Source organism: Bidens hawaiensis, unplaced genomic scaffold (assembly GCF_021521415.1).
Source record: "Bidens hawaiensis isolate Kalapana, Puna unplaced genomic scaffold, B.hawaiensis_p1.1 tig00005567_1, whole genome shotgun sequence".
Taxonomy (NCBI): domain Eukaryota; kingdom Viridiplantae; phylum Streptophyta; class Magnoliopsida; order Asterales; family Asteraceae; genus Bidens; species Bidens hawaiensis.
This window is the reverse complement of record NW_027491360.1, coordinates 1477290-1547086: the sequence shown is the minus strand read 5'-3', so window position 1 is coordinate 1547086 and position 69797 is coordinate 1477290. Positions and strand designations below refer to the sequence as shown.

General features: G+C 37.6%; 7 protein-coding genes and 1 pseudogene across 7 annotated transcripts; 4 read left to right on the top strand and 4 right to left on the bottom strand.

Moving 5' to 3' along the window:
• The first annotated feature begins 11521 nt into the window (after positions 1-11521).
• LOC143630107 (uncharacterized) lies at positions 11522-15138 on the top strand. The gene is made up of 7 exons (XM_077099199.1): positions 11522-13094; positions 13574-13664; positions 13767-13924; positions 14007-14058; positions 14138-14217; positions 14309-14402; positions 14488-15138. The coding sequence occupies exons 1-7, from the start codon at positions 11535-11537 to the stop codon at positions 15102-15104; spliced, it is 2652 nt and encodes an 883-aa protein (XP_076955314.1). The 5' UTR covers positions 11522-11534; the 3' UTR covers positions 15105-15138.
• Positions 15139-15384: 246 nt separating this feature from the next.
• Positions 15385-16998, bottom strand: LOC143630106 (protein IQ-DOMAIN 14-like). The gene is made up of 3 exons (XM_077099197.1): positions 16848-16998; positions 16452-16733; positions 15385-16010 (listed from the first exon to the last, which is right to left on the bottom strand). The coding sequence occupies exons 1-3, from the start codon at positions 16923-16925 to the stop codon at positions 15411-15413; spliced, it is 960 nt and encodes a 319-aa protein (XP_076955312.1). The 5' UTR covers positions 16926-16998; the 3' UTR covers positions 15385-15410.
• A 14914-nt stretch (positions 16999-31912) lies between these two features.
• On the top strand, positions 31913-33022 carry LOC143630123 (transcription termination factor MTERF8, chloroplastic-like; annotated as a pseudogene).
• Positions 33023-37949: 4927 nt separating this feature from the next.
• Positions 37950-39855, top strand: LOC143630156 (transcription termination factor MTERF15, mitochondrial-like). Its single transcript, XM_077099239.1, has 2 exons — positions 37950-39697; positions 39728-39855. Exon 1 carries the CDS (start codon positions 38544-38546, stop codon positions 39675-39677), a length of 1134 nt encoding a protein of 377 aa, XP_076955354.1. The 5' UTR covers positions 37950-38543; the 3' UTR covers positions 39678-39697; positions 39728-39855.
• Positions 39856-45853: 5998 nt separating this feature from the next.
• Positions 45854-47145, top strand: LOC143630157 (transcription termination factor MTERF8, chloroplastic-like). The gene has a single exon (XM_077099240.1). The coding sequence runs from the start codon at positions 46000-46002 to the stop codon at positions 47119-47121; it is 1122 nt and encodes a 373-aa protein (XP_076955355.1). The 5' UTR covers positions 45854-45999; the 3' UTR covers positions 47122-47145.
• A 3160-nt stretch (positions 47146-50305) lies between these two features.
• On the bottom strand, positions 50306-57961 carry LOC143630105 (peptide chain release factor PrfB3, chloroplastic-like). Its single transcript, XM_077099196.1, has 6 exons — positions 57751-57961; positions 51650-51867; positions 51373-51573; positions 51071-51283; positions 50801-50978; positions 50306-50709 (listed from the first exon to the last, which is right to left on the bottom strand). The coding sequence occupies exons 1-6, from the start codon at positions 57905-57907 to the stop codon at positions 50420-50422; spliced, it is 1257 nt and encodes a 418-aa protein (XP_076955311.1). The 5' UTR covers positions 57908-57961; the 3' UTR covers positions 50306-50419.
• Positions 57962-58594: 633 nt separating this feature from the next.
• Positions 58595-62632, bottom strand: LOC143630122 (uncharacterized). Its single transcript, XM_077099209.1, has 14 exons — positions 62461-62632; positions 62007-62108; positions 61850-61915; positions 61491-61552; positions 61126-61223; positions 60986-61037; positions 60783-60875; positions 60557-60667; positions 60242-60461; positions 59764-60170; positions 59580-59689; positions 59429-59487; positions 59166-59353; positions 58595-58961 (listed from the first exon to the last, which is right to left on the bottom strand). Exons 1-14 carry the CDS (start codon positions 62630-62632, stop codon positions 58773-58775), a joined length of 1929 nt encoding a protein of 642 aa, XP_076955324.1. The 3' UTR covers positions 58595-58772.
• Positions 62633-63302: 670 nt separating this feature from the next.
• On the bottom strand, positions 63303-64823 carry LOC143630104 (protein EARLY RESPONSIVE TO DEHYDRATION 15-like). The gene is made up of 3 exons (XM_077099195.1): positions 64706-64823; positions 63696-64063; positions 63303-63606 (listed from the first exon to the last, which is right to left on the bottom strand). Exons 2-3 carry the CDS (start codon positions 64033-64035, stop codon positions 63578-63580), a joined length of 369 nt encoding a protein of 122 aa, XP_076955310.1. The 5' UTR covers positions 64036-64063; positions 64706-64823; the 3' UTR covers positions 63303-63577.
• Between the last annotated feature and the right edge of the window lie 4974 nt (positions 64824-69797).

Sequence of the window (69797 nt, the reverse complement as noted above, 5' to 3'; positions counted from 1 at the left end):
CAACTTTCCTCGCTTGCCGAAACGGGGGACTCCTTTCCATGGAGAGACTTTCAAAAGTACTTTATCCCCTACTTGAAATTCCAATGGTTTCCTTCGCACATCTGCGTAGCTCTTCTGTCTATCGCGCGCTGTCTTAAGGCGATCCCTTATCTGAAAAATCTTGTCTGTTGTTTCTTGGATCAATTCTGGACCAGTCATTTGTTTGTCACCCACTTCAGCCCAGCACAGTGGGGATCTACACTTGCGCCCATACAAAGCTTCGAATGGCGCAGCCTTGATGCTTGTGTGATAGCTGTTGTTGTAAGAAAATTCAACCAATGGGAGATGAGTATCCCAGCTACCTCCGAAATCGATTGCGCACAGCGCGTAGCATGTCTTCCAATGTCTGGATTGTTCGCTCGCTTTGCCCATCCGTTTGAGGATGATATGCCGTACTCATGTCAAGACGAGTACCTAAAGCCCCTTGTAACGATCTCCAAAATCTTGAGGTGAACCGACTATCTCTATCAGAAATGATGGACACTGGGACTCCATGTTTTGAAACTACTTCTCGAATATACAATCGGGCTAACTTTTCCATCTTATCGGTTTCCTTGATCGGCAGGAAGTGTGCTGACTTAGTTAGCCGATCCACAATAACCCAGATCGTGTCGTAACCCCCAGGTGTCCTTGGCAGTTTGGTGATGAAGTCCATAGAGATTTGTTCCCACTTCCACATGGGAATTTCTGGCTGTTGAAGCAACCCTGATGGTTTCTGGTATTCAGCCTTTACCTTCGAACACGTCAGGCACTTACTGACATACGTCGCGATGGCGCCTTTAAGATTGGGCCACCAATACAGCGCTTTAACATCTTGGTACATCTTGTCTGCGCCAGGATGTACGGAATACCGCGTCTTGTGAGCTTCGTTTAATACTTGCTCGCGCAATCCTCCCTTGAGAGGGACCCATATGCGGTTAGCGAAATATAGATTGCCGTTCTCTTTAAGTTCCAAACTCTTAATCATACCCCCAAGGCATTCGTTTTTAACAAACTCTGGTTTCAAGGCTTCTTGCTGAGCGTCTCGGATGCGGGTAGAGAGATCTGCGTGAATGGTCAACCTTAGAGCCTTGACTCGTAGCGTTTTTATTCGCTCCTTCCTACTTAGCGCGTCTGCTACCACATTCGCCTTTCCCGGGTGGTACTTAATTTCACAATCATAATCATTCAACAACTCCACCCATCTTCGTTGCCTCATGTTTAAATCCTTTTGATCAAATATATGTTGAAGGCTCTTGTGATCCGTAAAGATTACACACTTTGTACCATAGAGGTAATGGCGCCAAATCTTTAGCGCGAAGACAACCGCTCCAAGTTCCAGATCATGCGTTGTGTAGTTCTTTTCATTGGTCTTGAGTTGGCGCGAGGCATACGCTATGACTTTGTCTCGCTGCATAAGGACACATCCAAGTCCCTGATGTGAAGCGTCGCAGTAAACGACGATGTCGTTCGTCCCTTCGGGCAGAGACAAAATTGGCGCACTACATAACTTCTGTTTCAACATTTGAAACGCTGCTTCCTGATTTTCGCCCCAAACAAACTTCTTGTCTTTCTGAGTTAGCGCGGTCAGAGGTAGAGCTATCTTGGAGAAGTTCTCAATGAAGCGTCGATAGTAGCCAGCTAGTCCTAGGAATTGCCTCACCTCAGTTGGGGTTTTTGGCGCTTCCCAGTTTTCGATGGCCTTGACTTTGGAAGGATCAACGTGTATTCCTTTCTCGTTTACAACGTGACCGAGAAAATGAACTTCTCTAAGCCAAAACTCGCACTTGGAAAACTTCGCATACAACTTTTCTTTCCTCAACAATTCCAAAATCAATCTCAGGTGTTGCTCATGCTCGGCCTTGGTCCGAGAGTAAATCAGAATATCATCTATAAACACAATCACAAACTTGTCCAAGTATGGTTTGCATACGCGGTTCATCAGATCCATGAATACAGCCGGCGCATTAGTTAGCCCGAAAGGCATCACTAAGAACTCATAATGGCCGTATCTAGTTCGGAAGGCTGTTTTCGGCACATCTTCCTCATGGACCCTAAGTTGGTGGTATCCTGACCGTAGATCTATCTTCGAATAATAACTGGATCCCTGCAACTGGTCAAATAAGTCGTCAATCCTCGGTAAGGGGTACCGATTTTTGACTGTCAGCTTATTCAGCTCCCTGTAGTCAATACACATTCTGAACGAACCATCCTTCTTCTTAACAAACAGTACTGGAGCTCCCCAAGGTGAAAAGCTTGGGCGTATGAAACCCTTATCCAATAGTTCCTGTAACTGATTGGATAGCTCTTGCATCTCAGATGGAGCTAGTCGATAAGGCGCTCGAGCTACTGGCGCAGCTCCTGGGACCAAATCAATACGAAACTCGACTTGTCGCGGCGGCGGTAATCCGGGCAAATCTTCAGGAAAAACTTCTGGAAATTCGCGCACTACTGGTAAGTCTTCAATTCTTCGCTCATCTCCTTTCTTCTCTACGACATGCGCCAGGAAGGCGTAGCACCCTTTCCTTAGGCACTTACGCGCCTTTAGGCACGAAATCAGTTTCGTCGCAACTCCCCTTCTTTCCCCTTGAATTACCAAGGTTTCTCCGTTCAACAGTGGGACCCGAACCTGCTTCTCATGGCAAATAACTTCCGCGTGGTTCTCGACTAACCAATCCATACCTATCACAATGTCAAAACTTCCAAGCCTATTGGCAACAAGTTAATATTGAACCCGTGACCTCCCATGACTATTACACATTGTTCAGTTCTTTCGCTTGCGCATAACTGCCTACCATTGGCTAGTTCTATAGTATAAGGTGTGTCTAGCCTACTGGTTGCTAGGCCTAGGGAGTCTTTAAACTCAGCGGATATAAAACTCAGGTCAGCGCCAGTATCAAATAAGACAGATGCAAAATGTCCGTTAAGCAAAAACGTACCGGTTACCACATTCGGCTCTTCTTTAGCTTCGCCTGCGCCGATCACAAAAGCTCTCCCGCGAGCTTGGTTCCCCTTTTGCGGGCAATCCCGACTAAAATGCCCTGGCTTCCCGCATGCGTAGCAGTTGTCGCTTGCTCCAGCTTCTCTGACACGGCAATTCATCGTCTTGTGCCCTGGTCTGCCACATTTGGCGCATTCGATTCTTGCGCATTCACCCTCGTGGTGATACTTGCATTTGTTGCACCATGGGCGAGGCCCGCTGTATCCTTTCCTTGATGGCTCCGCGGCTTGGATCGCGTAGGTCCTTGCGCTCTCCTGCTTCTTGAACGGTGGCTGCTTGGAGTCGGACCCTCGGTGGTGAGAGTTCCATTTCCTCTTGGGATCAGAGGTTCGCTGCTCGATTCCGCGCGTAGTTAACATACCCGCACGGACCGTATCCCTTGTAAGGGTGATGGCCCGCGCTACCCGCCTCATCAAAAGTTGGAGGCGCTGCGGCGTTGAGCGGAACCCTAACAACAGGAGGTAACCCAAAAATATACCTCTCGATCTTCTTTTCCTCCGTGTTTGCCATGTCTGGCACCAACTGGCAAAGCTCGTTGAACCGGTTGTTGTAGGCGTCGATATCCGTTCCTACCATGGTGTGGTTCCAGAATTCCTGTTGTAGGTTCTGAATTTCTGCGCGAGAGCAGAACTTTCTCATCAACATTTCCTTCAGTTCCTCCCAGGTCTTGTGGAGAGCAACTTCTCGCCCCAATGTTTTCGTTTGAAGCTTCCACCAAGACGAAGCTGCTTCTTGGAACATGCAGGTCGCGTAAAGGACCTTCTGGTTCTCACTACACCCGCTAATGGAGAGAACTGTCTCCATCTTGTCAATCCAGTTGTAGAGCCCAATGGCCCCTTCGGTACCCTTGAATGGCCAAGGCTTACAGGCCATGAATGTCTTGTAGGAGCATCCTTTGTCCAAGGCTCCTGATTCGGGTTCTGGGGTCTCATTCTGACGACCCTGACTTGATTCGGCCTTGCTGGCCTCATGTGTTGCGATTGCTTGCGCGATTATTTCCGCGAGTTCCTCGGGTGTCATGGTAATTCCTTTGGCTTTAGTTGGAGGCATTCTCGCTTTAAAAGAGAATGAAAATATATCAAACTTAGCGCATGTACTCTGAGCACATAATGTTATCATTATTTACTAGACACTGTGTGACCCGTGTTCCCAAGTGTGTGTATAGTTTCTTTTGAAAATATTTTCTTTGAAAAATATTTCATGTGATTCCCCAACGGTTATAGTCTAGGTTAAAACTTCTTTTCCTAGTTCGCTATAACCAGTGCTCTGATACCAATCTGTCACACCCGGCCCTGAGCGGCGGAAACAGCCGGGCGCGCGCGAGTGGGGATTGATAATTAAGCACGGGCCATTGCAAACATTCAAAGATTTTCATTGCGCATGAAAAGTTTAATACAAATACATTACATTGTTTAAAAATTATAAAAACATCCAAGTGTAAAAACTGTTGATTTCCACGCCATATCCCCTTGCGCGGCGGGAACAACCACGCGCATCGAAGGGATAGAACTAAAATCTTCCAAAAAGCTAGTTTTAGATGTTCAGCGTGAGGTGCTCTAAGTGTGACTCCATGCGCTACCTAGTTATCTCCTGAAAGACACGTAAAAACATTCGAATCAGTATAAACTGAGTGAGTTCACAAGTTTTAGTAACTTGATAAATTGTATTGCATCATAATCTTGATACAAATCATTCTGAAACATAATTCTGATATCATCATTAAAACACATGCTTGGTAAAACGTAGTTCTATCAACATATTCTGATAAAATCGTTCCGCGGTTTACGCGCGAACATTTCTGGGCACTGTGCTCGTCTGTGCAAAGTGGCGCTGCCACTATGAGCTAAAATGAGTAGTACCGTCCCGCGGATTACGCGCGAACGTTTCAGGAAAAATGTGCTCGTCCATGCAAAGTGGCGCTGCCACTACGAGCTAATCAATAATTCCGTCCCGCGGGTTACGCGCGGACGTTGTGCCGGAAAACAAGGCGCTCGTCCATGCAAAGAGGTGCGACCCCTACGAGCGGGCTCAAACCCATAGTACTGCCCCATGACCATACTAGGCACTCGTCCATGCAAAGAGGTGCGACCCTACGAGTGGGTGGATCAAACCAGCAGTCCCTACCCTTAGAGTTCCAATGGTAAAGTGATCACTTACTCGAGTTCTAGCGCACATACATCGAAAACCTTAGATAACCGTTCGCATTGCTCATCATGAAATATAATTTAAACACATAATCGCTTGCATAGCTTGTAAGTATACCATGATAAAATATTATTTAGGTACGTGTCCCTCGCCCCGAAAACAGTTTAAAAATAGTGAAAACAGTGAAAACATAGGGCTGTGAGACTCACCTGTGGTTCTTGTTAAGGGATTAAATCGAGATTCGGGTTTTCTTGGTGTTGGCCTTGGAATTGAAGGTCTAGAATACGATTAAATAATAAGAAGTATATATATTAAGATCAAGAAATAGGAGAATATAAGGGTTGGAAAGTAGATCTCAAGGTTATATTCTCGGCTTACCTAGTAACATGATCGGAAATGAAAACAACGGATGCTTGGGAGAGGATTAGTGCAAGTTTGCAGTTCTTTGAAGTGTGTTTTGGGTGATAATTTAGGTTACATATTTATAGGCAAACTCAAGGGAACACAATCCCTTGCTTTAGGGGATTGTAATCTTTTCATATCTAGGGGTAATGATGATAAAGTATGGAAATTATTATTATTTATTTAAGAGTGGAGTAGTGGATAAAGATTTTGATTTGATTTGGTCAGGACATGCAGGTCTGGGGTTGGTGAGAATAGGGTGGCTGACAGTTGACTTTTCGTGTTACAGTGTGCTTTTTCAGGTACTTTTGTCAGTAAAAAGTGGAAAATCTCTGAATCACGCTACTGTTTCCTTTTGGGCGGGAGTAATCTCCTTACGTCTGGAGAATAGACTAAGTGTTCAGTGCGTATCACTTTGTGCGCATAGCTTTCTGCGTGAAGGACATTTCTTTGCTGCGGGTAGGTGCGTAACCTTCTCGCAGTTAGGACATTGAGTTTCATTTGTAGATTCTCCAGGTGGTCTTGGTATTTCAACATAGTGATCAGTTATGTTGAAGTCAATTCCATCTTGGAGCTTCAGACAAACTAGCTCTCAATGTTCCCGCCATGCGGGAGGTTAGTTCCCTTCCGCACGCGCATAAACGATTTAGGATGCACCCGCCTTAGCATCATGCGGGATGGTCAACCCATTAGACAACATAACGTTAAGGTGCATGAAAACATAAAGCCAAAACATTCGCGCATGGCGCATATAACATATGCCCACGCTGGTTCTTAACATGGCGCGCTGCGCGCAGGGCGCACATAACAAATGCACGCGCTGATTCTAACATAGCGCGTTCGCGCAGGGCGCACATAACATAATTACCTAATATTTAGGTTGATTACTTGGTTTAAGGGATTGGGAATTTACCGGGTGTCACAAACCTGACTGCGATGAGGAAGTCGTAGTCTTTACCAATTTGCCGCAATTCTAACATAGCAAAAGAAGGGAATGGTTGATTCGGGTTGTTTTTAGGATTCATTTTGTATGTTTATTTTTAAAGAAAATGTGTATTTTTAATATAAAATGAAGATGTGGTTGGAGAAGAATATATATATATATTGTTTTTTTTTTATTTATGACCATTGACAACGATCATTTTATATAATAATAATTATTCAAACAACTCATCGGCTACAAATAACACTCACCCCTATTATCGCTTGGGGGACGATGTTCCTCCTTTTTGTAGTCCCCACCGTTACGTTTTATAGCCCCATTACGCACGGCTGAACTAATATTCAACAAATGTTTAGAAAGAATAAGCATTTAATACTATGATATATTGGTGTGCAACTATAATAAATATTCAATAAGTGTTATATACTCCTATTGTCCTTATATAAACCACCCACTCCTTTTACTCACATGAACCATGAATCATACCAAAATGCCTAACCTCCTCATCACAATTCTCATAGTCCTCTTCATCTGCAAACCCTCTGTCGCGCTAGGCGGCGGTTGAAGCCAATTCCCGATGTGACTGACCCTACGGTGGTTGATATCTGGAAGTTTGCCGTGGATGAACACAACAAGGTGGACAGCGCGTCTCTCAAGTTTAGTAAAGTCGTTAAAGGAGAAACCCAAGTAGTCGCTGGAAGGAATTACAACCTGACCATCACTGCGGTGGATGGAATCGTCCGAGAATAATTATGTAGCACTTGTTTGGGACAATCCTTGGCTAAAATTAGGAAGCTGGTGTCCTTCAACGGACCCGTTTGATGCAAAGGTTTAGGTTTTTTTATTATGTTTTTAAAATATGTAACGCCTGCGAGTGATTAAATGTTACATGCCCATTTCCGTTTTGAATTTTCAATTTTCATGGTGTGTTTTAAGTTCATGATTTTAGGGTGTGACGTAAGAAAAAAAAATAAAAAGGCAGTTGCTCAAAATTTCATGATTGTTTTGAGGAAAAATAATCAAAGTGAATATGAAATAAATGGTTTAATTAATAATGTGGACTTTTGAACTGGTTTCTCAAAATGTTAAATACAACTTAAATATCACCACCCATAAATAAAGTACTATTTAATAAATTTTATTTTATATTAAAAGTTTTATAATGCATAATATTTGTAAATAGTTAATGATCTTTAGCTCAACTAGTATGAGAGTAGAAATGAAAATTTAAGATAAAGGCTGTAAGGTCTCAAATTTGAATTCGATTCAAACTAGGTTTTAGGACAGTGGAAATTTAAAATCATTATTTATAATCTTTGTTATTGGAAATTTAAAATCATTATTCGGGTTCAATTTCATTATTTTGAGTCATTTTCTTTTAGGCTCAAACTTCTCACGTGCTAACGTATAACCGTAAATTACATAAACGAATCGAACCCATGTATGAAAACGAATATAACTTGTTTTCTAACACCGAAAAACTAAACATTAATAGGGTTTTCTTATACTATTGATCATTTGAAAAACTAAATACATGTTCAATATCAATCAATCAAGATACTAGGTAACAAATATATCTTCGCCAACTGCTACCTATGAGCCCGCCATAAAATGCGGGCTCTAATACCAGTTTAAAACAAATTTAAAACATATGGGAGATATTGTTGATTTCACATGTTATATACACTTAATGTCCTTATATAAACCACTAAGGCAATGTGTAGTGGGCGTGGATTTGGGCAAATTTTGGGCGCGAACACCGCTCCTCCGGGCGACATGTGGGCGAAAATGGGCGGGGGCGGGGTTCTTTTGTCGCCCAAAGGTGTTTAAAAATAATAATATTTTATTAAATTGACCGTTGTCAAACGGTAAACAATAAAAAAAATTATTAAAACAATATATATATATATATAAACATAAACCTTCTTCTCCATTTCATATCCATTTCATATCTATATAAACACACACCTTCTTCAAAAAATCTAGCAAAATGAATCCTAGAAACAACCCGAACCAACCGAATTCCGTGGAACTCACCGCTACCATGAGAGAAATCATCAAAAAACACGAAAAGTGTGTCGAGGAACTTAACGATGCCATGAGAGAAACCAACAAACAACACGAAAAGATTGCCGCTGTGTTGAAATTGCGGGAAATGAGTGAAGAATACGAATCCCTCAAAGTGACCGGGTTACACAAAGAGGTCGCATTATTGCAACGACAATGAATTGAAAAAATGTGCGAATATTATGGATATTAGTATTGTTTTTAGTTATGTATTTTTTTAATTTTTAGTTATGTATTTTTAATTTTTAGTTATGTATTTTTTTGTATTTCTTTTTAATTTTAATGCATTTTTATTTAATTATTTAAATAAATTGATTTTTATTTGTTTAGTTTAATTATAAAAATAAAAATAAAAAAAATACCGTGGGCCCAATTTGTAGCCCTTACACCATTAAAGCATTCTCATCTCATCCCCTATAATTATGTGTGTGGAGTTTGCAAATTATATGGTGAGGCTGTGAGTTATTATGAGTGTAAATTATAGGGTGGAGAGAGAAATATAGTGATTTTTTTGTAAATTTGGGAAACATTGTTTGCCCCTATTTATTTTTTAATATTTGTTGGATTGGCTGTGAGTAGAGGAGAGAGAAAACTGTAATGATAAAGGTATAAAAAAATATTATTTTATTGAATAGGAGAGAGAAATATAATGTTTTTAGTGTAATTATAGAGATAAAGATGAGGAATGAGATGAGAATGCTCTTACACCCAAAAAAAATTCTCGCTCCTTGCTGACTGGGTGTCACGTGTCATAATTCGCAATCTATTTATAGCCCCTCCACTACGCATAGCTTAACTCTCTTCACTCACATGCACCAATACCATGCATCATTCTAAAATGCATAATCTATTTATAACAATTCTTATAGTCCTCTTCTTTTGCAAATTCCCCGATGCATTGGGTGTCCATGGGATAAAAAGTCAAATGGATTATAGATAATTTTTAGAGAATTATTTATTGAGTTTCTATAGAATAAGATTTTTACTATATTTATTAATTTATATGGTTTCCTAGGTTGAGTCTAATTAGGAGTCATCTTGAGCAAGTTAAAGTTTGAGTATAAATTGATGGTTAAGGGTATTATAATTTGTGTGCTTTAGTTGATTATAATAATAAAAAAAATCGAACAAGTTGTTCAATCTCGTGTTTGTGTGTTCGATCAAGGGTGATTTCCAACACCAACGTTACCATCGAGTTTTGATTCTAAAGTCTCATACGACATTAACAAATTGATGTATTTGAAGAGTTTAGACGAATTAACGTGAATATGTGATGTAAATACAACTATTTAAAAAAGTAATTATTTTTATATATTTATAATCAAATAGTATTAATTTCTATTAGAGCATTTCCGTCATATTCTCTATCACTAAATCTAAAATTATACTAAAACACACTACATTTTTTCTCTCATTTTCAATTAAATGATACGTGTTTATATCTTTATCATTATCATTTCTTTTTTACTTCACTCACAACCATTTTCAAAATATATTAAAAAACAATAGATTTTCAAATATAGAAAAAAATCACTACGTTTTCTAAGATATAAACACTATTCACTCACAACACCCTAAATCACTCTTTAAATTATAAACACACTCCTCAAATAAAATAGGGGGCTAAATGAGATTGCTTTTAATCCATAGAGAAAATAACTATAACTAAAATTCAATAAATGTTTAGAAGAAATAAGTATTTAATACTATGATATCTTGGTGTGTAATAACTATAATTAATATAGGTATTCAACAAATGTTATATAATCCTAAGTCCTAATGCCTTTATATAAACCAACCACTCCTTTTACTCACATAAACCATGCATCGTAATGCCTAACCTCTTCATCATAATTCTCTAAGTCCTCTTCATCTGCAACCCCTCTGTCGCGTTAGACGGCGTTTAGAAGACAATTCCTGATGCGACCGACCCTACGATGGTTGATATTGGGAAGTTTGTCGTGGATGAACACAACAACAAGACCGGTCAAAAGTTTCAATTGTAGAGATTGTAATCATATGAGAAAGTAAGTCGGTGGGAGGGAGAGGAAGTGGAAAATGTGGTCCAATTACTGCATAAAGTGTACCACATCACTACACAAAACACTTGTAATGCAGAATGTACAACTAACTAAAGCAGAAGTCTCCCACAATTGTAATTATATAAATCTATTAAGATGTTCATTTTTTTTAATATTAGAATGATATATGCACATTATAATTGTTAACGTCCATGATGAAAGTGTTCGATGGGCGGTATTGTTTATCAAATGTTTTTTTATATCTTCAAAGAAGTTACTTTCATGTTGCGTTTTAACAACTTTTGTTGGTTTCTTTTTAAAAAACAAATCTAATATTTTCATATACTAGCTTATTTTATAAGATAAAAGTTAGGATTGTTGCACTTATGTAGGAAGTTGAGCTGAGTTGGTAACTACTTGACATTTCTTAATCAAAAGAAACTACTACACGTGACATTTTTATGACCCGTTACATTGTCCGTCTAGTCTAGCTATACATTTGTTTTCTTTTTCATGATAAAGCCCCCAATCTTCTAGCTGCTTTAGCCCCCCCCTCCTCCCCCGAAAAAAAAAAAAAAGCTTGGGCCGCCCCTGGATCACACCAGCATAAATGACATAACTAATGCATGACCCGAACATTATGAACTTAAAATATATCGTAACTTTGATTTCCTTTACCAAATTTTGTACAAAATTACAACAATATTCCATTTTTAGGCTTATGCTAAGTTTTGCATGTCCTAACGTGACAACTCAAAAGTAATAATCACTTCATGATTCATCAAAATCACACCCTTGATTTCCTCTCTTCCAATCGCCAATTTCCCCCTCAAAAACAAACAAACAAACCTTTATTCATTCCATTTCAAAACACATACATTTTCAGATCTCCTGCATTTTTCATATCATTTTGTGATCACTTGACAAATGCGTAAAAATGGACGGTCGGAGAACCATGATGATGAGCTGGGAGGGCTTAGACGACCTCGATGACGACGAGGATCTCTTCTTCGACGCACAACGCCTCTCCTCAGCCGCCCCCCTTGATCTCGGCTCCTCATCCTCAGATGAGGATTTCGAAGACAGCCGCATGTCCTTCTCCACGGCCTCCGAGTCTTCCATGTTCTCTGAATTCCAAACCGGTGGATTCGACATGTGGATGTCCACCCCGGAGTCCATAACCGACAGACGACGTCGCCTTCTGCATGATATGGGATTAGGAAGCCATGATAATACACCTTCCACACAAATATTGTCAAGAATAACAGATATTCCTCCTCCTGCTCATGCAGACGTCAGTAAGCAGGAGGAGGAAGAGAAAAAGCTGTCACCTGATCCCGTTGTCACAGATTCTGGAACAACAACGGGACCAGGTGACAGGCATCCATCCAAGCTAGTTTATTCTGGCTCGGATGGAATGCTGCTGCGGTCCAGATCAGACGGACATATAAACACGTCTTGGATTGATATGAAACGAAGGAAAGAGGAAATTATCGGTTCGGTGTCGAAACAAAGCCTTACCCGAACGTCCTCTGGGTTCTCGACGCCGTTCGTTGGATTATCGTCCTCTGGGCAACAGCGAAGGCTTTTCGTGGTGAAAGACCAAACAGACGAGGACACTGACGACCCAAACCATGTCGGTAAGGACGAATCCATCCTGTTGATCAAGAATTTCGATAATGGGAAGGAGTTTATGGTTAAAGAGTCGAATACCGACGGGAATTGGAATAAGTTGAGTGATGTTCAAACTGGGAAGGATGTTACAACGGAGGAATTCGAGAAATACGCAGGGCATTCGCCCAAGGTGAAGGAGTTATCGGACAGTGAGCGGAAGCTGAAGCGCGGTAACTCCTCGTTCCATAAAAGCTTCAAGAAGAGTAAGAAGAAAGGGGCTGCATTGTTTAAGAACATGAAGTTAGGATCAATAGGTGGTTCGAAGACCGATAAAGAAAAGGGTCCCACAATCACCAGTTCGCCTTCGGTTAATAGTAGTAGTAGCAGTAGTAATAATAATAATAATCAGGCATCAACGGGTGAGCAAAAACCGTCTTCACAATGGGTGAAAGCTCGAGTTCATGCAAAACCGATTAAGGAATTCACAGCCTTGCATCGGAGTCAAGAGATTAAGGGTCATGAAGGGTCGATTTGGACGATGAAATTTACATTAGACGGTCAATATTTGGCAACTGCAGGTGAGGATAAAGTGATTCATATATGGGAAGTGCAGGAATTTGATGTGAGGGCGATGCATTGTGCAGATGATTCAAGTTCAGCTGGTGGGACCCCGGTTCACCCGATGGCTATGGTGGCTAGTCCTGACTGTAGGCCACCGTTACCCGAGTCAGTGTCCGAGAAGAAGAAGAGAGGGAAGAAAAAGAAAGGGATTCCAGATTATGTTCATGTGCCTGAAACGGTTTTTGGGTTGTCGGAAACGCCATTTTGTACCTTGGATGGTCATCTGGATGATGTCCTTGATCTATCCTGGTCAAAATCTCGGGTCAGTTTTGAAAAAAAATCACAAAAATATGCATTTTGGCATAACAATTTGCGAAAACAAGCACTGACTTTTAGTATTTACAAAATAGTCATATCTAAAACCAACCAATATTAATAAAGAATGCGTAAGCACGACCAGATAAGAAGACTGAAGTTTAGCTGGCACAAAAATATTTGAAAAGACGTGTAAAGGGCTAGTCGGCACTTTACACGTGTTATGCTATTACTAGTTTATTTTATGGATCACATTGTACTTTTCAAAGATTATTAAGTTGTGTTTATTTGGTCTTTTCTAGATTGGTTGGTTTTGGATATGCATATTTTACAAATGCTAAAAGTCAGTGACTATTTTTGCAAAATGTCGCGTCAAAATGTCTATTTTAGTAATTTTCCCATGTTTATTTCTAAGAAGTTTTAAGTTTTCAGTTTCTAGCTTTTTACCCACAATTTAACTCTATGAACTTCACATTATTATTGCAGCTCTTGCTTTCATCTTCAATGGACAAGACAGTAAGACTATGGGATATTGAGACCAAGAACTGTTTAAAGCTGTTTTCTCATACCGATTATGGTATGCGCATACAAAGCCAGTTGAAGCATGTTTTTTAATCTGTTAATGGCAAGATACAATGTTGTTTTTAAGTTTTGACCATGTAACTTGAATGAATGACAGTGACTTGCATTCAGTTCAATCCAGCCGATGATGACTACTTTATGAGCGGTTCACTAGACGCCAAGGTTAGAATATGGAACATACCAGAGCGACGTGTCATGGACTGGATCGATCTGCATGAAATGGTAACCGCTGTTGGCTATTCTAGTGATGGCAAGGTAAGTTTGATCCAAAAACTCGACTACTTGTCTCTAGTTGTAGGTTCAAAATCACTTAATGGTTTTGTTTGTACGCATTAAGGTTTCGGTTGTTGGTTCTCATAAAGGGATCTGCCGGATTTACAACACTGCTGGTACATACCATTCCTATAACTGTAAATACTGTCAAATATATTATCGTATACACGTCTTTTAATTATTTTATATTCTTAGATTTCAAGCTTGAGCTTAAGGATCAACTTGAATTCAAAACTAAAAAGAAGCCACAGCCTAAAAAGATAACCGGTTTTCATGTACTGATGTTTGACTTTTACACTTCTTTATATGATTAGTTCTTTAGATCAACGGTCAAAAGTCAACCTAACAAATCATGTTGACTTGCAGTTTTCTAATTCGAACCCATCTGAAGTACTCGTGACATCAGCTGATTCGCGTGTTAGGATCCTGGACGGAACAAAACTCATCCAGAAATTCAAAGGTACGCATAGTTTGACTTTCAGGCTAAACATTGACTTTAGAAGTCAACGTGTATGTATGCACTAATGACTATTGATATGTCACAGGTTACAAGAACATTAACAGCCAATTCTCAGCTGATTTTAGTCCCGATGGGAAATACATAATAAGCGCTAGTGAAGATTCACAAGTATACATTTGGAGGCACGAAGAAACCAAAGGAAAACACAAACATCTGATCATTAAATCCTACGAACACTTCCCATGTAAAGAAGTTTCTGTTACAGCACCATGGCCCGGAGTCACCAAACTTGAACAACCATTTGTGACAATACATTCCAAAAAACACTCAAAAAAGTCAACTACCACACTGCCGCCACCAGCCGCCGGTGATGATAATAGCAACAGCAAACGATCATCAGCACCGCTGCCACCAGTTCCCAAAAAGAGTAATGCCTCAACCGATGCCCATGATGACGCTGCTGACTCTAGCGTAGGGCCCAGTGAGTCGTTCAGCTCAGCAGCCGGTTCATCGGGCAGGCTTGATGATGTGGCATCACCTTCACCCAGCTTTATGTCATCTCCCGGGTGGGGTGGTGGTAGCCATGGTCCCAAGACCATCCAAGCAACCGCATGGGGGTTCGTGATTGTGACTGGAGGGATAAGTGGTGTGATCACTGTTTTTCAAAATGTCGGTCTGCCATTTAAGGTTGGCCGATTGTAATCAGTTTTATGTTTTTTTTTTGTATTGATTCGTTGTCGGGCCCTTTGTACACCCGGTGCCTGCCTAGTCGTTCTAAAGATTTATTGTAAAGAAAACTTTTTATGTTATGATGTTATGAATATCAGATCAGAGATTGTTAGTTCTATGTGAACATAAGAAAACATATAGATTCATACATAAAGAATCTTTAAGTCAAGATCCACATCTAGAAGACACTTAACAGAATGTTACATATAGAGCATGTAGTATTTAGATATCTGCCAAGTAGGATTGATGTTTCAAAACATATAAAATAATATTCGGAGTTCACAAATGTATGTGCCTGTAAATATTGCTTTTCATACTACCATTAAACGATGATGATGACGACAACATGGGCATACCGGACAACCTTTGTCTCGGGGTACTTAGTGACCGAGCCTTTGCCATGAACGACTCAGTGGTTGCCATGTAAGCAGGAAAGACGGGTGAATTCTGCACCGAAGAGTCGTCTGATCGATCAAGTGATAGGTGATAGTGTCCTGTTGGATTATACAACATTCTCGGTCTAAACGAAGGTGAACTATGTTCCTCTATTTGGTGTTTGTGTCTGAATCTCAGTTTCTTGATTCTGCACATTTGACTTGACCCGACTGAGGTCTCTTGGTCAAACCAGTTGCGGGTTGTTATGACATTTGAATCTTCAATAATATTTTTGTTTCTTGTATCATTCAATGGGTCAAAAAGATCTTGTTTTTGTTTATAGATGTTAGAGAATACTTGATCGAATTTCGGGACGCGTATTCGGTGGATTCTTGATCTGTTGGTGGATTTTAATCTGTTTAAGAATTTTCGCCTCACGCTTTGGCCCCGGATCATGGCTTGCAGCTTCACTACTCCTCGCAGTCCGTTTAACGCTTTCCGTGCCTGTGTTAACCGCATATAAATGGCCATAACATATCAGAAACTATGTTTTGACTTCTAACAAGTGAAGTATACAAGTTTTGACAGCAAAAAGAATATGAAATTTAATAAAAATATTATCAAAACTACTATATATTTTAACTGGTTTAACATATGGAGAATAATGATGTTAGATACTTGACCAAATCTCTATGAAATTCAACTTCAACTCTTGCAAGTTTGACCCAAAAAGTCAAACTATGTCAATTAGTCCTAAAGAAACATTTAAGTACCAGATTTGACCCAAAAAGTCAAAATGGGTAAACTAATACTAAAGAAAGATATAAGTACTAAATTTGACCCAAAAAGTCAAAATGTATCAATTTGTCCTAAAGAAAATAAGTATCAGCTTTGACCCAAAAAGTCAAAAAGGGTCAATTTAGTACTAAAGAAAGATGCAAGTACCAGATGTGCACGGTAAAAAGACTGAATCTTGATGGCTGCTGCGGTTCGGGTCGCCCCTTCAACGTCTACAGGGGACCTTATGAGCCTAGCAAGCTCGGTGGCTGCATTTGCAGCCGCCACAGCTGCTTCGGCTGCAGCTTTCATAGCATTGGCCAGAGCCATTGTGTGTTGTTTATCATTATCCTCCACATTGTTGATCACTTTTTTATTAGGTGTCTCGAGTGCATGATAACGGAGGTTGATCATTAGGATCCCGAAACACCATCTTCTCCTCTTAGCTCCCTGAAAATTTCATGTTTCAGTTATTATTATTTACATGACCCGACCTTGGTAGAAAAATATCCTAGGTCCGTCACTGTTCAGTATAATATTATGTTTTTTAAAATTTAAGCTCACCTTGGCGTCTTTAGATTCGGCCTTGCAAGCAAAAAATCTCTTAAGGAAACCAAACCAACACTTTTTCTTTCCCATCATAACTGAAAAAAGACTGTTTTATGAAACTGAAATAGTTAATGTCTTTAAAACATATACATTGGGAGAGTTTCATTAGAAACACATGAAACATAAAACCAAATGACATCATATCATTAAGAACATGTAAGATGATGTTGGTTACCTATAGCTGCTTCAGTTTCGATGTAGAATAAAAGGCTCGAGTCGAAAGGGTTCGTTTGATTTAGAGTTATGTATGGTCTAGATGAACAGTTAACAGGAAATAGAACTTGGCTTTTGAATGGATGCAGGTAAAGCTTTTATAGGGTCAGGATGTATACAAGTGAGTTAGCCCGGTAACATTCAGATCAAGTACAGGAAGATATTAAATAAAAGGAAATTATGATACTAGTATGTTTTTTTTTTCTCTATATAATTATGCTAGTATTGACATAGCCTAAGCCAAGTAACCAGATAAGTTTTTCTCTCCTGTGACAAAAAAATGCAAGCACATTTTGTATACTTACTTTATTTTGTGTAGTTAGATTTCCTTCTAAAGCATAACATATGTGTTTTATTTTATTATGAAATAAAACAGATATGTGAAATACTTTTGTGTCAAAATTCCATTTTAAGAATTTAGTTGGACCAAGTTTACGGTACAATTTCATATACTTTTAAATTTATAAAATATCATATTTTCTCAAATTATGCTATAAAGGTATTGTATGTGTGTTTTAGATTCTTTTTTATGAGTTTAAAGATTATTAGGGTTCAAGTATCTATGATCCATCTTGGTTAATACTAAATAAATGGTCAAACAGATATTATTTTTTCAATTTTATATACACTTTGTGTGACCTCACATTGGTGTATCAGCATGTGCTACTTGGAGTGTTATCAAGTACCAACTTCTTATAACATGTAATACATCACCTTTTGGTTAAAGAAAGATAAAATACCCTTTTTTCTAATCTATAAGTAATCACCTTTTATTTGTTTGAAAAAAAAGTATAACATCTAGCTTTATGACTTTAACATATTTTAGTTGAGGATATGTAAGATTATCAAATCTGATTTTACCCAAATTGATGTTATATACATTTTAATAGTGTAGCCCTAAGTAATTATATAAGTCTAGCAAATCAAGAGACCAATAGGTTGAGCATAGCAATTTTGAATAGATAGGTTGGTATCTATCAAGTCAAAAGATTAATGTTTCTTATTAAGATGTTTTTAACCATGAACACAGCTTTGGGCGTTTAATGTTACTCATAGATTATCAATAAGTCATTCCAAAATAGTTTGACCAGAACAAGGGAGACACCTATTTGGAATTTTTATTATTTGTTGAGAATCACTACTAGAAAAACATACACATTTGTTGATGATCGTTGGCTGATATGTCCAAATTCAAAAAAGAGAAATAGAAAACTATGAAATGGTCAGCGGCACAAATGAATCGCCGAAAGCACCTACATACTACCCGGAAAAAAATAGCTATAATACTTTATATACCATAGTATGTAGTGGTGTTGATAGCTGAAAGACAAGGGTACATGCACCAATCGGCCGGTGTGCCAATGGCTGAGTGTTACGTGCCTTATGTCTAAGGCTTGATACAAAACTACTTTCGAGCCGGGGGTCTCACCGGAAGTAGCCTCTCTATTCCTATGGGGTAGAGGTAAGGCTGTCTACATCTTACCCTCCTCAGACCCTACTATAGCTTTGCTATTGGTGGGATATACTGAGTACGATGATGATGATGATGATGATGATGATGATGATACCATAGTATGTAGAACATTAACATCAGGTCTTCACAAAAGCATTAATAATATAACTAGACTTTTAAAATTTGTATTATTCATTGAAAATCTACCACTGTAACGATCAGACTTTTAACAAGATTTTTGTCAAGTTTTTCGGTTGTTGTCATGTAAGTGCGACTTTAATATGGAAATCCTTCAAAACTATGAAGCTAAGATCTTAACGAGCATTATTGTATTTAAAAAATACTACTTATTTTACCTACACTATTATAATTATAATATTTGTGGTAACTCAAAGGCATCATGTCCTGCATTGTTTATCACGAAGCATGGCCGCCTAGAAGAATTGTAAATTGCTTCATAAAGCATATCCATCAACCTTCAATGATCAAGTGATCGGTTGGCATACTTTTAGGTAAATTATAAATAAGCACTATTTCAAATCTTAATATGTTAACTTTAGAGATATCTAGCGTAAATAATTTTAAGTTAATACTTTATCAATTTTATTAAGGTATTAACTTATTAATAAAAAAATAATTTAGTAATTTATAAGACTACTTTTAATTTTCGTTTCAACACAAAAAATCATTGATTAGCGTACTAGTCTTATACATATGTTTAGTTCAATGTATTAACTTTATGAACATTTAGTTAAAAACTTTATAGCCGTACGAAAAATAAAATAAATAACTATTTACATTATTCAATAGCCTTTTTTAAACATATTATTTTTACAGAAAATAATTTATATAATGTGTTTGTAATATGTTATTGGCTTCTATATCCGATGGGCTTTTAAAAAACTATTGAAAGACCACTATCTTATAAATTTAGCAGCGTCTTTAACTTTATAATGTTATTAACTAATCAAGCATCAAAATACCAACACTTCACAACATTTATCTTATCTTTTAAGGCTTTCTTTTAATAAATTTATAATTATTTAACTAAAGTTATATACAAATTCAAGCCGGGTATATTGATGTAGTCTAAAATATACATATTATTATATAAATATTTCCTACATTTTAAACTAGATTTTATTTATTATTCTCGTTCATGGTTTATATTTAAAACCGCAGGGTTTCAAAAAAGACAACGAGCTAATATGTAGTATTTTTATTTGGCTTTCGAGATAAAAAAATTAATAGTTGAAACACTTTTACATATTGTTATTATTGTGTGTCTACAACTTTTAACGCCCACTATTCATAATTAAGATGCATACTCACCTTTGTTTTAAATTTTATTACATTAAAAATAATTAAATAAATTGTTTGTTTTGGACAGTAAAGAAACGTCAATATTTGGTGGAATTATAAAAGGCCTACATAGAAAATTCTAGAGGGTTTGTTATGGAAATCGGATGTCGGCTACGAGTAACGAAGTTAGGTTGGTATAATAACTTATATAAAGAAATGATGGCAATAATTGAGGGACACCATATATATTGAGTTTTTAGGAATCCTTAAGGGGGGCACGGCATACTTCACATTATTATTATTATTATTATTATTATTATTATTATTATTGTTATTTGAAGTCAGAAGGAGGTCACGTGAAAATAGATCCCACCGCTGCAAGGGTTCGAAGAAAGAAAGAAAGCCGTTGTTTGAGTGGAGATAGTTTTGGTTCAACACCTACTCAACCAAGCATCATCAATATTCGGTTTGAATTTCTTATTTTAATTATGAACTTAGTAGTTGAACTTAATTATTTTTGTTTCTTTGATTTTATGATGTTAGGCTAAATTTATAAGACCGCCTAGACTTGTGATGAACCTTTGTTGAAGTTTGATTTTATTTGGAGTTTGCATTTCGTTATGGATTTATGAATTAGTAAAAAGTTTAATATTATTTATTCGATGCATATGGGTGCTTGGTTTTATTTGATGAGTTTTATTGTTTCACAGTTTCCTTGGTGATTGTCTGCCATATAATAGGATTCTGTTAGTTCATTTACTGTGTGTTCTTGACTAGTTTGTGATTGATTTATAATAAGATCATAGAAACAATATTATTAATTAAATAAATAAAAGTGCGCTGCTAATCTAAAAAGCTGTAAGGTGATAGATTATTTGATAGGTCGTTGTTGATTAAGATTGCTAGACTTAGTTCTTCGTAAGGAGTCCGTCTAGGTTTGATTTTTCAACTTTGTCTATTGAGTCGAATGAATTTATTAAGCTACCTTTGATTCCGCGCTGTAAGGTAGGTTGTCGTTTAAAGGTACTCGTTCATAATTAATTAGATAACCGTAAGGAAGTCTAATATTAAAATTGGTGATTTTAAGAACTTAATAGAAATCCATAGATGTCTTCTTGAAGGGTCAGGGGTCCTGTTCGGGTTTTCTTTTAAGTGATTATTTTATGATCCTAATTCCATAACAAGCATTTTCCTAATAATTAATAACTGAAACTTTGGGGATTCTAGCCTAGGTGGTTTTTCATCATCATCTAATTTAAATCAATTAAAATTGTCTCTTGTTTATTTTACTTATTTTTCTTAATTAGTTTAATTTTAGTTTTTAAGTAATCCCCCCCCCCCTTAATAATAATAATAATAATTAAATAGTCGTGTCTCGTAGTTGACTCTAATTTGCTAGTTTCGTAATTTAAAGAGTCTCGTGGGTTCGATATCCGGACTTACTTAGCTGTACTAGAGTCGACCGGTTCACTTGCCGGTTAGTAGTTTAAGTTAAGTTTAAGGGTCTAGAGTATTACTTAGTGTCTAGATTAGTATAATTTTAGTTATTTATTTTATAACTACTTTTAGCACATCAAGTTTTTGGCGCCGTTGCCGGGGACTCTTGACGATTGCAATATTAGCTTCTTTTTTTTTTGGACTTATTTGCTACATACATGCTATTTGTTTTATTTTCGTTTGAGTCGTAGGAGTCTAATTTTTAAGTTTTATTTTATTTTATTTTATTTTATTTTCTAGTCTTTTATTAGAGTCTACCCATTTGGTCTGTTGCGTTTTTCAGGTTTATGCCACGTCTTCGTTCGCAAGGACCAACGTTGAAAAACCTGGAATTTTCTTCGTTGAAGACCGAGGCTAGCTCGTCAGCAGAAAAGCAACCGTCAGAAGCTACTTCTACACCAAAATCGTCACCGCACAGTTCACCACCAGAAAGTCCGAGAATTCAACCAAACGTTCAAATGGCCGACGATAGGACAATTGCTGCTCAAGCCTTCGATGGCTTAACCGGAAACCAGTCATGCATCGTTGTCCCCGCGATCGACAACCCAAACTCGTGGCAGATTCCGTCATACGTCATGAACAACATTGTTCAAACTAATCAGTTTCATGGAAACGATGACGAGGATGCGCCAGCTCATATTAACCGACTTTACCGCGTTTTGAAAACTTTTAAATTGCAAGGTGCTACTGAAGATGCAATTTTCTTACATCTTTTTCCTTTTTCACTTAAAGGTAAAGCAGCTATTTGGCTTGACACACAACCACCTGGCACGTTCACCACTTGGGAAGCACTACGTTCTGCGTTTATCAAGAGATACTTCCCACCGGCTAAAGCGGCTGTTCTTCGCGATCAGATTCACTCGTTTCATATGGAGCCGGATGAGCAATATTGTCATGCTTGGGAGCGTTTTCAGAGCTTGTTATCTCGATGCTCACATAATGGTCTCACACCATGGGCTCTCGTGGAGAAATTTTACAATGGGTTGAACTACGAAACCCAAGTTCGGTTCGACACGGCCGCAGGAGGAAGTCTACTGGCTAGGAAGAATGTCGCCGAATGTAACGAGATGTTTGAGAGATTCGCTCAATCGGACCTCGCCAAAGGGCCACGACGCGGGAATACCATTCCCGTTAGCAGTACATCCTCTTCTTCTCGAGGTGTACACCAGGTTAATCTGGATATTACTGTGGCTTCTGCTTTGGACTTATTGACCCGAGAGGTGAAGGAACTTAAGACAAAGGTGGACAAGTGTGAGTTTTGTAGAGGTGGACACAACACTTTGGAGTGCCCGGTGATGAATCAGCAGGTCGATTATGTTGGTGGGCAGAATAGGTTTCCAAATAACAACTTCAACAACAATCAGAATTGGAACACCTACAAGAACTCGAATCAAAATAACTCCAACTGGCGTCCGTCAGGCGCACCACCCGGCTATCAAAATTCTTACAATCAAGGACAAGGTCAGTACAATAATAATAACAATGGTACTAATGTTCAAAATAATGTGCAGGATTCTAATGGGAGCATGGGACGTCTAGAGGAGATGATGAAGCAAATCTTGGATTGAGATCAAATCACACTAAAAAAGTTGTCTGAACACGATATGCTCTTCAAGAATCAACAATCTTCTATTCTCTATATTCAAAGAACCATTGGTGATATTGTTCGTCGTCTCGATGAAAGGCCTCAAGGACAGTTTTCGGGTTCTACTCAGACGAATCCGGCTGCTCAACTGAAAGCAATTACTACTCGTAGCGGAAGGGTTTTGGGTCCCGAGGTTGTTAAAGAAAGGGTTGGAGTTGAAGAAGAGGAAGTGTTTGATGAAGAAATTGAGATGGAGGCTCCGGGTAAGTCACAAATCAAAACACCAATTATTGAGCCACAAGTTGAGAAAAACCCGGTTGTATTTCGGCCACCACCCGATATTAATATTGCCCATGTTCCTTATCCCGCTCGTCTTAAGAATCAAAAATACACGAGGGAATACGGACATTTTCTAGATATGTTCCGACAATTAAAGATTAATTTTCCGTTTGTTGAAGCCCTCCAACACATGCCAAAATATGCAAAATTTTTGAAAGATTTACTTAAGAGAAAAGATCGGTTGGGAGAGGTTTCGTCTATTCCACTTAGCGGGGATTGTTCGGCGGTAGTGTTGAACCGGGTTCCGGAAAAGTTATCGGATCCGGCTGTGTTTACAATCCTTTGCACGTTCGGAAGTGATATGATGAGTCAAGCGTTGGCGGATTTGGGTGCGAGTATTAATCTTATGCCTTATTCATTGTTTGAGAAGTTGGAGTTGGGTGAACTTACACCGACTCGTATGTCGTTGTCGTTGGCGGATCGTTCGGTTAAGTATCCGTGAGGTATTATTGAGAATTTATTAGTGAAAGTTGGCAAGTTTGTATTTCCGGTTGATTTTGTGGTACTTGACATGGAGGCCGACAAGAAGGTTCCCATTATTCTCGGTCGACCGTTTTTTAGAACGGCTAAGGCTCTAATTGATGTGTATGAGGGGCGGATCACACTTCGGGTTGGTGATGAGAATGTTACTTATGATATTGCAAAGTCCATGAAGCATCCGAGTGATAGTGATGATGTTAGCGGTCCATGCCATTCGGTATATTTTCTAAATTCTTTTATTCCGAGTTTTGATAAATGTCTTGATTATATTTGTGGAACCGATTTGGTTGGGATGGTTGAGGAAAACAAGTTGACGGAAATTATGGAGGATGGTGAGGAAAACGTGGTAGATGATGTTTCTTGTTCGGCGGAGATTATGGAAGTTAATGAGATCATTTGTGAAATAGAGGCAGAAAAACCCGCTCCGTTGGAATTAAAGGTTCTTCCGTCACATTTAGAGTATGCGTATCTTGAAGAGGGCTCGGATTTGCCCGTTATTGTTTCGTCTAAGTTGAGTGAAGAAGAAAGGTCAAAGTTGATAGAAGTGTTGAAGATGAATAAGGGGGCGATTGCATGGAGACTTTCAGATATTCAAGGTATTAGCCCCGCTTATTGTACCCACCAAATTTTGATGGAAGATGAGTATAAACTGGTGGTTCAACCCCAAAGGCGCTTGAATCCAAATATGCAAGAAGTTGTCAAGAAAGAGGTTCTTAAGTTGTTGGATGCCGGGGTGATTTATCCAATTTCGGACTCTCCATGGGTAAGTCCGACTCAAGTTGTTCCAAAGAAAGGGGGGATGACGGTTGTCATGAACGAGAAGAATGAACTCATCCCTTCGCGTACGGTTACCGGTTGGCGGGTTTGTATTGACTACCGGAGGTTGAATGATGCTACTCGCAAAGACCACTTCCCGTTGCCGTTTATTGATAAAATGTTGGAACGTCTCGCAGGTCAGCAATTTTATTGTTTTCTTGACGGTTTTTCAGGTTATTTTCAGATTCCCATCGCACCGGAAGATCAAGAGAAGACGACGTTTACGTGTCCGTATGGTACATATGCTTATCGTCGCATGCCGTTTGGGTTGTGTAATGCTCCGGCTACCTTTCAGCGTTGTATGGTGGCAATTTTTCAAGATATGATAGAGACGTCCATGGAGGTTTTTATGGATGATTTTTCGGTGTACGGTAATTCTTTCGATCATTGTTTGGATAATCTTGAGAGGATGTTGAAGAGGTGCATTGAAACGAAGTTGATGTTGAATTGGGAAAAGTGTCACTTTATGGTGACGGAATGGATAGTTTTGGGTCATAAAATTTCAAGAGATGGTATAGAGGTGGATCGGGCGAAGATTGACTCGATTGGTAGACTTCCTCCACCGAAAAATGTTAAAGCTATAAGAAGTTTTCTTGGTCATGCGGGTTTTTACCGGCGGTTTATTAAAGACATTTCAAAGATTACCCGCCCGATGACCCGATTGTTAGAGAAAGATGTCCCGTTTGTGTTCGATGAAGATTGTTTGAAGGCGTTCAAGTTTCTGAAAGATCAACTCGTAAGTGCTCCTATTCTCGTATCACCTGATTGGAATTTACCGTTTGAGCTCATGTGTGATGCGAGTGATTATGCGGTTGGAGCGGTTTTGGGGCAAAGGCTTTAGAAACATTTTCACCCTATTTATTATGCAAGTAAGACGTTGAATGATGCCCAAGAGAACTACACCACAACCGAGAATGAACTTTTAGCCGTTGTGTTTGCATTTGACAAGTTCCGGTCTTATCTCGTACTTTCAAAGATCACCGTTTTTAGCGATCATGCAGCTTTGCGTTTTCTCTTTCACAAGAAAGACGCGAAGCCCCGTCTCATACGGTGGATTCTTTTACTTTCCGAGTTTGATATAGAGATTAAAGACAAGAAGGGGGCGGAGAACGTTGTGGCAGATCATCTTTCCCGTTTAGAATATCCGAAGAGAGAAGCGATTCGCGAAGAAGAAATTGGTGATAGATTCCCGCACGAGTCGATTGATTTTGTTACGGCCAAAAAGCAAGGTTTGCCATGGTTCACCGATTTTGCTAATTTTTTTATCTACGGGCCTTGTGTTGAAAGGTATGACTACTCAACAAAAGAAGAAATTTTTCCGGGATGTCAATCGATATGTTTGGGATGATCCTTATCTCTTCAAGATTGGTGGTGACCGAATTCTTAGAAGATGTGTGTCGAAAGAAGAAGGGTTGAATATTCTAAAGCATGTTCATGAAGGTTTAACGGGTGGTCATCATGGAGCGCATGCCACGGCTCAAAAGGTTTTTGATAGTGGTTTTTATTGGCCATCGGTTGTAAAAGACGCGGTGGAATTTGTTAAAACGTGTGACGCTTGCCAACGCATCGGAAATATTTCATCAAAGAACGAGATGCCTCAAAACCCCATACAAACTCTTGAAATTTTTGATGTTTGGGGTATCGATTTTATAGGACCGTTTCCCATTTCCGGTGGTCACAAGTATATTTTAGTGGCGATAGATTATGTTTCAAAGTGGGTTGAAGCCCAAGCATTGGCCACAAATGATGCTAGAGTTGTCGTGAAGTTTTTAAAGAAGTTGTTTACTCGATTCGGAACTCCATGGGCGATTATTAGTGATCGAGGTACCCATTTTTGTAACTCCGTCATGGAGAAAACACTAGCTTGTTACGGAGTCACTCAGCGCACCTCTACTGCTTACCATCCTCAAACGAATGGTCAAGTCGAGAATGCTAATAGAGGGGTGAAGAGAATTTTAGAGAAGACGATGGGAATTAGTCGGAAAGATTGGTCGGAGAAGTTGGATGACGCGTTGTGGGCATTCAGAACCGCGTACAAGACACCGTTGGGTACTACACCGTTTATGTTAGTTTACGGTAAAGCATGTCATCTTCCCGTTGAGTTAGAGCATCGGGCGTTTTCGGCGTTGAATACGGTAAATGTTGATCTTACTGAGGCCGCTAGAAAGAGGTATTTTCAAATTCATGAGTTAGAGGAGCTTCGTGATGCGGCGTATTCTCGATCGTTGGATATCAAAAAAAGACGAAAGTGTTGCACGATCAACGTTTAAAGGGAGGTAAAGACTTCAAGAAAGGTGATAGATAAAGTATTATTATTTAATTCTCATTTGAAGTTATTTTCAGGAAAATTAAGATCGAAATGGACGGGTCCATATGTGGTCAAGGAGGTTTTTTTGTATGGTGTGGTGGAGCTAGAGAATCCGGACAATGGAAGTTCATGGAAGGTGAACGGTCATCGTTTGAAGCTATATTTAGGAGGGCCAGAAGAGGCGATCGAGATGGAGGAAACTCCACTCGAACCATCATCTCAAGTCACCGCATAGATTCTTGAGTGAAAACTCAAGTATAGAGTTTGTATATTTTATTTTATTTTTCTTTTATTTTTATTTTTATTTTCTTTGAGTCACTAACGTAGTTTTTTGTAGTTTTTCCTTGTTTTGTGTTTTTAAGTTTTGCTAGTTTGAAGATTGAGTGAGCTAGAGAAACGATCCCCGAGGTTGAGTATGATGAAACGAACAAGTGTGGGGATGGAGCAGCCGAGCCGTATACTTTATGTTTTATTATTATTTGCTGCTGATTATTAATGTGTTATTTGTCGGTTGATGTGAAACACTTTTATTGCATAATATCTATCATGTTTGATAAGATACGTTTTTAGATATGTTTTTTTTGCTTTGCCGCTTATGTTCGTGTGAGAGAGGAGTTACTATTTGCTGAGCACGTTCGTAGTTGGAGGGCATTCATGGAAGAAGACTTTGGCATCATGTTTCAAGCGCAAATTACCAGCTAAGTCTTTTCCATTATCTAGCTTGTTAACTTTTTATTTTGCTTTCGTTTTTTTTATTTTTAGGTTTTAATTTTTTTTTGTAGTCCGACTTTATTTTTAGTTTTATTTTTATTTTAAGTCTTCCTTATTCTTGCATTGAGGACAATGCAAAATTTAAGTGTGGGGATAGGATATTTGAGTCGTAGTTTAAATTGAGTTTTTGTTAGAAAAATTAAAAAAATTGAATTTTTTTTTTTTTTTAAAAAATGTCCCTTGAATCTAGTTTTTGCGTTAAAGTGGGAGATGATAATAATTATCGGAATTTGGTTTTTCAAACTACTAATAATATGAGATAAAATAAAAGAAAATGCACTTAACTTGGGATGTGTCGGTAGGCTCAGCCTTAAAAATGAAAGGGCAGTTTAATAAAATGGGTCGGAAATCTCTTGTGGGTAAAGCGTTTTACCCGTAGAAAATAAGTAATGAAAGGTCAGCCATACTCAAGCCTCAATTATTGGTATGAAAAGTGGAAATATTATAAAGTTTGGAAAGTTTAAAAAATTGAATACGTTATCATATGATGCTTGGGTAGGTTTAACGTTAGAGTAGCCTGTGATATAAATCTTAAACTGTTAGTTTTAGTGTTTTTCACATCATTGACGTATGGTTTTATAACCTTAAATCTTGTATTGATGGGATGCCCCGGGTCCGGAGACCATGGGTCTGTATGCCGATTATTCATCTGGGTATTCACAATTCCAAATGTGGTTGTGAATATTTAAAATTAAGCTAAAAAAAAGAGAGCAAACCCGCAGTTATCTGCCACTTAACACATAAACATGATCACAAAAAGTACAAAAGTACAATTGCATTACAGACTTGATCATCCACGCTTTTAGCCATGTGGGGTCCCCTTGCTCGCGTCTCATTACCATTAAAAAACGGACCACAAGGGACACGCTACATGTAAGCCCTACAGATGAAATTTTGCATACTCACCTATGGTAATGGTTCGGTGTATTGCTTGATAACGGGGGTATGTCATGTTGTGGGGAACACTAGCTATAAATTAATTGAACCTTAATAATATCAAATGGCTGCTTGGTAGACTTTGATACTTAAATTTAGGTGGATAAACAATACCCTTGATCGTCTTAACTATTTATGAAAAAATAGAGCAACAAAAAGTTTTAAATCTGCTAATTTTGAGGTTTAAGTCAAGTTGGGGTGGTCTGGTCCGGTAAAAGCTGAAAATAAGCGGGTCTTAATTGTGTAAACCACTGAGTAATATTATTGTCGGATCTTATTTGACTGGGTAAAGATTAAGGCATGTGTTTAAGTGGACAACAATATCGGTGATCGCGGTTTTTGCGTTTTTCTGAGCTTTAAAATTAACCTATATGTTTTTAAGACTATATTTTTCGATACTGATTCCATTGCATTAGACTTTTTCAGTGACGAAAAAAGAGTAAGTGTGTGGATATTTGATGTAGTCTAAAATATACATATTATTATATAAATATTTCCTACATTTTAAGCTAGATTTTATTTATTATTCTCGTTCATAGTTTATATTTAAAACCGCAAGGTTTCAAAAAAGACAACGAGCTAATATGTAGTATTTTTATTTGGCTTTCGAGATAAAAAAATTAATAGTTGAAACACTTTTACATATTGTTATTATTGTGTGTCTACAACTTTTAACGCCCACTATTCATAATTAAGATGCATACTCACCTTTGTTTTAAATTTTATTACATTAAAAATAATTAAATAAATTGTTTGTTTTGGACAGTAAAGAAACGTCAATATTTGGTGGAATTATAAAAGGCCTACATAGAAAATTCTAGAGGGTTTGTTATGGAAATCGGATGTCGGCTACGAGTAACGAAGTTAGGTTGGTATAATAACTTATATAAAGAAATGATGGCAATAATTGAGGGACACCATATATATTGAGTTTTTAGGAATCCTTAAGGGGGGCACGGCATACTTCACATTATTATTATTATTATTATTATTATTATTATTATTATTGTTATTTGAAGTCAGAAGGAGGTCACGTGAAAATAGATCCCACCGTTGCAAGGGTTCGAAGAAAGAAAGAAAGCCGTTGTTCGAGTGGAGATAGTTTTGGTTCTACACCTACTCAATCAAGCATCATCAATATTCGGTTTGAATTTATTATTTTAATTATGAACTTGGTTGTTGAACTTAATTATTTTTGTTTCTTTGATTTTAAGATGTTAGGCTAAATTTATTAGACCGCCTAGGCTTGTGATGAACCTTTGTTGAAGTTTGATTTTATTTGGAGTTTGCTTTTCGTTATGGATTTATGAATTAGTAAAAAGTTTAATATTATTTATTCGATGCATATGGGTGCTTGGTTTTATTTGATGAGTTTTATTGTTTCACAGTTTCCTTGGTGATTGTCTGCCATATAATAGGATTCTGTTAGTTCATTTACTGTGTGTTCTTGACTAGTTTGTGATTGATTTATAATAAGATCATAGAAACAATATTATTAATTAAATAAATAAAAGTGCGCTGCTAATCTAAAAAGCTGTAAGGTGATAGATTATTTGATAGGTCGTTGTTGATTAAGATTGCTAGACTTAGTTCTTCGTAAGGAGTCCATCTAGGTTTGATTTTTCAACTTTGTCTATTGAGTCGAATGAATTTATTAAGCTACCTTTGATTTCCGCGCTGTAAGGTAGGTTGTCGTTTAAAGGTACTCGTTCATAATTAATTAGATAACCGTAAGGAAGTCTAATATTAAAATTGGTGATTTTAAGAACATAATAGAAATCCATAGCTGTCTTCTTGAAGGGTCAGGGGTCCTGTTCGGGTTTTCTTTTAAGTGATTATTTTATGATCCTAATTCCATAACAAGCATTTTCCTAATAATTAATAACTGAAACTTTGGGGATTCAGTTGTTTCTAAAGAGAGACATAGAGAGATAATATGTCACGTGAAGGTAGAGATATTACTACTGTCCATGGCAAACGAAATTGAGTGCACGTAAGGTTGAGTTCCTTTGTTATTACAAAACGTTGGCTTGAAAGAAGCATGCACCAATGCCTATGCACGATAGAAGTGTAGAGCAATATTCTTTGTATGTGTGATAGCACACCGTGTCGACTGTTCTTGTTGATTTAGATAAGAGTAAGATGCAGTTTTTGTCTTTGTGGTTTGTCTAAATATATGGTTTTAGTCCAATAGTTTCAGATTTGCGATTTTTGTTCATGTGGTTTCATTTTACTTGCAATTAAACCGGACCCCACTAACCTTGTTAAGTCTGGTTGTTAATCCATCAACGTGTCATTCATGTGAGGGGCAATTTCGTCTTTTTTTTTTCTAAATACACCCCAGCCCCTCATATGAGGGGGCTTGCGAATTAAGATTGAGGTTTATTTGGGAGAAAAGGGACAAAATTGCCTCTCACGTGAGGGGTACATTGATGGATTTAACTACCAGACTTAACGGGGTTAGTGGAGTCGCTTTAATTGCAAGTGAAATGAAACCACAAGGTCGAAAATCGCAAATCCGAAACTATTTGACTAAAACTGCATATTTGAACAAACCAAAGAGACAGAAACCACATTTTACTCTTTAGATAATTATTAAGATTTGAAAGTAGGAATGTATGAGACATGAAGAAGAACATGATACGATAAGTATTTGGGTTGGCATATGTAATTACAAGAACCAACAACAATCACTCTATGTTAATGTGCCATGGATGATCCACATCTAAGTAGGCGTCGATAAGCACATTGACTATTCATATGGCTGATAGCTGTCAACACGACGCAATCATTAGAGGCTCGTTCTACCATAGGGGTGCAAACGAGCCCGAGCTTCACGTATCGAGCTCGAGTAGGCTCGCAAGTCTAAACGAGCCTATCATTTATATAATTTTATAATATATATTAAATTATTATATATATATATATATAATGTTATGGAAAAGTAACTAAATAATATATATTATTTTATACATAAAACTTTAATTTTAAAAATTATATATATAAATAATTATAAATACAAAAATATCAATTAATATATAGTCAACGAACCAAACTTGATCTTGAGAATCTACTCACAAGCCGAGCTCGAGCTTTGAAAATAGATATCAAAACGAGCCGACTCAAACTCAATATAAATTAAATGAGTCAAGCTCAGCCTATTCTATCGTAACCCCTCGAGCAAGTGAGGTCAGCAAGAGGGAGGAGATGGTAACGGAGAATTAGAACAAAATGAAATGATACCAACAATTAACAAGTTCACAAATAAAAACCATATAACTTGCATCGAGTTTGTTTGCAGGTCCTAATTAGGGTTTTGTTTGAGAAATCAGGGGTTTTACGATCCAAATAACATATCTCAATCATCATCACATGCTGCTTCTGCATCACAAATCAATCAATCATCAACACCCTCTGGTAAATTTCAGTCTCCTTTAAATGTTGCTTAATTTCATCTGTAGAAGTAGAACCATTTGTAACCCTGCAAAACCTTACATCCACCTCCAATCCTACCTGTTTACAACCAAATCTTTAAATCCCCACTCATTCACTGTCTCTTACCTCATTACCTCATGTGGGCTTCCTCCAGAATCTGCTATTTTAGCCTCCAAACGTCTCGATTTATCGAAATCCCCAAGTACAGCTCACTCTGTTCTTGCCTTCCTCAAAAAACAAGGTTTCACCAAATTCCAGATTGCAAAACTAATCTGCAAACGCCCTATGGTCTTATTATCCGATCCCGAAGACACCCTTTTGCCCAATTTTAAAATCTTGGAATCTATAGGTCTTCCGAAACCTAATCTCATCGCAATTGTAACTACTAGCCCAAATGATGTATTGAACAAAAAGTTTCAAGAAACAGCCCCACCTTGTGTTGATTTCTTGAAAACTGTTTTACAGTCGGGCGATGAAGTTATCAATGCTGTTAAGCGCTACCCGTTAGCTTTAACTTATAATAAACGAGCTTTTGCGGCGGAAAATGTCCGAATGCTTAGAGATGCAGGGGTTCTTATGCCAACAATACAAGCCATGTTGGTAATGCAGCCGAGGACTTATTTTAGGTCTGCAGATAGGTTTAGGAAAGCTGTCAAGGATGTGTTGGATATGGGGTTTGACCCCTCAAAGACTAGGTTCGTTTGGCGATTCATGCGATAAGGGCTATGAGTAAATCGACTTGGGATAAGAAGGTAGAGATTTATATGAAGTGGGGCTGGTCTAAAGATGAGATTTTTATTGCTTTTAAGAGGAATCCCAGGTGTATGATGGCTTCAACGGATAAGATTACACGAATCTTGGATTTTCTTGTGAATACGATGGGTTGGAGACCGAGTTATATTGTTCAGTGGCCGGTACTTATGAGTTTTAGTTTAGAGAAGAGGATTATTCCTAGGTGTTTGGTTTATCAGCGTTTGAGGGAGAAGGGTGATTAAGGAGAATGAGGTTTTTTATTTTTCAAACTGGTTGATGTTCTCGGATGCGAAGTTTTAGAATGGGTTTTAAAGAGGCATGAAGAGGAAGCTTCTGAAATATTGAAAGTGTATCAAAAGCATATGAAGGAGGCAAAGATGTGATTTAATTCTTGACCTGTTTGATACAGCTTAACAATGTGTTTGTAATTCACATTCTTATTGGCTCTTAGTACAATATCAATGTCTTTCTTGTTTGTTCATAGAGTTAGAAACAAGCCGTTTTGGGAATTTACGAATTCTTCGCTCTCTAAATTCTGATTAGTTGAATCCCCAAAGATACTAACTTATTATATATAGTTTATATACCAGTTGGAAAATAAAGAAACTAAACTTTAGTTGTCATAGGAGATAATTGATTAGATGTTAACTCTACTGATATCAAATGAGGTTAGTTAATGAAACTGCAGCATTTGAGAAACATCATCCAGTGGAAACATGTTATTTTCATGTCATGACAGGGCAAACACCCCTCTAAACTGTAGTAACTTATTACATGTTTGTAATCTATTGTTAGCTTCTATATTCGTCATTCGATTGGGGTCTTAAAGAACTACTGAATGCCCATTATCTTATAAAATTAACAAAGTCTATAACCTCATGCTGTTATTAACTAATCTAGCAATAAAATACCAAAGCTTCACTGTATTTATCTAAATTTTTAGCCTCTTTTTAACCAATTTATAATGATCTAACCAAAGTTGTTATATCCAATATCGGGATGGGTGGTGGTGTTGGTTTATATCGTATCTAGCATTTTCGAGTTGTTCTCAAGAACTCTCTAGAAGGTGACCTAGAGGGGGAGCTCCTGAAACAAAGACCCTCCGAAGTTCAAGTCGGTTATTTATACAAGATTAGCATGTATTTAACCATATTAACAATATACAGCTATGTACATACATATATTGTTGGAATCCTAAGTGAAATGACTAGTAACACCAAATGGATTCGAAGGATGCTCAGAAAATAACCAAGTTTGATTATGATGAGTAAATTATACAAGGATCACCTGAATGTACTTAATCTGCCTAAGTTATATGTTCCTTATCCTTTATATAGGCAGGAGAGGAATACATGGTACAAAGAAAGAAATGTCTTGAACAGCCTTGCCTGCAGATTTGAAGTATCATGGGCTGGAGGCGCATTTGACCTTTTTGTCAGGAGCTGTTGGCATCATCATATTTTAATATACTAGTTTGAGACCCGTGTATTACACAGGTAATTGTTAAAAGTTTTATACTTTAACCATAAATGAAATATGGTTAACAAAATGATCATATATTTTATACAGTTACAATTTACATTAAAATTACAGAAATTAAATAACTAAGATTACACAAATATGTTATAAATAAGCAAAACATCCCCAATACACTACATTTGTGATTGTATTGGTTGGTATACATTGTTTATCACATATCAAAATCTTTAGTCTATGCCTACTTGTAACTCTTGATAAAGTAACATATATGTATGCTTATAACTCTTGATATAGCCACGTATAGTTGTGAGTGTGACAAATAAGATTTTCTTCAAGTACATACCAACCCTAGATAAATAATAAAATATCCATGAAACTACCAAAAAAATATTCATACACATAAAATACCATAGATTTTAATCAATTAATTAATGTCATTTGAGATCATTTACTCATGTTTACTCCAAAAACATGATTATAAAAAAAACAAATTACCTGAACTTTGATGATATAATCATCCTTATAAACTTTATAATTTGAAACTGATTGATCATGATAAATTTGGCTTCATTAATATTCTGTGTATGACAGATTTTTACTTGATTTATATTTTATAATTAATAATTGTATAATCAAGCAACATATAAAACCGGAAATTAAAATATAACAAAATGTTTTTTTTTTCATTTCATATTAATGGAAAATGACAAAAAAAAAAATACTAACCTTAAAGCCATGCTCAAATTAAAGTGATTATTCTGAGTTAGCAGGATATTAGAAGATTTAAAGTTGCATCAAGTGAATTTATTAATTCTTATTTATAATAGTTGAAAGTATTGGATAAGGAATGTTTAAATTTTAAATTCTAATCCAGTGTTATTAGTTAACATTATGGGAGTTGTTGGAAGATTTAATTGATCGAAATGTATATTTTAATAACTTATAGAAAAAAAAAAGCAAAGATTTCGGATTTGTTGGAAGCATTGTAAATGACTTTTAACCAGATTAACTATTTTTTGATATTAATGTGAATATATATGTTTCTAAAGTATTTTGGTCTGGGTTATAGATGAAAACATGGAAAACTAAATATTGATTTTCTTATTGTTAAAACCCTTTATACTAAGCAAAAAAATCATATAAATAAATGACATGCTATATAGTGAATCGGTATACATATAGATTATAATTATCATTTCAACTTCAATAATTTAATGCTAAACACCAAGATATATATAATATGTATTCTCCATGTTTGCAATATTTATACAAAATGTTTGGAGAAAATTAAGAAAATATACATTTTCCTGAGTTCAAATTACGCATTGTTGCTCGAATCTCAGTTTAAAAATTTTTTTTAATTTACCATACACATCCAAATTATTCGATAATGATGCACCATTTATTTGCTTTAATTTGCAATTACTTGTGACTTTAAAATTTTATTATAACAAACCTGCAACGTCAATTTTAATATTTCTTTATTTTCTTACTTCCCATTAATGTTAATGAATGAAACGATTAAGATTTACATATAATAAAAACAAACTTGAATCTCATATATTGAAATGACTTAAAAGATAAGGGTCGTATATTGAAATAAGTGAAAAATAGTGACGAGCTATGAGATTGACAAGTGGCAAAAGCACGTAGTCTTTTATTAGAATAGATAGATGCCTAATGTCTTCCTTTCTTAACTAACTGGGTTATAGAAAGGGTTGTTCAAAACCGGATATCCGAACCTTTGGGATAGTGAAAATCACTGTCCGAATCCGAAACTTCGGATATCCGAAGTTCGAATATCCGAAATTTCGGATATCTGAACCCCGGATATCCGAAAAAGAAATATAAAAAAAATGTGAGGGTGGGATTGACGGAGACAGGCGATGGTGGTGTTGGTGCTGCCGTGAGGGTGGGACGGACGACGGTGGAGCTGCGACAGTGGTGTTGGTGCTACCGTGACGGTGGGACGGACATTGGTGGTGCTGCGACGGTGGTGCACCTGCTGCGGCTGCCGTGAGGAGTGAGGACGGAGGGAGTGAGGACTGACGGAGGAAGAGTCGATGTCTGCTACTTCTGCTTGTGTGATGTGTTTGTGTTAGGTGTGTGTTATAAGAGTAAAGAGATAAGGTTTTATATTATATATAATATAAAATAAAATTAAAAAAAATTAAAATTAAAATTAAAATATCGGATAATTCGGATAAATCGGATATCCGAAAAATCTGAAAACTGCTATCCGAATCTGAATATGAATTTTCGGATATCCGGGATTCGAATATCCGAAAATTCGGATAGTTTGGATACGGATAGTCGGATAATTCGGATACGGATTCGGATTCGGATTCGGATTCGGATAGTTTTGAACACACTTAGTTATAGACACCTTTTTAGGCCCTTAGTTCCTCCGGTTAATACCTCTTCCACTCATCTGCCTTTTCTTGTTATTGGGCCAGATTCTTTACTTGCTTCGGAGGCCCAACCAGGGCGTAACCTCCGGATAAGATCTAGAGGTGCACAAAAAACCTGAACTCAGAACCGGGCCCGAAATAAAAATCCGGAACCGGTTTTTTAATATCCGAACCCGTACCCGACCCTAACCGTAAGGTACGAATAGGGTATGCATTTTGGCACTAAAACCCAAACCCGAACCGGACTCGATTTGTACCCGGTAATACCTTAAAAATACCCGAAAAATATCCCTTGAAAATGCGAACTTTAAAAAAATCCAATCTATACCCGGAAAAAAACCCGTAAATAGGGTTTTTTAAATACCCGATAATAGTGTATTCAAAAAACCCGGTTTTAGAATACCCGGTTCTATACCCGACCCGAACCCGATGCATAGGATATGGTTTTTAGAGACAATACCCAACCCGAACCCTACCCGATTATTACCAATACCTGGTCATACCCGTACCCGATCATACCCGACCTAATTCTATACCCGAACCCGGGTATTCAAAAAACTCGATTTGTGCACCTCTAATAAGATGTCACTTGGAGATAGAGATCCTACTATGTACCGGGTCCTGGTAAGACAAGTCCGACCGGTCGGGCCGTGTTTCAAAACACTGCTTTTAATCTTTTTCTAAACAAATGACATCCGTGACTTAAAACGGCCACAACCTTTTCGCAATTTAATATATCATAATCTTAATCTTAAATATATATAAACGTAACATTTAAAATCTCTCTGGTTGCTCCTACGTTCTCTCAAGTCAACATATTGTTTTATTTATAAACGGAGGCTTCTCATGCAGTAGATCCGAATTCACGGGTATGTGTGTCACCAAACCCATATAACTCTTAAACGGGTTATAACATCATTAAATTAAAATTTAATCTCGTCAAATATTTGATATGAAAATTCTACAAAATAGGGATATACTAAAAATTAATATACGATTCTTTTTAAAAGATATTATTTATAATTACAAAACAATTTTATAGTAAAAAAAATAAGCGGACCATGGATCTCACGAAACATAGATAGCTTTTAAACATGATTATAACATCTCATTTATTTCTGAAACTATTTCATCATCTAATCCAAAATATATTATTAATTTTCTCATCATAAATAAAATTAAAATCCAAAAAGATATATAAATATTAGAAACGAATAATGTAAAGCAACCCCGTAATACGGGGGATAAAAACTAGTACACACATATATATATATATACATACATTTTATTATTCTTAATTTGAGTATGGTATTGCTATAGTTTATTAATTTTTAAAAACTAACATGTTACGTGATTACTGATTAATACCGGAAACAGGTTGGACGAGTTCGGCGCATGGGTCAATGCAGATTAGGTCCGGAACATGTCGATACAAAAAGTTGTTAATTTCGTTTAGGTAGGGATGGGTTCAGGTCAAAACAAGCTTCGAGTTAAAACAGTGTTAGGTCAGAACAGGTTTCGGGTTAAAAAGTGTTTTATTTGTAGTTACCATACATTTCATTTTTGCTTCTTGATTTTCGCCATCAGTTACTCGCGTTCAAGCTTCAGTTACGTAGATGACATTGTTTAGGCGTACCGGATTACTCGCGTGTAGGCGTTGTGTGACGTGTTTACCGACACAGGTTAGGCGACGTGCTTAAGCACATACCATCATCAGGATAGAGTCCGTTGGGTTTTGTTTGAAAAACTAGGGTTTTACGATCCAAATTCCATATCTCAATCCTCATCACATGCTTCTGCTAAATCACAAATCAATCATCGTCATTATCATCCCTGGTAAATTTCAATCTCTCTTATCCTCAATTCTCTACAAATGTTGTTTAATTTCATCTGTAGAACAGTTTTAACCCCTGCAAAACCTTATACCAAGCTCCAACTATCCCACCAATTTACAACCAAATCTTCAAATCCACACTCGTTCACAGTCTCTTACCTCATCAATTCATGTGGGCTTCCTCCAGATTCTGCTATTTTAGCCCCCAAACGTCTCGATTTATCGAAATCCCTAAAAACAGCTGACTCTGTTCTTGCCTTCTTTACCAACAAAGGTTTCACCAAATCCCAGATTTCTAAACTAATCAGCAAACACCCGAATGTCCTATTATCCGATCCCGTAAACACCCTTTTGCCCAATTTCCAAATCTTGGAATCTGTAGGTCTTCCCAAACGTAATCTCATTGACATTGTGACCGCTAGACCGAAACTTATATCCAACGCAAAGTTTCAAGAAACAGCCCCGTCGTGTGTTGATTTCTTGAAATCTGTTTTACAGTCGGATGATAAAGTTATCAATGCCATTAAGCGCTACCCGCTAGCGTTAACTTACGATTTACAAGTTTATGGTGCGGAAAATATTCGAATACTTTTAGATGCGGGAGTTCCTAATTCAACAATACAGGCCATGTTGGCGTGGCAGCCGAGAACCTTTTTTACGTCTGCGGATAGGTTTAGGAAAGTCGTTAAGGACGTGTTGGATATGGGGTTTGACCCGTCGAAGGTTAGGTTTCTTTGGGCGATTCATGCGATTAGGGCTATGAGTAAATCGACTTGGTATAAGAAGGTTGAGATTTATATGAAGTGGGGTTGGTCTAAAGATGAGATTTTTATTGCTTTCGAGAAGTATCCCGGGTGCATGATAGCTTCAACGGATAAGATCACTCGAATCTTGGATTTTCTTGTGAATACGATGGGTTGGAAACCGAGTTATATTGTTCAGTGGCCGATAGTTATGTGTTTTAGCTTAGAGAAGAGGGTTATTCCTAGGTGTTTGGTTTATCAGTATTTGGGGGAGAAAGGGGTGATTGAGGAGAATGAAGGTTTCAATTTTACAAAGTGGTTGATGTACTCGGATACGCTGTTTTTAAAATGGGTGGTAAAGAGGTATGAAGAGGAAGCTTCTGAAATATTGAAGGTGTATCGAAAGCATTTGAAGGAGGCAGATAAGTAATTCACTAATTTATTCTTGATGTGATGATATTTTGGCCCGTTTTGATACAGATTAACAATGTGCTTGTAATTCACATTCTTGTTGGGGTTTAGTACAATATCATTATGTCTTTTCGTGTTTGTTCATAGAATTAAACAAAACCCTTTTCTCGGAATTTACAAATTCTTAGCTTTCTGATTAGTTGAATCCCAAGGATACTGATTTATTATATATAATTTTTATACCAATTGAAGAAAAAAAAACATTTAACGTTTGTTGCCATAGGGGATTAATGATCAGATGCTAACTCTATTGATATCAAATGAGGTTAGTTAATAGAACAATAACATTTGACAACCATAGTCAATGTAAACATGTTCATTTCATGTCACGACAGCGCAGTTTCCTGAGATATCAAAAGCATACAGTTCTTTTTGTTAAGATATCATGCGAATAAATTCTTTTGTACGGTTACTACTATAGTGTTTGATGGAGATGGAGGCTATCACATATTGTTCTACAAATTTATATTTTACTATTTTAAAGGCGATGATTTCTAATATGGGCTTGTCGTCTCCTATTGGAGAAATTACTATTGATAGGCATATTGTTCAGATTTGATAAACAAACGGATATGCATACAGTGTTGCAAATTATCGCCGCCGCTGCGGGTTTTTTTACCATAGTGTGTGTATTAACGATAATTCATGCACTCTTTAATTCACATCTAAGTTACACCTTTACTTACAACCACGGGATTTTACTCTACACCACTTGGAAAGGCAAAACCTTATCCAATTCCATGATACCGCTAGGCCAAAGGCCCTCTGATACATATATATTTGAATAAACACTCTCTAATCTACTCTTAAATTACACCTATACAGACAACCACCGGACTTGAACTAACACAGCTTGGAAGGACAACTTTTTTTTTTCTAAGACGACTCACACACTCTTGTTGAACAACAAAAGAAGTTGTCTTAACGGTAGGAAAAAGTTATCTAGTAAAAGGAGAAGCTCAAGAGAGTAGGGAAGAATGAGAAGTTGTTTCTAAAAAGTTAGCTATGACGAAGGAGATGGAGCGTGCGTAAGGGGTGGCTCTCCTGTTTGTATGCAGCAGCAAATCCGAACGGGTTGACGTAATGTAGGTTGGTTATAGGACAAACTTCATTAAAAATATAACTGATGGAATACAATTTAATTGTATGATCTTAGTTCAAATTTATCAAGATCTCTTCTTTGTGTTCTTTTATATAATTTTAATGAAGATTTGGATTTCCTCTTTTTGTTGAAGAATGGAGCATGATGAAAGTTTATTTGAATCACTTTGGATTTGCTAAGTTATTATTGATTAATATGGAATTTGAATCACTTGGAAAGGCAAAACCTTATCCAATTCCATGATACACTTTGTCATGCATTCTTCAAGACAAGCATAAATCACCAATTTCAACAACCTTCAATCCTCATAAAAACCACTCATGGTAACCTTCTCACACCACCAACTCACCAAACAATGGTTTCTTTTGGTGCCTTTGTTACTCAACAATGTCAGCTTGAAAAGAAGCAAGCATCAATACCTATGCACGGTTGAAGTGTAGGGCAATAATCTCTATACGTGTGGTAGCCCACGATTGAGGGGTTTAGAGTAGAAACGAATGAGATATAAAGAAGAACTTGATTAAAATTTAAAAGGTATTTAGGTTGAAGTATGAGATTACAAGAATGAGTGGCGATCAAATGAGGTCAAGAAGAGAGAGGAGATGGTAGCTGGAAATTAGGACAAAAGAGATGAAAATGAAGACGTAGACCACCCGCAACGCTCATTTGTGGGGCAAATGCAAAAATATTGCATTGGGGCTACCTCCACATGTTAGATACACATCATTAAGTGCGTCTCAAATGTGAGTGTAGTGGGCCCATCTAATAAAAACCATTTTATGTGTGTGGATATAGTGACTTGTTTGTGGGAAAAATGAGTATAATAGCGTTGGAGGCATACCGACTCATTCTATTATCTCTGTTATTCATGTATAGTTGTATACCAAACGTTACATTAGTGTTGTGGATTACACTTTACAGCAGGGATGAGCTCGGGATGGTACCGGTACTGACCCCGATCCCGAAAAATCAAAATATTTGGTACAGTACTGGTACGGTACCGGAATTTCACGTAAAATTCGAGAAGTACCGGTACCGTACTGATACCGAAACTAAAAGGTTAGTACCAACAGTACCAAATTGATACCAGTGGCGTAGCCACTTGTTAGCGAGGGGTGTCCCCTGTGAAATTTTTTTTAGTGTTAATATACCGAAAAATTCCCGACCGACCCCTGTATAATTTTGACACCGACCCCTGTGAAACTTTGAAGCCGTACCCTGTATAATTTCGAGACGACCCCATGATATTTTGAGACTAACCCTAACAAAAAATACAATGACAATTTTATAAATATAACTATATAAACAATTTTTCATATTAAATTTGACTTTAATATTAACAAGTCCATTAGTCCAATATCCAATCCAATTTTCAAGCCCAAAACCCAATTCAAACCGTACTCAATTTTTAGCCCAAAGCCCAATCTCATTCTAACTTCTAAAATTTATTTTTTTGACCGCCTCTGATGCCTCACTTCGTCCTTTTCTCACCAATCACCGCCTCACCGGAATTGGAAATTCCGACTAATCTAACGTCGTCCTTGACACCTTATCTTCTCACACAATCTCACGTCCACTACTGCACTACAAATTGTTTCCAAGTTTCCAACAGGCAACAACCCTTACATCCACTAAAATTGTTTCCGGCTTTCCAGGTATAACATAATACATTCAATTTATGTCTAATTTAGTTTGACTTTTAGATTTTAGGTTTATGATATTTAGACTATGTAAAAAAAACAAACATGAAAAATCTGCACTATTATTAGTATGATTGCTTCAATGCGGTTCTAGATTTGCAAATCCAAGAGTTTGGGGACCGTTTTAACGAGGTAATATCCGACTTACTTGTTTCTTTGAGTTGTTTGACTCCTTGTGATAATTTTCGGGCATACTCTATTCCAAAAATATTACGATTAGTCGAGTTGTACCCATATGATTTTGATGAAAGTGATAAAAGAAGACTCCCGGTTAAGGGTGGCAAACCCAACCCAAATGGATTGTTTTGGGTCAAGATGGATAAACTTTAAAAGTAAATTGGGTTAGGATAGATCATAAAAATTCTTCAAATGGGTCAGGATGGGTTAGAAATATACAAGTGAGTTTCATTTATAGGTTAAGATAGGTCAAAACAAAATATCCGAGTTATCCAAAATTTATCTAATTCAAAATACCCAAACTATCATGTGCGAAACAAAACTCATCCGAAATCCAAAAAACGATCAAAACGAAACAAAAAAACAAAAACGAAACTGAACCGAAATAGAATAACGACCAAAACGAAACAAAAAAGCGAAATGCAACCGAAAAGTTAACCAAAACTAAACAAAAACACCGAATCAACCAAACCAAAACAAAACTGAAGCGAAATAGAAAAACGACCAAAACGAAACAAAAAAACCAATATGAAACCGAAAAGTTGACCAAAACGAAACAAAAAAAAAGCGAAATGCAAATGAAAAACTGACCAAAACAAAACAAAAACACCGAACCGACCAAAACGAAACAAAAAAACCGAAACGAAACTGAACTGAAATCAGTGTTGTAAAACTCGGCCGCCTCACCTAGGCGCTCCTCGACACTTCACTGCACCGCTTTTCTTCTCCAAGGTCAAATAACTCGGAATCGGACCTAGGCGGTCCAACTCGGTCCTAGGCGGTCCAACTCGGTCCTAGGCGGTCCAACTCGGACCTAGGCGGCTCTACTCGGCTTAGGCGGTCCAACTCGGTTTTAACAAAATTTTGACTTTTATTAAAAAACTCAATTTCTCCAAGAGCCCACCAACATAATTTAAATGTGAAAAGTTGTCCTCTAAAAAAGAAAATATTGAATGAATTGATCGTAAATTATCGGATTTCACTACCCCTTTCCTTTCTAGGGAAGATATTAATCGCAGAGACAATGGAATTTCCATAATGGTTGAAGAAACCTCTGACATTACTTGCGAATAAAATCTCTTGTTGTGCCCCAAAAATGGAGTCTGTTTAGAATCATTAACATAAAGAATAAAATGATTCTGTTGATACATTCGATTTTTTTTCTTTTCACGCTAAAACGCAACCTAATTTCTGTTCTAAACTCGCAACCACCATTATTATCATCCGATTCGGAGTTCTAAACTCGCAAACCTCTTATTTAAGTTCAATATAGGTACGTCTTTTATCAATTGAGACATGTTTTTGAACTAATATGTATGTGCTATTGATTGTTTTTGCATTTTTCGTGTGTATTTCGTACAATATTTCGTAAACTTTTGATTTTTGACATATATATAATCTCCGAAAAATGAATTTCTTTATAATACCATGTCCGAGTACTCCCCGAGTACACCACGCCTAAACCGAGTACTCGCATCTCCCTAGTCGACCGCCCTGGGAGCGCCTAGCGACTTTTGCAACCTTGACTGAAATAGAAAAACGACCAAAACGAAACAAAAAAACCAAAACGAAACTGAACCGGAATAGAAAAACCACCAAAATGAAACAAAAAAAAACGAAATGCAACTGAAAAGCTGAACAAAACAAAACAAAAACACTGAACCGACCAAAGCGAAACAAAAAAAACCAAAACGAAACTGAACTGAAATAGAAAAACGACCGAAATGAAACTGAACTGAAATAGAAAAACGACCGAAACGAAACACAATAACTGAATTGAAACTGAAAAACTAACCAAAATGAAACATAAAAAAACTAAATGCAATTTAAAAACCGCGGATCAAAACAAATCAAAAACACCGAACCGACCAAAACGAAACAAAAACACTGAAACAAAACTCAACCAAAATAGAAAAACGACCAAAACGATACAAAAATACCGATATGACACCGAAAAACTGACCAAAACGAAACAAAGAAAAGCGAAATGCAATCAAAAAGCTTACCAATACGAAACAAAAAAACTGAAACGTAAACGACCAAAATAAAACAAAATGAATCGAAACGAGATGAAACCGAAAAAACTGACTAAAACAAAACAACACTGAAAGCGAAAAAACTGAGAAATCGAAACCGAAATCATTGAAACTGAGTAAATAACGAAACCGAAATGAAAATAACCAAAACCGAACCGAAAAAAACCCCGAAAAACTCGAACCTGAACCGGTACAAAACGTTTTTTTTAATGAACGAGGTCGACGGGGGAAACATTTTAATTAATTTACATTTTGCGTCTTTTATTTATATTTTGAGTTATTATTTTTTTAATAGTTTTTTTAAATAATTTTTTGAGGGGTTTTAACCCTTTGTATGTCAACCTTTAACTTGGGTTAAGATGAGTTAGTTTTACCCATCTTGATCTATATTCATCCTAACTCTCTAATTTAAAAATCCATCATGACCCCATACCCATCCTGACCCATCACCCAAATCCAACCCAACCCACTCACATTGCCACCTCTACTCCCGGTTGAACTCGCGACATACATCGATAATTTGAAAGGAGATAAACTATTTGAAAACTTGAATGGTTTAGCAAGTCTTGTTCAATTAATGGTTCAAACAAAGAAACACCATTCCTTTGCATTGATGTATCGTTTATAATTTATTAAAGTTAGCTTTCGTATTACCCGTCGCAACCACAACCGTTGAAAGATCCTTTTCGGTGATGAAGTATGTGAAGTCCGATTTGCGTAATCGAATGGGTGATAAAAATTTAAGCGACAGTTGTCATTGTTACATTGAGAAAGACTTGCTTATCAATGTTAAGGTAGATGATGTAATGATTATATTTCATAAAATGGAAACTCATAGAGAACAACTTTAATATATTTGTTATCTAATATTTTGTTTGGTAATCCTCTTTTTATATATGACCCGGCTCGACCCGACCCAATTCGACCCGACAGTTGTATTAGTACCGACCATAAAAATTTCTGATGCATGTGAAAAAAATTTATGAAAATTTATGAATCCGTCACCGGTCGATACCGAATTCGATGCCTCCCCAATCTCCCTCGCCTTTTTCCCTACTTCTCGTCCGTCACGGACGGTCTTTGAAGTTTGTTCGCATGTCCTTGCTATGCTTAGCTCATTATCCTTTCTCTCTAGGGTTTTGTTTGAGAAATCAAGGGTTTTACGATCCAAATTTCATCTCTCAATCTCCTCAATACATGCTGCTAAGTCATAAATCAATCATCTTTCTTGCTTGGTAAATTCTCATCTCCATATCCATATACTCAATGTTGTTTCTTTTCATCTATAGAACAATTTCAAACCCGGCAAAACCTTACATCAACCACCAATCGTACCTGTTTACAACCAAATCTTCAAATCCACACTCGTTCACAGCCTCTTACCTCATTAAATCATGTGGGCTTCCTCCGGATTCTGCAATTTTAGCCTCCAAACGTCTCAATTTATCAAAATCCCCAAATACACCTGACTCTGTTCTTGCCTTCCTCAAAACCCAAGGCTTCACCAAATCCCAGATTTCTAAACTAATCTGCAGACGCCCAACGGTCTTATTATCCGATCCCCAAAACACCCTTTTGCCCAATTTCAAAATCTTGGAATCTTTAGGCCTTCCGAAGCCTAATCTCACCGCAATTGTAGCTGCTAACCCAAATCATCTCTTGAACAAAAAGTTTCAAGAAACAGCCCCACTTTGTGTTGGTTTCTTGAAATCTGTTTTACAGTCGGATGATAAAGTCATCGATGCCGTTAAGCGGTTCCCGTTAGCTTTAACTTATAATAAACGAGTTTATGCGGAAGAAAATATTCGAATACTTTTAGATGCAGGGGTTCCTAATTCAGCAATACGAGCCATGTTGACGTGGCAGCCGAGGACCTTATTTGCGCCTGTCGATAGGTTTAAGAAAATTGTCAAGGATGTGACGGATATGGGGTTTGACCCGTCGAAGGTGAGGTTTCTTTGGGCGATTAATGCGGTTAAGGCGATGAGTAAATCGACTTGGGATAAGAAGGTGGAGATTTATATGAAGTGGGGTTGGTCTAAAGATGAGATTTTTATTGCTTTTGAGAAGTATCCTTGGTGTATGATGGCTTCCGCGGATAAGATTACACGAATCTTGGATTTTCTTGTGAATACGATGGGGTGGAAACCGAGTTATATTGTTAAGAGGCCGATAGTTACGAGTTTTAGTTTAGAGAAGAGGATTATTCCTAGGTGTTCAGTTTATCTGTATTTGGGAGAGAAAAGGGTGATTGAGGATTTTAATTTTACAAGGTGGTTGATGAACTCGGATACCAAGTTTTTAAATTGGGTTTTAAAGAGGTATGAAGATGAAGCTTCTGAAATACTGAAAGTGTATCGAAAGCATTTGAAGGATGCGAAGATGTAATTTGATTCTTGATATGATCATTTTTACCGTTCTGATACGGATTAGCAATGTGTGTGTAATTCGCATTCTTGTTGGCTTTTAGTTAGTATAATATGTCTTTCATGTTTATTCATAGATTCAACAAAACCCTTTTTGTGTAAAGATTAAGTTATTCTTCACTTAATCGGGACCCAATGGCAATATTTGTTAATAAAATGGCATGATTAAGAGAAAGGATTAACCATCTTGTTTGATGATCGAAATAACACCGAGGGTCTATGATCATATTATAAGTCTTAGTTTGGTGCTTTGCATTTTATTAGACATCTAAGGTTCTAATGAATTGCATTTGCATGTGCAAAACATGCATCATCAGCCATAGAAGAGGAGCCTTTTGTGGACATTTTTGTATATCACATTGCTATTTTTAAGGCAATCTAGTACATATGAATGAGAGCATGTTAGGAGCATCCTTGAGCCCAATTATGTGTAGTTGGAACAGAGAAGCATGCCACATGTATCGGTAAGTTGACACAAATACGGCCCACTTAACCAAATATTGTTTTTGTATATTCGTTATCTAAAGTTACTACCAAAAAGACTAATGCATATGAAACCAAATATGATAAACATAAAAATTCGCCACTGATTTATATTTTAACTAACATAATTTGATTAAGTACCTAACTGCTCATGTTATGAAATAAGACACGTAATAATATATTACAAAAACAAAAGGTGAAAAGTTAAATGGTTCAACCTATGAAGTTGTCGGAATGATCCGAACTTAAAACTTATCCAAACTCGTTTAGACTAAACTAAAATGGTGTATTCCTTGTTAAGTTGTTAACTATGAAGTTGTTCGAAATACAACTATGGTCTAATGATAACTAGTGGATTAAAATTGCATAGCTTTTTTTTATAGCAAATGGGCTATCTGCAACTATATCACATTTATCAACCAGAACAAACAGTTTAACCATCTAAATTGGGAAGCTCACTGAAGTTGACTTGTACTGAGGAAGTGTTGTCGGTTTCTATGGTGGAAAAATGACCGCAGTTTTTTAAAATATTAATTTTCTTATATTAATGGAACTTAATAGAACATATATCACACAAAACCGAACACAAACACGAGGATTAACGTGGTTCGGTCTAAACTGACATACGTCAATGGGTGACACCTATGTATTCTTTATTGAGTGACAAACGATTACAAATACATAACATGATATAAATAATGACTGAACTAGGGTTTGTATCTTATTAAACAAGAAATCTAAACTGGGCTTGGGCCCCGACTACCCGCACATGTGTCCTCTTTGACTTCAAATAATAAACTGGGCCAAACAAGGCCTACGAACCCAACAATATATCCATTTGCTGGTGGGTATTCACCGGCCTCAGTAGTGGTGGCTCATGGGACAGCTAAAACAAATTAGGGCTTTAGGCCCAGACATAATGAAGACCTCTAAGTCCAAGAAAACATTATATATAGATATATTATAACGAGTAAAGTAAACTCAAAATAATGTATTGGTGGTGGTGGTAAACTTGGTTCTTACTAAAGTATATGTTATGTGTTCAAGACTTGTAATAAACAATTTTTTTTTCCTTAACGACTGTCATGAAAAGGCCACAAAATCTTGTTTCGATTTGAGCCTTCACATTCGTTGAGCCGGCCCTAGACCTCATGCATGCAAAAGAATCCCACTAACCTTGCAGAAGTTTGTATATGCTATTAAAATACTCACTCTGCCTTAGATTGAGTTCACCAAATGGGAAATGATAATTTTAAATGTGCTTATCTATACTATATATAATGCACAATCCATGGGCATATTAAGACACTTAACTTTAAGTAATTTACAAATTTTCAAAAACATAGTACAACCTTAAATAAGGGCATAGTAGACATTTTAACACTAAATTCAACGTTTCTTTCATATTTCTTCAAATTATTTACAACAATGCCCCTCAACTTTAATCAACCTTTGGAAATTTAAAAAATAGTTACAACTTTGATCCCCCATCTTTTAACTATATATTATTTATAATTTCACTTTTAACCCAAATTCCCTCACGATTTTTAAACGGTCATAACATTTTCATATGTTAATATTTTTTAAAAAATATTGCACCATAAAAACGAGCATTTTATTCTCTTTAATTTGAGTATGATATTGTCATAGTTTGTTTTCAGTTAAAAAAATAACATCTTACGTATAGACGTTTGTGGTCCGGTTTTGATGGTTTTAAATTAAGCCGCGAGCCAAGCCGTTTTTTGTCATAGAAAACTGAAACCAAACCGTTGAAAATTAAAACCTAACAAAAACAAACCATTAACAATGGTTAGATTTCGGTTTCATTTGTATTTCGCTACTAAATTGAGTTTAAAATAAGAATTCTTAATCCACGGTTTCAAATGGAACGATGAGCACCCAAAAATCTCTTACGTAATTATTAAGGCTTGTATTTCCCACTGCATCGCGCGGGCACTCATCTAGTGTAAAGTGATATAACAGGGAAAGAAAACAGCAAAGGTGACTCCAGAGTCCAGATATGTTAGACGGGATTCAGCAGTTGTTGCTGTTGCAGAAATAACAGCCGTCCTCGAGGGGCCGGCGTGCATTAACGATTTAATGCTTCGAGTTTAAAGTGTATGCTATAGCCTCAAGAAAACCATACAGCTTCAATTAGCTATTGCACTTGGAACAACTCTATGGAACAGCTGTTTATTTCATAACATCTTACCTCGAAGGTGATAACTTTTCTGCAAGCCAATATTATTATTACTTTTATTATGTGACTGTGAATTCGTTTTGGGTTTGGATACCGACCACAAGAAGACCAAACCACGTTGAAAGCATGCTTAACTGTAATGATTTATAAGTAGCATGAGTGTTCATTTGACCAGAAAAACTTAACCCATGTTTATTTTGCAGCCTGTTTGGTTCATTCAGATCTGAATGAGCCTCTGTCCCATTCAGCAACAAGTCTGAATGATTCAGACCCAATTTTAACCATTAAGATGTTTTTCTGTTTGAAACCAAACAATGAATTAGATGTTTACATATGCATGGTTTCATTAAGATGTAAACAAACAGCCCCATAAGTATGTTTGTACTTTGTAATATGTAAACATTTAAGTCAATTTGATTCGGAGTCCATAAGTATGTTCCTATCCAATATCTTCAGACAAGAAATTTAGCATATAATGAGTTGATCAAAATTTCACAAATGAAAACCCTCAAAAATTACATATCAATATCTTCAAACATCAAGGGTCATCATAAATACACACACACACTTACAACTTTTATCCTAACTCACATACATGTCTATTGTTTATATGAGCACTAATAAACGCGTCAAGATTCCCATTCAAAACGAAATTTGGGTCAGCCAATTGAATCCCAGTTTTCACATCTTGAACAAGCTTGTACGGGCGAAATACATACCTTCGTGTTTCTTGCTGCCAATAGTCAATAATACTATCCTCTTTTATTTTACTAATATCGTAAGCACCTTCATCTTTTAATATCACTAGCAGTTTTGCCTTCAACCGATTCAAGGCCTTCATTTTGTTTGAAAATTGGTTCCTCTCACCTACACCATTTTTAACACAACACATGTCGGTTAATCAATAATGCCTACGTGTTTTATTGTTATTATTGCATTTAATAATTTAGATTTCTACCTGATGAGTGAACTGTCAAGCCAGTTGGAATATGTTGGATTTGAACAACAGACCCTCTTCGACCCCGACCCTTTTCACATAACGGGAAGTTATTAATCTTCAAATCCTTCTCATCGATATTTAATTCAGGCGTTTCTTCCAGAAACACAGGAATAATATCAACCGCAGCTGAACTAACCTAAAGTTTTCAAAGAACAAAAATTCAAAAATATGTATCAAAATACAAGGATTTCACTTCAAATGTACGAGTGATTTGTGCATAATACATACCTCGCATAAGGATTCGGGATGAGATGTTATCATTCGATGAGTACCCTTTTCTCCTAAAAAGTAACCATACGCATACTTTTGTTCAAACTCGATAATTACAGATTTGACACCACCTTCGGCTTTTGACCTACACTTTTTCTCAACTATTCTTCCCTTTAGACCTTGCTTCTTAGCCCATTTCATGTACATTCCAACAAGTTGTTCTGCCCATATCTGGTTTAACCAATTTCACAAGTTAGCTAGATAAAAACTAGTATGCAACTAAAAGGTTATGAAAAAAACAGAGAATTTGATTTATGAACCTCGGATTGAATGCCTTCAGATCCCGCTTTAACTATAATGCAAGCTCCTTCAAATTCATATTTCCCTTTAAGAAGTTTGGACATTTCATACTTTGTCAAAAACTTGCTCACATCTACAGACGCAGTATACGCTTGCTTAAGAAGTGAATAATTTATTATGTCCATCTCAGCTAACTCTGTAATAAGTTTGGCTTCTTCAACCTATATAAATCAGAATACAATTAAACAAAATATGAGGAGTTGAAAGATATTAAAGGTTACATGTAAATAATATTACCTTATAGGTAAGGTCTTTAAGGGCATCGACAACCTTAGCACTATCGGCTAACTTGATCAGGATGTCACTAGACTTGGCTAAGTCGTCCCACAAATCATATTCACGAACCATTTCTTCTTGTTTGATTCGGCGCGCTTCTTCAAACTCTAACGCAGTTAGACCCAACATCTCAGAACGGTTAACAGAATCTTCTATCTTCTTTCTCAATGAAAACATACCTACACAAACCACAACATTATTAAAAATTTCTAACATAATATTATATCTTTTAGCAATCCTGATATGAAGCCTTTTAACCTAATTCTTTTGAGCCAGCATCTGGACGCGTACCGGGGCTGGATTACGCGCACGTTACGTGGCGCTGGACGCACGTTTCCCAGTCTGGTATGTGTAACCGACGCCACATGCATAACCGGCATAAGCCACATAACCAACTCTGGGTGGGTGATACAATACCATTAAAAGTCTATTCAAGAAAACATAAGCAGATCAAGCCAGCTGAGCATGAGATGGGTCTTAACTTTATCTTTGGAAATATTCTAGATGACCCATTCAATCCCAAAATTGGTGGTCAATACATTTAATGGGATGGAACAACTTATGGTGGTCAAAATAATAAGTGGGGAAAGAATCAATCTGCGAGCAAGAAATCAGGAGGTCATGAATGTCTATCAATATTATAAATAGCAGACTTTGTTTTACCTTTTCATTCAGTTCATTATATGTATTTTGATTTTACCTTGGTTCTTTGTATTGGAGACTAGCCCCTCTCGAATCGGGCCAACTATCTTAGTTTCTTTAATAAATTAAAGTTTGCTTTTTCGGTTCCTATCATTTGGTTCCATTGCCGGGAATCGAATATGGTGCAGACTCGGGGAGGATCAGAAGCTGGCGGCGCTAATACCGATCCAATTGCCGCCCAATTGGCAGTGATTGCTGAAAGGTTGGAGTCTATGGAATCCATGAAGGATGACATTGCTACTCTCAAACGTCAACAAAACCAGAGAGAGAAATCCAGCAGTAGTGGATCCCGGCGTGAAGATGGGCGCACCAGCCAGTCCCGTTTTAACCGCCGACCCTACCACAAAATTGAATTCCCAACTTACAGTGGGGATGATCCGAGAGGCTGGGTGCTAAAGGCTGAAAAGTACTTCCGCTTCTATAATACGCTTGATGAAGAAAAAGTAGATGTAGCAGCGATGCATCTTGAAGGTGACGCCCTGGATCTTTACTCCTGGTTATCGGCTGAAGCAGAAATGGTGTACTGGGAAGATCTTGTTCGAGAAATGCAGAGGCATTTTGGGCCACCCGAATTCCAGAACCCAGATGAATACTTGTGTAGCATCAAACAAACCGGGCCGGTCCAGGAATACCGACAAGAGTTTGCGCGACGCTCAGCCCAGGTTTCCAATTGGCCCGATCATTGTTTGCTTGGGGTTTTTTTAAATGGACTCAAGGAGGAGTTAAAGGTAGATGTTCAAATCCACAAACCCCGAACAGTTTGCAAGGCGGTGAGCCTGGCTCGAGTTTGAATCCAAACTCAACCTTTCCCGTCCCGATAAGAAAATTACCTGGAGCTCTCAGTTAAAATCTGATTCAAAACCAGTTACCCCTTCCGCCTACTCACCTAAATCTGATTCCAAACCCAACTATCGACTCACAGATCCTGAAAGACAGGCCCGACTCCTAAAAGGAGAATGCTTCAAGTGCGGGGACAAATATAGTCCTGGTCATCGGTGTAAAGTCGGTACTTTCAAGGTCCTTGAAGCTGGTGAGGGAATAGGTGAAGAGCCTGTAACAGAAACAGACATGTTTGATGAGGTTCAGGAAGAAACAGCTGAGATCAGCCTTCATGCGATACTTGGAAAGCCACACCCCACTACTATGAAGATACACGGTATGATTGGTTCAACTGAAATTCTTATTTTGATAGATGGGGGGTCCACTCATAATTTTATCTCGGATGTGCTGGTAAATGAGTTAAAACTCACAAACCAACCCGTAGCACCATTCGGCGTCCAGATTGGGAATGGTGACGTTATTCGTTGTGGTCACATCTGCAAGAACTTGGCACTGCATGTCAATGATCTAAAAATAGTGCAGGATTTCTACCCCTTCTCACTTGGAGGGGCTGACTTGGTTTTAGGCATTCAGTGGTTAGCCACCCTGAATACTGTCCAAGCTAACTGGAAAGAGATGTTTATGATTTTTACAATCCGACGGGAAAAAGCACAAATTACAAGGTATATCATCAGGTCCTCAAAAATCTTCCAGCTTCCAACATTTAGCCATTGAACCCACCACTGAAACTATTATCTCAGATCTCATTCAACCTCTTATCACCCGTTTTACCAGTGTTTTCGAGGAACCCCAAACCTTACCCCCATTTCGATCCCACGCTCATTCCATTCCTTTAATTCCAAACTCCACCCCACCAAATATTCACCCATACCGATACCCATATGCCCAAAAAACTGAAATCGAGAAACAGGTTGCTGAACTCTTAGCAACCGGGTTCATACATACAGCCCAGCCAAAGCCCTTTTTCGAGTCCGGTCTTACTGGTAAAAAAGAAAGACGACTCATGGCGGGTGTGTGTGGATTACCGTGCCTTAAACAAGATCACTGTTGCGGATAACTACCCAATTCCGAACATCGATGAGTTGTTGGATGAATTGTACGGGGCAAAGGTATTTTCTAAACTTGATTTGCGCTCAGGGTATTACCAGATCCGGGTTAATGTGCAAGACATATCAAAAACAGCCTTTCGAACCCATTCAGGGCACTACGAATTCAAGGTTATGCCTTTCAACCTAACAAACGCCCCATCAACGTTTCAGGCTATAATGAATGACCTTTTTCGCCCCTATTTGCGTCGTTTCATTTTGGTTTTTTTTTTTGACATTTTAGTTTACAGCAGTAACATGGAACAACACCTTACTCATCTTGAACAGGCCCTGGAATTATTACAAACTCATCAGTTTTTTCCAAGAAATCGAAATGTTGCTTCGGGCAATCCAGGGTGGTATTTTTAGGGCATGTGATTACCTCTGAAGGAGTTCAAGTTGAACCCGAAAAAATCCAAGCCGTTCAATCCTGGCCCACACCGTCTACTGTGCTCGAAGTTCGCGGCTTTCTAGGCCTAACTGGGTATTATCGGCTATTTGTCAGGAACTATGGGTTGATTGCCAGACCACTTACCGCCCTTACTAAAAAAGATGGGTTTCTCTGGTCAGACGAAGCCACTAAGGCTTTTGACAAGCTAAAACAGGCTCTCACCATCACCCTGTACTGCGTTTGCCAGATTTCACGAAAGCATTCACCGTAGAATGTGACGCTTCTTCTGAGGGTGTCGGTGCCATTTTGTCTCAAGACGACCATCCAGTGGCATATTTCAGCAAGGGTTTTTCCCCCTCAAATCGATTTAAGTCAGCATATGACCGTGAACTGTTGGCTTTGGTGTTGGCAGTGCAAAAATGGAGTCATTACTTATTGGGTCGCCATTTTTTTATTCGCACCGACCACTACACCTTGAAATTCTTGCTGGAACAGAGAATCACGACTATGGATTAGCAGCGGTTATTACTTAAGCTCATGCCATGCGATTTCTCAATCACCCATCGAGCTGGAAAAGAAAATCGGGATGCTCTTTCCCGCCGTCCACATTCCAGTGATTTTTTTTACTCTGGCTATCCCATATTGTCCAGAAATTGTAGACATCCAATCTGGGTTGCGGTCTGATCCTTATACAGCTAATATCATAAATCCCCTGGCGTCAGAGCCCACTTCTTGCCCAGATTTCTCCCTGGTTACTGGTTAGTCAGTTGCTGTTTTATAAAAATCGGGTATTTATACCTGATGTTCATGAGTTAAAACAAAAGATACTTTATGAGGCTCATGCAACACCCATGGCGGGTCATAGTGGATTTTTAAAAACCATGAAACGTATTTCTGCCCAATATTATTGGCCTAAGTTGAAACAAGATGTGCGTCTTTTTGTACAACAATGTCTAACGTGTCAGCAACAAAAGTATGAGACTTTGTCCCCAGCCGAATTGTTACAACCTCTGCCAATACTAACCCGAATATGGGAGGACATATCGATGGATTTTATAGTTGGGCTGCCAACTTCCAACCGATATGATACGATACTCGTGGTGGTGGATCGCTTAAGCAAGTATGGCCATTTTTTACCCTTATCTCACCCGTTTACTGCCAAAGGGGTGGCCACCGTTTTCTGCTGAGAGATTATCCGTTTACATGGTTTTCCCCGATCAATTGTATCTGACCGGGATGTTATCTTTCTTAGCAACTTCTGGCAAGAGCTTTTTCGTCTCTCTCACACCAAACTTAAACACAGCACCGGGTATCACCCTCAAACGGATGAGCAAACTGAGGTGTTAAACCGCCGTTTGGAAGCCTATCTACGGTGTTTCGCCCATGAACAACCGACCAAATGGAGCTCTTACTTGGCTTGGGCAGAATATTCTTATAATACCGGTTACCACAGCTCCACAGGCACCACCCCATTCTTTGTTGTTTATGGTCGCGAACCTCCCCCACTAGCCCCGTATGTTGCGGGGGAAACCAAAAATGCAGAATTGGAACAACAGTTAATTGACAGGGACGATGTGTTAAAGCTCATTAGGGCTAACTTGCAGAAAGCTCAAAATCGTATGCAAACTCAGGCCAATTCAAAACGTCGTGACGTGTCTTTTCAGGTTGGTGACTTTGTGTTTCTCAAGATTCAACCTTATCGACAGAAAAGCTTAGCTAAACGTCGATTTGAAAAGTTATCCCCAAGGTTTTTTGGACCCTACCGTGTCACACGCAGAGTGGGACATGTTGCCTATGAGTTGGAATTACCACCAGAGGCCCGGATTCACCCTGTTTTCCACGTCTCCATGTTGAAACCCGCTCGTGGTTCTTTTACTTCTACTCCCATTGCTCCAATACCACTCACTCGGGATTGGGAGCTTGATCTTCAACCACAATCTGTGGTTGGCCACCGCTGGGTCTACGAGGCAGGTCGTCAGGTCTTAGAGCTTCTGGTTTGATGGAATGGGCGTCCAATGGGAGAACTATGATCTTTTAACTACCCAATTCCCCTCTTTTCGCCTTGAGTACAAGGCGTTTTACCCGGTGGGTAGTAATGATACAATACCATTAAAAGTCTATTCAAGAAAACATAAGCAGATCAAGCCAGCTGAGCATGAGATGGGTCTTAACTTTATCTTTGGAAATATTCTAGATGACCCATTCAATCCCAAAATTAGTGGTCAATACATTTAATGGGATGGAACAACTTATGGTGGTCAAAATAATAAGTGGGGAAAGAATCAATCTGCGAGCAAGAAATCAGGAGGTCATGAATGTCTATCAATATTATAAATAGCAGACTTTGTTTTACCTTTTCATTCAGTTCATTATATGTATTTTGATTTTACCTTGGTTCTTTGTATTGGAGACTAGCCCCTCTCGAATCGGGCCAACTATCTTAGTTTCTTTAATAAATTAAAGTTTGCTTTTTCGGTTCCTATCAGTGGGTTATCGGTATTAAACACACATAACTGATGCTGGTGTGTAGAACGCTGGGTTAAACGTGTAACGGGGCCAGTTTATGCGCGTTAGGTGGTGCTGGACGCGTGTTTCCCGGCCCCAATATGTGTAACTAGGTCCGCATGCAAAGCCGGAACTGGAATGTGCATAACTGGCATTTAAACACGTGTAATAAATGCATGTAATTTGGTGCCGAAAACCAAAAGCAAAACTGAAATTGAAATGCACAGTAATTTAATTATAAAAGGAAAAACATTTTTAAACCAACCTGTTTTTGACCGAAAACCACGTTCAAACCCGAACCAAATTAACCATTTTTTGAATCGACCCATTCTGACCCGAACCGAGCCGTTTGGCAGTCCTACTGAAACTATCTATATAATATAATTAGGTAACATAACAAGATGAAAATTTGTAAATGAATACTATCGAATGAATTTGGATGCCTAACACTATCCAGTTCCATTATAACAGCAGTAATATGATATGGAGTAATTTCAAAACTGAGATAAAATATAGATAAGTAGATAGAGTGTAGAGACCGAGTTGTTTGTGCGAATTGCTATCCATGCGTTGAGAAGAAGCTGAAGCTGGAAGTAGCAGCCGCCGCCGTGTGTTTCTTATTATTATTATTATTCCAACCAAGCAGCATCTATTACCACCCTGGAATTGTGAAGCAGTTGCAGTTTCTGCCGCCATTTTTGTTTGTTGCGGTGCGACTGTGGGTTTTGTATTTGGGTTCGGATAATTTACCACCACCGAGATTAATTATTAATCTATTACTATTTCTTTTCTTTCATTATTTCTGACAATTGCTAACATGCTACTCTCAGATATTTGTTATTTTCTTTCTCGCGGATGTACAGTATCCCTTCTAAAAATAATTCATTTTTTATTCACTGCAAAAATTAAGACCAAAGTAACAAAATATGTAGTTTTTTTTGGTAAAGAATATAATTCAGTGTTCAGAAAAGTGTTTTTTTTAGTAAAGAGTATACACATCGATGAACTTCTTATGACACGTTATCAAACCAATCGTCATAAATATTTACTTTCAAAAAATTAGTTATAAACATTGATGAACTTATGACACGCTATCAAAATATCTAAACTGCATTCCATGTAACACCTCAATATTTTATATACATATATTAAAAACCAACATTTCATACACACACAATCAATATGCATTTACAATAAACGCTATTCATCAATTTATGGTTTCGTGAGTGTGTGACTCACCTTAGTCCCCACCAGTTTGTAACATTTGCCTTTTCTCTTTCTATCTTACAACCACCATCTCTTTGTTCTAATAATTGGATGATAATCAAACATATACTATAATAATCGATATCTTTTATCTTTAAATAAATAAAGTAAAAACAAAATTCAAGAACATAGAAATCCAGTGGCAAAGTGGCATTAAATCAAGATTCCAATATGCATACTAGCAAGAAACAAACATCCCTATACACGTTCCATTTTACCTAGTACCATTAATTAACAGGGTATTGATAGGCCCGTGAGATTTCATTTGACAATTCTCACAATTATAAATAAAAAGTTACAAGGATTCAGCAAACTGAGCAGCATCCAAGTCTAGATCTTGTTTCATGACACAGTTCATGAACCATTCATTACTAAATGTTGGTATCCCATTCTTTATTGCTAACAATGCTTCTTCCATGTTGTCTTCACTTGCCACATATATGATTCTTGCTGAATCCTTTACTTTCTCGAGTTTCCTAATCACCTGAACTTGTACAAAATTTAAACCATTAAAAATACGTCACAGTAACTAACAATAATGAATCCATTTAGGTACCAAACTAATTGCTTAAAAAGATGACCAACATTTTTTTAAAACCATCTAAGTTTCTCAAATCATATATTAAGGTAGCATTTGACCATGTTGACTTTTTTCTTAAAATATTTATATAATCAGAAGAGAACCTACATTTCCACCAGCAGACTTTACAATGGCTGAAAGAGTATTAATGGGAGGCTGCACATGAGCTGCAAGACATACTTGATAACCTTTAAGAAAACCTCCATTATTGCCTCTTGCTCTAAGTACTGTACTTTTTAAGTCAACCCTGTACTTTGACTCATACTCCTCATCTTTTAAAATATAAGGCATTTCATCTGCATACATTAAGAGACCAGAAGTTGTAACATATTTTAAAAGAATATAAAAACGCCAAAAGCCTCATGACTCACCTACAAATCGACCTTCTCTGCAGCTTTCTTTTAACCAAGCAGATGATATAACCCAAGCTCTGCAGTGGATCGTGTACAAAACACAGGTTTAATAACTTGATAGTGTGACAATATTCAATATTCTATTAACAACTTATACGTTATAACTAACCCTGAACAGAGAGCAGTACAAAAATTTAACGTCTTTCTGACTTTTCCGGTTATTACATGTGTGCTAACTCTTCCATCAGACGTAACCGAGCCACCAAGATCCTCGATTATCTATCATCAATAACAACATCCACATCAGCATTAACATTGAAGAAAGAGAATATGAAATCATGAAACCATATTACCTTTGTCAGATTTGATTTTTTAGCATCATCCACAATGTTCATCAACATGATTTTATAGCAGTTTGATTTTTTTAAATCGTCCATGCTCAAAGGACCGCCAAGTGTCGGTGTAAAATCTGACAAATCTTTATCCCCAGAAACAGTTACGGGGCTAACATCCATACAACAATCAGTACTTTTATTATTTCTTGAAACGCATCCACTATCTGACTGACAAACAATCAGATGACTGCCCTTAACTTTCTTTGAGTTTAGTGAGGTATGAGAGGCCTCCCATGTCCTCTTCTTTGCACCTGATGAAGAACATGAACAATGTTTTGCATCACAGATTTTCATTCTCATCTCATCTACACTGTTTCCTGTATTCATGCCTTCCAGACTGTATATACAAATTGGGTCCTGCAAACCTATTACAAGAATATAACTGTGTAAATTTGCGCATACAAATATCAGTTTATTACAAATATAAAATACTCACTTTCTGCCAATGAGGTATTTTTCAGTACTTTTTTAGCTCCAGCCTTAAAGAGAGAAGGCAGGTGTAAATTATTTGCAAAGTTATCTAAATCTTCCTTATTTAAATGAGCAATCATGAGGGTTGAACCGCCAGGAAAGCATAATGCTTTCCTAATATCTGCTTTAATTGGTAACTTTCTAGCTTTACCCTTATTGTCTACTTTCCCAACTGATACAAACCCCTGTCATAGAGACACTGAGTCAGCTAACAATATAGACACTTTGTTAATTAACTAACGATAAAAGAAACCAGATACAGAAGGTATAAGTTTGTAACCTGTTTGACCCAAAATGCTTCAGATTCCAAATCAGCCCAGCAAAATATAGAGTGTACACCAACACTCTGCAGTCTTTTCCGCATTTCCAAATATGTGAGCTGGCCAATACCCTGTAAGTTTCTAAACATGTTAAGTTTTGTAGACTGTGGTTATTTCAGTTAACATATTCAAATGACAACTTGTGTATTTACAAAAGTAAGTTCATATAATGTAATAATACAAGACTTTATGTTGGTAAACAGAATTGACAGCTGCAAGTGGAATCTCAGCAAATCGAGTATCAGCTGGGATTATCTGAAAACTCATTGCGGCAATAACCTGCAGATAGAAATTGAGAATTAAAAAAAAACAATAAAAAATATTTTGATACTGCTAATGCAGTTAAGAAGCACAGAAGAAACAGGCAGACGTTAGAAAAACATATTCACCTCTCCAGGACCGTTCTCAGACTTGGATTTTAAAACCAGTGTGCAATATTTCCTGCACATAAAATGATTTATTATTACTAAAAGAAAACTTGGTATCAACTCTTATAAATTAACATCTACATGGAAGCAAATAAGTTTACCCATTGGATACACATCTTTCAAGGAACATTGACTTCTTTCCAGTATTTGCAGCATAGTTCATTGAAGGTAGTTCTTTCACATATAAGGCTAATATTTCCTACAAACATGAGCAACCACATAAGATAATACAGTGCAGAAAATATACATATCACATGCATCTAGACCTTGTATTTATTATCTAAATCCATTTTTTAATGTTGGTTCAATAAAGTATAAGAAGTTATTGTTCGATTCTTTGTGTTAAGGCTTTCATGTGTTTTATCGTATAAATGTTACACTATTAAATGAACTAACAAACGATACACATAACAGACTGCTTATGCATATACGTGAACGTGTGTATAGAGAGAAAGAGATGAGCTACCTGAGTTAGAGACTTTGATTGAGCGTCAGAATCCTTAGGGTTAACAAGCACAAAGTAATACCCTGCAGATGTAAGCCCCAATCAATACGTGTGAGTAACGTATTTGCACACCTTGATGAAACTAAATGTTCACAAATGTTCCATTTTATGCAACATATTTGTAAACGAGCCGAGCCGCTCGTGCTCAGATCGATAAAAAGCTCAAAACAAGCCAATACTATAAGATACAGCTAGTTCATTAGTTAACTCTGAAGTGCTTTCATAGTTCTGTTAAACCTATTTCTAGCCAACTACTGCAATATCCACACGAGGACGGAGCTATAAAAGTATAAATAAACAAGTTATATAAAAGAAATTACCATTTTCAACCAAACTAAATTTTTGGAGATCATCATTACATTCTTTACCATTTGCATCCTTCACAACTGCCACAAACAATAAATATCATCAACTAAAGCGATTACTCAAAATCAAAGTATTAATAAATCAATTTGTTTAAATTAATCATAAAATTACCAGATATTACGATTTTGGAGTTTCTGGAGAGAGATATTTGAAGACTGTTTTGATTGGATTCAGTTTTGAAGTTGTTTGCTTCCACAACCACCTCACAGTTTCCTGACAAAATATATATAAAAAAAAAAACCATTACATGTAAGCTAATTAATTATAGGGTTCTGTAGGGAAATGAGGAGTTTGATATTGCGATTGGCGAAGAAGACGCGGGTTTCTTTCGAGCCATTGACGTGTTTCTGAAAATTGACTTGAGATCGGTTTGGTTGGTAAATTCAACATTTATATAGGCGGGAAAATGAGGGAATTTCAAGGGATTAAAATTCATTTTGAGTTTTTTTGAATTGGAAAGTGAGTAGAAAAATTTGTAAATTTGGGACCATTTGCAAGATACATGGTATTCTAATGAAATGTTTTTCTTTAGGTTATACATATATGACGGAAATATATGTGTCACCCTCTCTCTTCCACGTCAGTCTGTCATTGTTATGTCTTTCTAACATTTTCTTCTTTCTCATTAAGAAGTGTATCTCTTTCTTTTCTCTCCCCTCTCCTATCACTTTCTTTTTCTGTCCATCCCTTCTCTCGTCTCTTGCCTCTCTCATCCACGGATGCTGACAAACTCCCATGTTAGGCATGCTCTAAAAGTTGCATGTGTTTTAACTTTTTTTCATCAACTGACATATATAAGGTGACATTATAGCTGAGGTTAGTACGTTTATGAGGAAAGGCTACTAGAGTCCCGTTCTTTTTATTTTTCTTTTATCAGTGCGTTGGTGTAAACAATTTGCAAGGTGTTGCGCCAAACTGAATTTCGAGTGATTGAAATGGTGGTAGTTGGTTTGATAAAGTTGTGAGAGAGAAATACGGATATTAACTTTCCTAATATGTTTTGTGTGTATTCAATGTATTGTAGTTGAGGTGTGACAATATCGTAGTTGAGGCGTGACAACGTGAGGGAGTGGAGAAGGAGAGTATGGTTTTAATCATTCACCAACATTGTTGAGGTGATGGATGGAAGAGAAGTTGAAGATTATGTATTTGTAAAATTTTTTAAGTGGTATAAATGTATAATTGGTGTGAATTTGTCAATTTGATCTATTTCATGGTATATCAAATCTCTACCTTTGTTCGAGCAACTTCAGGGTATATCAAATCTCTATCTTACCTGTATTTGTAAGGTGTTTTAAGATGTTTCATGTATTATGTCATTATGGATTTTAAGAACTCTTTCTCACGGAAGCAACTGTTGAGAGTTTTATCTAATATAATGCATTGATAAGAGTTTCACAGTATGTGTTTGTTTTAAAATTAAAATTGTTGACCTGAAACTGGAACTGAATTTTTTTTTCACAATACACTTTCCTGAATCACCTTTTTTTTTTCATTTAGTTTCCTAGGCTAAACAAAAGTGCAGACAGGTATGAACTAGCCTGTTGCCTAAAACACAAAGAAAGCTTATACAGAAACTAACATAGACACATTTTTTTGTACATACTTGAAGCAAACCAAGACCAGAGAAACCTGTGAAACTAATTACATTCAGCCGGATCGATTTTCACGAGCACAAACTCCTAACTATGTTCAGCTTCTGCTTCCAAACCTATAAAAGCAACCATAACACATGTCAGAAGAGTCCAAAAATGACATTATTATCATTATTATTATTACATTTGTATGTCATTAACTTACCATCTGATGTCATTTGGTCATAAGCAGGTATCGCAAACGCGTTCACTGTTTCCATTTCAGATGAAATCAAGAACTGCTCATATTGTGTTTCCATTGCTAAGAGCTCTTCATCAGTGTCAATGGAATCCGGCAACATATCATCAATGTCAGAGTTGTCATCTACATTTCCGAACAAACCATATTCACCCTGCTGCTGACTCATCCAGTAGTCATGAAACCAAGTGGAGGTCTTCACCAGCTGCCACCATTCCGGGGAGAAATCCTCTACTTGGCGAACAGATGCCGGGATGAACAATGGGGCATCTGGATTGAGAGTTGACCTTTGCGAAACCAACGCCATTACAACGATTTCAGTTATAGAAAGTCGCCTGCTAATTAATAAGTAGTTAGTTATAAATTATAATTAATGGAGTCCTTAAATCAACAAGATTATACACTATAAGTACCAGTAACAACTAACAAGGATAAAGTAACATTTACGCAAACTGTGTTTCCGATCAGCAAATGCATTCGTGGATCATTTTTCAATTCAACTTATAAACGAGTAATAAGAATTAGGTTGTGTATATTCGTTCTAAAAACAATGAAAAATACATAACAGAGCCAACAAAGACCGAATAGATGATCAAAACGTGTTACTAAGCTTAATCTCAAGCAGAATATCGTTGGAATCGAGTCCGGTGACTTTGACAGTCAAATTAGTCATCGGATTAGTCTAAAACATTTATTAATGAATTTCAAATGCAGCATTATCCATTATGTCATTATGAAGTGAAACTAGATTCATATACGGCGAAGTTAAGGAAAACAATCGGATTAAATCTCAAATTCAGTAAAGTTATCAAAATCTCAAACCCTAATTCATCGATTATTACGAAGATCGAGTCCATTTGAAATCAAACACAAGAAATTAGGGCAAAATTGAAGAGACTTGAATCCGCATCAATTCAACGGATCGTATATGAAGCATTTAATTCGAGTGAAACAGAAACAATAGCAATGAATTATACCTTTTGAGAAATGGAGATAAAATATCTGCAAACAGATAGATAGGATCCGGAAGGTTATGGAAAGAGAGTGCAAATATATGTGGTATTTATAGGGAAGGTATTCGGATCCCAAACCGGATAGGTTCGGACTGGACGACGCAATGGTCAAATGGTCAGCAGGCAACGCGTGTTAAACACCGTGTGTGAATGGATGCGAGTGATGCAATGGGGTCGGTGACTTGGATCGAATGGACCGATGAGAATGAGATGATTCAATACGATTCGTTTAGGCTGTCATAACATGTCAGACCACGATAAGACACGATGACTTGTTGTACTAACACGAGCACGATACGATAACTAATCGTGTCGTTTTTTTTCTAAACACAACCACAAACTTGTTTAGTAACATGTTAACATATTAAGACTTGTTAAGGGACATGTTTAAACCTACAATAAATAATATATATTTAATGAAACAATTTTTTTTCAAAACAAGCATGAAAGTCTTAATTAATATATAATTTATAACATATTTGAAACAAAATATCACAATCCTTAACATATATAAACAAAAAATCACAAAGCATAACATACTTAAAACAAAAACCATAGAAGCAAATCATAACATCCATTAAAATATAATAGTGGGTTATAATGATCATGAGTGAGATGTTGTATACATATTTTTATATCGGTTTAAGACTTTAGGAATGAATATTTATACATTTTTTTTAATTTAAACAAGTTACTAACAGGTTAACAGGTTTTTAACCTGTTTATACAACGAATTTTGACATGTTTTAATCATGTCGACATGTTTAAGACACGAAACCTATTAAGCTCAAACTCAAACATGTGTCCAACAGGTTAACAGGTTTTTAACCTGTTTATACAACGAATTTTGACATGTTTTAATCATGTCGACATATTTAAGACACGAAACCTATTAAGCTCAAACTCAAACATGTATCCGGTCATGTTAACATGTCCGTGTTATAAATTAGCACCCCTATCCTTAAGTTGATTAGGTCTAATGTGGATATTGGTTAAAGGGTGGTTTGTTTGTGAGTTGGCTAGTGGGGTTATAGGTTGGTGCTCGTCACATGGATCTTTTTAGAGTATTATTATTGAAAATAATGGCTACTTTTGTAGTTCTTTTCGTTATTGAATAATGAATGTTCATGATTTTTTTTTAATGTTCATTAAACTCTTTAAACGTGTTACTGGCTAAATTTATCACATTAGGATACACTTGTTTTTTGATTCAGAGAAAACTCTCGTCTAAAGCCGACGCCCGTGAACACATGCCCAAAGGCATGACAGTTCAGTACAAGAATCCAACTAGTCTTCCATCATCACCTCGTGCCGCTGCAACTAAATATTAGGGATAGAAAATTAGAAATCAAACCTTAGTCACACACATGGGCGGAACATAATAGGGGTAGGGAGGGGTGCCGGCCCCTCCGGTTTTTCTGGTTAGAAGCATCGATCGGCATTCATTCAGTGTATGCTTTTTTCCAACAACCGCCTGCAAATCATGAAGAAGAAGAAGAAGGGTTGAAAAGTAAACTTTACATGTGCATATATAATATGTTATATGTTATTATATTTTTGTCCATCTTTTTATGAGATAACAGGCTACAAGCCTACATGTAGAGTTTAGACTAGAGTACACCTATTACAAATGTGAAGTTTTCTAATTACTTTTTATAAAAACAATTACTTTTTATTTTTAAATATAATGAGTTATGTTTTGCATAGATATATAATGGTATATTTTTTTAACGATTTTAAAAGTTCAACTTTCGGCCCCCCGAGTTGAATGTTCAAGTTCCGCCACTGATTACACGAAACAACAAATATCTTCCTTACCACTCAACTACAAACTCTCGTTGACAATATTAATGATTCCAAAACTCTTATTCAATCTGGATTACATGATAACTTTGACCAAGTTAAAATTATTGCTAACCTAAAAGTCAAACAGAATTTATACAATTTAAAAAGATTAATTACTATCGTAACATGACAAGATATTTTGTGATGAACTATTTTAATGATTCAATGATATTTTTTGTACTAAAACTCTATGACATGGTTCAATATTACAAAATAAGAACAAAAACTTGTGTGCAAACAACTATAGATGACCTCAAAGAGATCACTTTCGGTACAAGCCATATGAAATATCTTAGTCCTAGATGGATAATCCAATCGTTATTATAATTTTCTAACTATCGAATGAAAATCCAATTACAATGCAAAATACATTTAGGCCAAAACCATGTCTAGTGACATCCAATGCGGAAAACAGCGACTACTTATGCTGAGACATAAGGCCACCCCGTAGTGGGCGACCTTCTCCAGCAAATTTTTGGGCGACGAGGGCGAGCGCCCCCCCCCCCCCCCCCCGGGGCGAGATATGGGGCGATAGGGGAGAACCTTTTGTCGCCGTTTGATTGAGAAAAATAATGATAAATTAATAATTTGACCGTTGGAATGGTCAAATTTAAAAAAAACAAATTAATTTAAACAATATATATACATATACCTGTAGGGGTATGGTACTAAAACCCGGTTCTACGACCCTAAATCTATTATGTTTGGCTTATTTTATTATATGGGCTAATACATTTGTTTTTGGGCCGAGGGGGTTTTGTGGAGGTAACCCTAACTGGGCTAGGCCCATTAGGGTACCATGATGGTGGCCATGAGACTCTATATAAGGAGGTCTCCACCTCCTTATCATGGGGTCATGCTCAGTAAGAGCCACCACCACTTTTTGTGTCTGTGAACAAGAAATCCTCAGGATATCTTAGCAGTCGCCTCCACATCCCCAGAAAAGCCATCGCAGGTCTCACAGCATTGCAGGTCTCAGGCGCAGCCGAGGATGAAGAAGATCAAGACGTGGTTCGTTCATCTCAAAAATCCGTGGAAGCATCGCCTTGGATCAGGTTAGATTCGTTTCGTGCTTCGACATTGGCGCCATCCGTGGGACGGCAACGAACTGCCCTTCGATCTTCATCTCGGCTGTCAGATCTCTCCCAAGAAAAACGCAGATCTGGAAGTTTACAGAAAAAGGCTTCAAAGCTTGTTCTATTTAAAGCTCAAAAAGATCCATAGATCTAAAAAGAGGCTTCCAGATCTTGGCAAGAAGGAAAATCCGTGATTCGAATGATCAGATCTCCAAATCTGTGAATCTGTGATTCAGGATCTCCGAATCTGTGATGGTTTTAAATCTGCTCCGAATCTTCAGATCTGTCCAGATCTGATTTACAGATCTAGGTCTAGATTACAGACCTGGATTTTAGGTCTAAAGTTGCAGATCTGACTCTTAAATTGCAGATCCAGAAGTTACTAGACTTCCGCCGCCATGTACGCACGCCCGGGGGTTCTCACTCCGCAGCCGTGCATGTGCCGCCGCGGAAACCACCATCTGGGTTTTGCGCAAGAGACCTCCGCCATGCACACGCACTTGCGAGTCACCACTCTATCGCCGTGCATGCGCGCATCAGGTTACGCGCCAAGGTTGGGAATCCTCCTAATATCCCATATGGCTACGCGCCAAGGTTGGGAATCCTCCTAATATCCCATATGGCTACGCGCCAAACGTCAAGGTTGGGAATCCTCCTAATATCCCATATGGCTACGCGCCAAGGTTGGGAATCCTCCTAATATCCCATACGGCTACGCGCCAAACTTCAAGGTTGGGAATCCTCCTAATATCCCATATGGCTACGCGCCAAGGATGGGAATCCTCCTAATATCCCATATGGCTACGCGTCAAGGTTGGGAATCCTCCTAATATCCCATATGGCTACGCGCCAAGGTTGGGAATCCTCCTAATATCCCATATGGCTACGCGCCAAACTTCAAGGTTGGGAATCCTCCTAATATCCCATATGGCTACGCGCCAAACTTCAAGGTTGGGAATCCTCCTAATATCTCATATGGCTACGCGCCAAACTTCAAGGTTGGGAATCCTCCTAATATCCCATATGGCTACGTGCCAAACTTCAAGGTTGGGAATCCTCCTAATATCCCATATGGCTACGCGCCAAACTTCAAGGTTGGGAATCCTCCTAAGATCCCATATGGCTACACGCCAAACTTAGGGGTTGGGAATCCTCATACCATGTGTTCACGCATCACATATGCTCACGCATATTACACATGCCAAACTGCAAGGTTGGGAATCCTCCTAAGATCCCATATGGCTACACGCCAAACTTAGGGGTTGGGAATCCTCACCATGTGTTCATGCATCACATATGCTCACGCATATTACACATGCTTACGCATCACATGCTCGCACATGTCACAATCTACACGCACGCGCACGCAACATCTGCGCGTGGCGCATAACACAAAACCAAAGTCTACGCGCACGTGCATGCAACATCTGCACGGGGCGCGTGACATAAAGCAGCCCGTAAGTCGCCTCACGCGCTGGCTTTATTATTCACACAGCTCATAAGACGCCTCGCGCGCAAGCTGTCATTATTCTTACAGCCCGTAAGCCGCCTCACGCGCAGGCTTTATTATTCACACAGCTCATAAGACGCCTCGCGCGCAAGCTGTTATTCTTACAGCCCGTAAGTCGCCTCACGCGCTGGCTTTATTATTCACACAGCTCATAAGACGCCTCGCGCGCAAGCTGTTATTCTTACAGCCCGTAAGTCGCCTCATGCGCTGGCTTTATTATTCACACAGCTCATAAGACGCCTCCCGCGCAAGCTGTTATTCTTACAGCCCGTAAGTCGCCTCACGCGCAGGCTTTATTATTCACACAGCTCATAAGACGCCTCGCGCGCAAGCTGTTATTCTTACAGCCCGTAAGTCGCCTCACGCGCTGGCTTTATTATTCACAGCTCATAAGGCGCCTCGCGCGCAGGCATTATTATTCTCAAAGCTCGTAAGACGCCTCTCGCGCGCAGGCTTTATTATTCTTAGCTCGTAAGCACTCGCGCAGGCTCTATTATTATAGCTCGTAAGTCGCCTTGCGCGCCAGCTTCATTATTCTACAAGCTCGTAAGTCGCCTCGCGCGCCAGCTTCTTTATTATTTTACAGCTTGTAAGCCGCCTTGCGCGCCAGCTTCATTATTCTACA

Coding starts and splice junctions, on each gene's coding strand:
- LOC143630107 (XM_077099199.1), top strand. CDS start 11,535: ATGGACGGTCGGAGAACCATGATGATGAGCTGGGAGGGCTTAGACGAC. Junction 13,925..14,006: donor GCTATTCTAGTGATGGCAAG/GTAAGTTTGATC, acceptor GTACGCATTAAG/GTTTCGGTTGTTGGTTCTCA. Junction 14,059..14,137: donor CCGGATTTACAACACTGCTG/GTACATACCATT, acceptor TTATATTCTTAG/ATTTCAAGCTTGAGCTTAAG.
- LOC143630106 (XM_077099197.1), bottom strand. CDS start 16,925: ATGATGGGAAAGAAAAAGTGTTGGTTTGGTTTCCTTAAGAGATTTTTT. Junction 16,734..16,847: donor CCGAATCTAAAGACGCCAAG/GTGAGCTTAAAT, acceptor TGAAATTTTCAG/GGAGCTAAGAGGAGAAGATG. Junction 16,011..16,451: donor CTTTTTACCGTGCACATCTG/GTACTTGCATCT, acceptor CGGTTAACACAG/GCACGGAAAGCGTTAAACGG.
- LOC143630156 (XM_077099239.1), top strand. CDS start 38,544: ATGTTGTTTAATTTCATCTGTAGAACAGTTTTAACCCCTGCAAAACCT.
- LOC143630157 (XM_077099240.1), top strand. CDS start 46,000: ATGTTGTTTCTTTTCATCTATAGAACAATTTCAAACCCGGCAAAACCT.
- LOC143630105 (XM_077099196.1), bottom strand. CDS start 57,907: ATGGCGGCAGAAACTGCAACTGCTTCACAATTCCAGGGTGGTAATAGA. Junction 51,574..51,649: donor TTAAAGACCTTACCTATAAG/GTAATATTATTT, acceptor TGATTTATATAG/GTTGAAGAAGCCAAACTTAT. Junction 51,284..51,372: donor CTGAAGGCATTCAATCCGAG/GTTCATAAATCA, acceptor TGGTTAAACCAG/ATATGGGCAGAACAACTTGT.
- LOC143630122 (XM_077099209.1), bottom strand. CDS start 62,632: ATGGGAGTTTGTCAGCATCCGTGGATGAGAGAGGCAAGAGACGAGAGA. Junction 61,224..61,490: donor AATCAAAGTCTCTAACTCAG/GTAGCTCATCTC, acceptor TCATGTTTGTAG/GAAATATTAGCCTTATATGT. Junction 61,038..61,125: donor GAAAGATGTGTATCCAATGG/GTAAACTTATTT, acceptor TTTTATGTGCAG/GAAATATTGCACACTGGTTT.
- LOC143630104 (XM_077099195.1), bottom strand. CDS start 64,035: ATGGCGTTGGTTTCGCAAAGGTCAACTCTCAATCCAGATGCCCCATTG. Junction 63,607..63,695: donor TGACCAAATGACATCAGATG/GTAAGTTAATGA, acceptor TTGCTTTTATAG/GTTTGGAAGCAGAAGCTGAA.